General features: G+C 33.3%; 1 protein-coding gene across 1 annotated transcript; it reads left to right on the top strand.

Moving 5' to 3' along the window:
• The first annotated feature begins 39209 nt into the window (after positions 1-39209).
• Positions 39210-69955, top strand: LOC147080019 (uncharacterized). The gene is made up of 5 exons (XM_085947543.1): positions 39210-39516; positions 61399-61630; positions 62701-62751; positions 67668-67837; positions 69111-69955. The coding sequence occupies exons 2-5, from the start codon at positions 61417-61419 to the stop codon at positions 69534-69536; spliced, it is 861 nt and encodes a 286-aa protein (XP_085803669.1). The 5' UTR covers positions 39210-39516; positions 61399-61416; the 3' UTR covers positions 69537-69955.
• The last annotated feature ends 2134 nt before the right edge of the window (positions 69956-72089 follow it).

Raw genomic sequence — 72089 nt, 5'->3', positions numbered from 1 at the left:
TTCCTTGCTTTTCAAATCTATTAACTACAAGCAACACGTCTGAGCACGCAGGTAAAGAATATGAGTAGCGTAAAGAGTGGTAGAGAGTATGCCATACGAGTCTAAGTTTGTTCGGCAGCTCTATCTCATAAACTCATAAGTTATAAGGCTGCTTGAGATGAGGTAAAATTGGGGTTTATGTCTGAAGAGCCGCAAATGTCTATACAAAGACTATACTATCGACCCCTGCACTATCCGATCCTATGAATTTAAGCATACAAGGGCAAATCTGTACATAAAATCATGTATGTAATTAACTAAATGGGTGAATCTTAAATTAAAGTGGAATGTCATAATAGAAATGTGAAGTTCTCTTCAAATGATTCTCCAACACAGTCATTCATAGCTAACTTAATCGGTACAATAGAGGTCTTTTTCTTGCTTCAATTTCATACATTTATGCTCCAGAGATAGAAGGTTTTTTTAACATCTTTGCAGCTGATGACAATGTAGTTAGGCTTAATAATATTATAATGTTGCTTTTGTGGCTATACCTACACAATGTAAATATTTTATGTGCCTAGACGCATTTCCAATATTTCCATCTGACTTTTTGCATGTTACTAAATGTTGAAAAATGTCAACATCACTTCAAAAATTATAATTAACAGCAGACTTACAACATTTGAATCCCTTGGAAACTGCTGATCGGATTGAGAAGATGCCCGATCAAAAACTACACGTCTCTCCATTATATCCATATAATTTTCGCAACGGGTCATAAGCTTGCGCCATCGGACAATGTCTTCATGCTCGAAATGTGGCCGCTGAAAATTAAAATATAAAAATCTTAGTCAAATTCTGAATAATAATATTATATTATACAATGGAATCTTGATTTGACATGCACAGACTTCACATTTTCTCAGTATTCGTGTGTAGTTTCTGTGAGCCAGTATTATTGTAGTACAATTAATTCTCAGTTTTACCTTTATATTACCTGCAATTTATGTCTGAAATACCTATTCAAAATTCAATTAAGGCCACGTATTAAAATTAAAGATTCAATTTATTTGAATATATTCAATTCAATGCATAGCATTCTTGAAATGATTTCCAGACAATGTGTGCATTCTATTTATGTCACGAATGTAGTGGGCAAGACCAAATTTATGTCGTAGTGTATTTTATTTTATTTATTTACGTCCATTCAAATAATGTCTGCAAAGAAAACAATTGAAAGAACTTGTTGACATAATACTATGCTCCAAATCAATCTGTATGATTTTCAATCTTCCACTAATTTACATTTTCCCTTTAGTTACGTTTTTTTTCATTAGGTCTACAATCCAATATAGATTGAGACATTCTACTTGTATACATTTACCACTCGACTATCGTGGGTGCTATATATAGATACATTGATCATATATTATTACGATCTGTAGCGAAATTCACATAGATATCGACTGATTAGTGTGGAGTGGTTTTTAGTCAATGTCAGTGTTCAATGTTTAATAATTTTGGGCGACAGAGTTAAATTATTTGTTTCATTCATACTAATTTGTTGTTTTGTTGAATTAATCTGATCTGTGCCGGAAGGTTTTGTATGGTGGTAAGTGAGAGGCCGCATATTTTTTAGCAAAAATAAACCTTTTTTTTTTTAAATATATTGAAAGTTTATCATAAATACTTACCAATCATATACCAAATGTCTCATAATTGGACCAGTATTCTTCCAAATTTTAAATTATTCAAAACAAACGCCTGAGACTGACATTCTGTCTTCAAAGACAGGCGAATAAGTTCGCGTTTTTTGTATGGCCGGCCATATCCGTGAACTAGTTCTCTTTGGCAGAGAACCGGTTTTAAGAATGCATATTGCACATATTGTTAGTTCATTTTTTTAAATCCATTAAGCCCTTCCGAAAGTAAACTATAATAGATAAAAAAATATTATTCTATCTATGAAATATCCAAAGTCATGTATGATTTAATTGCATAATTTTAGATAGTTTATAGATAGACGAGTATATATTGACTATTATTTATTATGGCTTGAATTTTAAAAACTAACCAACACCGTCTGCAAATAATTGAAGTCTTATTTCAATGAAAACAAATATGAATGACTGACAACGTTTAGTGTGCACTATTTATGGTTGATATTAACAGCCTACCTCCACTTTTCGCCACTTATAGATAGACATAATTGAGGCATTGTCAGGCGCGGACCGGACAACCTGGAGAGACTGGTAGTTTTGGGTAGCCTCCAGGGAAGGCGAAGCAGAGGAAGAGCGTCTGCGCGATGGAGCGACCAAGTGAAAGAGCTGACTGGGGGCACCATCCATTCTGCCCTGAGAGAAGCGGAAGATCGAGAAGGATGGAAAGTCTTGGTCGCTCAAAGGATGGCGAAATTTAAATGTGGTCACGATCCTCAGCCATGAGTGCACGACCAAGAAGAAGAATTGAGGCAATAAGTTTCAAAGTTGGTTACCTTTATTTTTAATTATTTTAATAATTGTAGGTACTTTTTCATCGTACTGAATATTCATAAAATATCAAACTCCGCCAACGTTTGTTAGTTAAATAGAATTCAGTCGAAAGTTTATCGTAAAGTCCTTTATATGCATCGACTGCCATTTTTTTTCAACATCTTTGGTTGTTAAGATATTTTCCAACCACCTCGTGGGTTATTGACTGAAATTTAACAATAATCAATGATGTGAAATAAATTATGAAAAAGGTTTCTTACTTGCGGCTGCTCAGGATATGGCGATCCATACATTTTAATGCGACGTGGTACCGTTGTTAGGGGTGGATGTGGTACTACCGGCAAATACTGGCAGGTTGGAGCTACCGAACGGGCACGCTGTTGTATTTCGAAAGGTATCCCGGGGATCGATTGATGCATCTGTTGAAGCAGTTGCTGTGGCATCTCGTACTGCTGCATTAGTTGATGCTGCAACTTGTGTTGCTGTGATGGTCGGCATGGAAGATGCTCTCGTGCCGTTGATCGGCGCAGCGTCTAGAAAAATAATTTAACAACTGATGTGAAATCAATGATGACAAAAATATTCCTGGATCAAACTGACATTTCCAATTTTGTTTAAATTCATTTAATTATTTTCACTTTTATGTAGAATTAGTAAGGTTCTATACAAGACCGAAATTTAATATCTAACTAATGTGAGATGAATGATGAAAAAATTACTTACGTTCATATCGTAAGGTTGACAAGACCTTCGATACGGTTCTGGATATGAAATTGGGGCCACATTGGTGACTGGTTGAGTCGGCGGCAATATTACCGATTGGTCCTGATGCAGTAGCATCGACTGTACTAACTGGTCTAACGGATTCATTTGTGAGGATCGGCGGCTCGTTGATGGAATTTCCTGAAACAATTGTGACATTTATTGTGATAAGTAATAGGTAAATATCTTTATTAATAATAACTTATTTAGTTTAATTTTTAATCTTTTGAATCTATTTGCAGTCCTAAATGTGCTTGTCGGTTTTTTATAATTATCTCAAAATAAATATTCATGAAAGCAACTGACTTTGAAACCAATAGCCTCAATTGAGACAGTAAAATCCCAATTTGGCTGTATACGGCATGTTATAGGGCCTGAGCACATGCATGGATTTACTGGTAGCAATAGTGTGTATTTTAAACTATCGTGATAATAACTGTTTACACGTAAAAGTGCTGACTGTCTCGCCAATCTCATTCTTCTAGAGCAGTGTTTCCCAAAGTACGGGAAGAGTTTGGTGGGGGTACACGCTGCACCGGGCTTTGGCTACGCCTGGTGCAGCAAGCATTAATACGACATCTATACAATATCAATGCTAGAATGTTTATCGCATGCGGAAAAAAAGCAATTGTTGGAATTAGCTTCAGACATATTCTTGAAAAATAAATATAAGGAGTGTACTTTAACATCATTCTGGTGACAAACAGTGGCGGTAACAATGAAAAGTTGAGCGATGTCTTCAAAGATGCAGGTAGTGCGTAGCACTTGTATGGTATTAGAGGAGCCGCCGCTGGTGACAAATGAAACATGTGTATCCAGTTTTAACAGAGAGAGTCCAGAAATACATTTTGCCTTTTCCAACTTCATATCCATGACGTGAAGTTGCATTTTCAAATTGCAAATTATGATGATCTGTCTCAACATAAACAATTTCATCCTTCTTATTGATTATAATGAATGTTATTACAACGTTTTTCTTAGGTCGTATTCTTATTTGTCCGGTGGTTGTTTGTCCGATACAAATCTTACAATCGATTTTTAACTAACTTCCTGACTAGACATTTGAAACTTTTATAATATATCAGAACACGATGGCAATGCATTTTTTTAATACTTTTAGCCATCTTTAAGTAGAATTGAATTCATTTTTAGTTAATTCCGTTTTGTATGAAAAGTTATTTCGATACCATTATTGGTTGCTAGGGGGTCCTATACCAACTAAATTATTAAATAATATATACGTGCGTTACTATGGAAATCAATATGGAAAGACATTTCATTATTCAGTATTTCTATCAAGTACAATATATATATAATAATATAAAATATATAATAATATAAAAATAAATTATCACGAACATGTATCAACTTACCTATTTTAATACAACACATATAACCATCTTTTCTACTTAATTAACTAAAAATATTTACCACTGACTTTAGGTTTAACATAAAAAATATCAATTTTTGCAACACGCGCTCGCAGGCGAATGACGCTTAGTTAAGCAACAAACTAAGATTTGGCGGCGACACCATAGCAAATTATCTCACACATCTGTAAACCTTTTATCTTACTCTAGCGCGTGTCGTTTGTTTGTTTGTTGTTTGCAAAAGCTGAATTCGGTCAAAATAGCAACCACTGACATTAAGGTCGATAATTCATATGCTACTCATAATATTATTGTTAAATAAAGCCAACTTTTTAAAATTTTGCCACAGAAATAAATTTCACACATGAACAATGTCAATGCAGATTTTTCAACCATCTCACATAAACAACCTTTGCATCGAGCAATCATCATATTGCTGGACGTAATATCAACCATCATTTCATTCTTGAGTATGTCTTGTAATACTAAGATTAAGAGAAAGGGTAAAGTTTATATAGATTTTTGTATATTTTTCTGTAGATATCTGTAAATAAATTAGATTTATGTATCATTTCATCATTTTATTGCAACTCTGGATGTCTATAACCTCAAATTTGCGATACATTTAAAACAAACAATATGTTTATTGCACTTTTGTTTTTTTCAGTACAAATATCATTAAAAATTTATATTTTGAATCAAATTATTTGGTATCAGAAAAGTTTTAAAATTAACGATTGATAATCGTTAAACGAAGCTCTAGCTGTAAATTATTCAATCCTATAGTTTTCCACAAACGTTTATTAGTTTTCTAATTTAAAAAATAGTTTTATAATCATTGTTTTATTATATTTCTTGTAAACTATTTATTGTAAATAATGTAATGAGTATGGTTTTGAATTTTTTAAGGCAAATTATATGGAGAAATACCACAAAAAACAAATAACATACTTACCTATCTAATTATTGGATTGAAAAGAGATCGGCAATCAACAAATTGTCTCAAATTGCAAGCTTTGTATTTTTTCGCTAGGTGCCACTGGTAGGCTGAATAAGATGATTATTATGACTGTATATTTTGTATTACTCGACAATGTCCCATTGAAGTGGACAAAACCAGTCCTGATACTTGTAGTGATTTTTGTGATTTTCGTGATTTGTGATTTTCTGATATTTGTAGTAATTACTACCTATTGTGCTTTATTTTAATTTTTCTAATACAATGTCTTTCCACCAAGAATTTATAGTTAACACCATTAAACAAAATAAATGTAATATTATCATCATATTGTGCGACACATGATTTTTTGGATATATTTTAACTATAAAGCGATTTAACATATAAATGAACTATAAATTAGATAGGTATTTTACATCCCAATAATTATTTTCGCTTACCTGTTGCAGGTTGCTGCTGCTGGCCATGGTCTTCTGATTTCTTAACTTTCTTCAAATCTGAAAAATAACAAATATACAATATAGTATATATGAGGCATTTAATTCCAAAAAGCGATAAGTCCACATTTGGTCAAAATCGAGAAAAAAATACGCACGTATTCTTTGTATAATTTTACACAATATGTATTGATCTATAAATTCCAAAACGCGACAAAACCCTACGAAAAAAAATATTTTGAATCTCGATTTATTACAAAATCCGCTATGTCCGTGTTTCATATTATTTAAAGCTTGTGTTTAAGTGTTTTAGGTGACGCATCAGTGAAACGGCAAATAATTTTCAACTGTAGGCGCGACGAAATTTTGGACTCGCTCGCATTCAGTGGGAGAACGTCGAGCTAGAAACACGTCACTTTGCTTCGTGATGGCGACGGGCCAATTAATTCTTAAATCGTGTAAAGATGACTAAAAACGTTACCCATTTACTTTAAAAAGAAAACATGTCAATGAATAAACTATTATTGTTACTAATAGAACAATAAACAGAACATAAAATGGACGTATGTTGGATTTTTATGACAAATAATATTTCGTTTGACAGGCGTCATTTGCACCCGCGACCCGCAATCCGCGCATCGCCTAGCAACGATCTTTTTAGACCGTGCCTCAACTGATGTACGGCCTTAAGTCAGCCAATAAGGGAACGTTCAATATTGGAAATGGCGTCTCCCATGCTGTAGCACAGGGTTTTCCAAACTATGTTCCGTCGAACCTGAATAGGTGTTCCGCGGAGACTTGGAAAGGTTTTATATACTGCAACACATTTAAAGACTTCTACTAACTAGAAGTAAAATAAGTAAAACTAAAATAAGTAAAGAATCTACTTCATATTGAAAGGCGAGTGATGATCGAGATATGTACAAAATTTGTGCAATTGGACACTTCACTGTATGTGGAAAGTCCATACATGGAGATGTGAAAATCAATTTTTAGGTACTGTTAATAAAATAGGTATATCTGTTCCCGTTTGTTCTTGATGAAATTTGCACAGTTTTTAAACTACATTATAAATAACACTTTTTTGTAGACTTTCATTTTGACTCTCAATGTTTTAAAAGAAACTTCTCGAAAACTACGCACTTGCAACAATATCAGATGAGGCGCAGATGAAGAAGTAGTAATACAAATCAGTATAGTTGTCTCCGTTTACTTTCCACATTTTACACGGACAAACGGACAGAGACACCACATACATGTGAGTGCATAATAGCAGTGAGATTGACATGCGAGATGTGGTGTCGCAGGACTCTCCGCGTAGTGTCAGACGTAACATAGCGTAGGGGGAAAGTAGCTGTAATTCAGTCGATCTATCTGACATGACCTTTTTTGCGTTCTCTGCGACAATGCCTCTACAAGCGGCTTTATTCCTATATATCCACCACGACCACAATTCATATAATCTGATACTACCACGCTTAACAGCATTCACTCGCTTTTCGTCGTTTTCTTCTAACAATTCTATTTTCTTTTTCTGTTTGGTTAGGTTAACCTAACAAATAATCCAGTATATCGGCTATTTTCAAAATGTGTTTGCCGCTGTATTCCTCATAACTGAACTGTACCCAAAAATTTGTTAATACAAACCTCCACTCTGTCGAGGCCCATATGATCTTATTAGGATCGGAGATGGTCGAAATTTTATTTTATATTAATGATATGTACCTACCTACCAACCTAATAATCTACTCATTTCCATGGTATTTACGAAAAACACAATTCTTGTGGATTGCATTCACAGCATTGAATGACTTTGAATGAATTTTTTGACCATGTCCGATCATAATAAGATCATATAGGCGGCATATACGTATTAACAGATTTTTGTTTTTATGAGAAATGGATGTCAGCCACTTGCTCAACCTATTAGGTCCATACTCTGACTAATACACAAATTGAAAAACAATATGTGTACTTGCCAGATCCATTGACCTGGTACTCACGTCAATTTACGACATTATATACCTACCTAATAATAATAGTAAATTATATTGAATGATAAACTATTTACAACAATTGAATTAAATATGATTCAATATAAGTTTTCTTACAAAAAATCGTAATATAATATTAAAATAGTAATTTGACAGTTCCTATCTAGGTAAGTGCCAACGTGTTTTAAAAAAAAACGAAAACTCAGCGAATTTCAATTATGACGTCTTAAAGGCGATTTGGTTAATAAAGTTGAAAGTTTGAGTTCGGATTTTTAGGTTTATGTAAGGTTACATCGATCGCAGGGCACTTGGTTTTTCACTTTCACTCAATTATAATATATTTTATTAATGGTTTAAAAGATTCCCGCTTTTGTCACTATTTTGACGCAAATGAAACGACTGGTAGAGTGATGCCCAGTGTTGCCATATTTTAAAAGTGGAATTATAGTACAGTGCCTCCAAAATTATAGTATTTCGGCAAAAAATATAGTACGCGTTGAGCGACCAATAATTTTCTGCATTTTCAAAAAATTAAACGTGGGGTAATTAGCGTCTCGTTTTTTTAGACAAAATTTCCTCCGGAGGGTTATTAAGGTCTTGTTTTTTTAGACAAAATTCAAATTTTAAGTCAGTGGTTTCCAAACTTTACGTTACTACGCCTCCCTTATAAAACAATCTATTCTTGGCCCACCTTTTATTTCATTAAATACATTTTTACACAAAGCGCTTTTTTCTACTAAACGGGCTCGATATAATTTGGATTTCATTGCATCTAATGCAGAAAATTCCGTTTCGCATAAATATTATGATGTTACGAAATGGTAGCAGTTCTTACTTGCATAGCTATTATTCTTCAGTTCGATTCAACGAAAATTTAACATAGGTTTCTGTTTCCATACAGCCATTTTTATTAGTAAGGAAATACACTATACATAATTATAAAATAAAAATCTACGTGTGAATTATCATCAATCGCACACACCACATAATCACATCAAATTGTATCACACAAACACATAGGAATATTATAAAATGTTAATACCCTGTAACCGAAACAGCGCCGCAGGCGTCTATTTTTAGTAATAGAACGAACTTGTGGTGTGTGTTTATCTCACTTAAGGGCCCGCTGAAGAGCCCGCCGTTCAAATATAATTCAGTATAAAAAGGACCTCGGCGTCGTAACTACGTCAATTTAAATCGATCCTTTCGCAAAAATCACTAATCATCGGAGATTTTATTTCAAGAAATATTATTATTATTACTGATAATTTCTGCCGCGCGGAGAATTATTATTATTTTATGAACACCTGCGAGATGAAGCCGATCAGAAAACAGGGCTGTCAAAATAATATTAAGCATTCATATTTTTTAAATGTTAATTTCATCATGGTTTTTAATCAAACCTGTGCAAGTACGTACTGATAACTTGGGTGGATTTTGTAGCAAACATACTATTGATATATAACCCAATTCAAATTGAACATAAGTTGATACTCAAATACTATTATAGTATGTTTATGATTTCGAGAAAATAATACGATGGTATAATTAATCCATATCAATTATTTGAAAACATTACATTCGCACTTTGCACAAAATGACAAACACATTCGAAGTTTGCCGCACACGTACAGACCACGTGATATTTGTTTACGCAAAATCGTCGCTTTTCAAAATGGCGAATTTGATTACCAGATTTTACTGCGATGAATCAGTATGTTCCTTTTTGTCTTTTTTTATTCGTAGGTTTGTTTACTATGTACACCGAGAAATTTCCATTTATAAACTCGGAAACGATTTTTTACAGAAGAGTTTTGGAATATAATGCAACCAAAACTGGAAAAAATTCTATCATGGGTGTTGACTTCCTGAATTAGCTAACCCCAGGTCCATGCCACTACGTGAACCACAGTGGATAATAAGCCATTTCCACACTGGCAACAAGTTGCTGGCAACCTCATTAAATTTTACGATACTTACCATAATTGCTTAAGAAATTTTACAATAATTATCGTAAAATCTAACGAGGTTGCCAGCAAATTAACTTGTTGCCAGTGTGGACCCGGCATTAGATGCACAAAACTTAAATAATATATATTATAAATAAGAATTTAAAATTATAAATATATATTATGATTTATGTCTTCGACAGCCCTGATGAAATAAATGTGAAATATGAGTCGGATCAGTCACAGAGCAAATTTATTAACACAAACAACTTTGACACGACCTTTTTATATTAACTAGTAGACCAGATATTATGGACCACATGTTAAAAAATCATATTTTCAATTCTCAAGGCCAATTCTGTAGAACGTCCTCTTAACGCAAACCGCAACACCGAGCACCCAGGCTGGAGACCTGTCAGCCCCCCTCTTGTGGGGGCCATGCACAATTTAGTACCTATAGAAATGAGGTATAATAAATTTAGTCTCCATATCGTCATACAGGTTTGCAAACAACCTAACTTTTTAGGACTGTTTTTTATGTAGTTTATACCTAACTAGCTGCCATTTTATTATGCACTTGCAAACTGCAAACCTGTGGCTACATTATTATGTTAAACTTTTCACGCCTCCCTTTGGAACAGTCCGCGCCTCCCAGTTTGGAAATCACTGTTAAGTAATTAACGTCACCTTTTTTAGACATGGGGATTATTTTTTTTGCTTCTCACGGATTATTTTGGCGTTGTTTTTCTTCTATTGGCAACTTTTTTTCCGATTTCTCAAAATTATAGTATTTTGGGCGTACTATACCTGTTTTATATCGTACATAGTACGCAGACGAAAATTATAGTACAAATACTATAATTATAGTACGGTTGGCAACACTGGACTGATGCCTGATTGTGTGAACAAATAAAAATAAAACAAATAAAAAATTCCCGTTATTGGTAATACTTGAACCTCTTAGTAAGTCATAATAAATTTTTTATTATCGGTATAATAATAGATTGAGTTAATGCATTTTATTATTTATTATAGAAAAGTAATAATCACAAAACAATTAACACTCAAATTTTCATCTAAAACGTTGATGGCCATATAGGTATTTTTTATAATTTATACTCTATGATCATGATATTAGTTTATGGCTGGCAGCGATGCTGTTGCCAACCGTACTATAATTATAGTATGTGTACTATCTTTTTGGTCCGCGTACTATGTACGATATAAAACAGGTATAGTACGCTAAAAATACTATAATTTTGAATATCGGAAAAAATATATAAAAAGTACTAAAATTTCGATATTTCCGTTCGATAAATTAGTGCAAAGTACTATAATTTCCCAATATAAGAAGATTTGGAAAACTTGGAAAAAAATTCTCGAAAAACGTAAAATTATCCCTTGACTTTGGTTTTAAAATGAAATTTCTTGAATTCTTCGGTAAATATTTTGGTCGGAAGAGGTAGGTACCTACCTAAATAAAAGGGGTTTCGGAGTTTCTCAAATTCTCCGTTAATGTTTTTCTGAGAAACAAAAATCCTACATTTTCAACAGATGACAACGCGTACTATATTTTTTCCTTAAATACTATAATTTTGGAGCCTTTGTACTATAATTCCACTTTGAAAAGATGGCAACACTATTTTACACTGACGCACCGATATCATGCCGGCGTCTATGATACCGGCGTTCCATTGGCACGCAAGTCAGACGATTTACAGTCTGCGGACTTTTTTTCGCGTGGAGCACTCCAGATCAGAGAACTTTTTAATTCGTAGACCAGGCTCGTTGGATTTCAAACAATAAGTTTCATATATTTCTCTCCTACCATTCGGACCGAAAAAATCTGTAATTGTTTGAAATATTTTCATTAATTAATATGTTAATTTACACATTAGAAAATGAGAGATTTACCAATTATTTTTTTTATTTGTATTTATGAAATTCATAAAAGAAAACGTAAAACTTGTGTTGTTTTCACTGCTTTATTATTTTATGCAAGTCTACATATAAATAACACAAAATTATAGGATTATCAGAAGACATTACGATAATCGTAACTTTTGACTTTTATTTGACAGCTCGACTTTTTTATTCGTTCGTTGATCAGTAGCAGAGCATAGACAAATCGGACGATTTATTGTCCGCGGACTTTTGGCTCGCCATACATATATTTTATGGTCATATTTATTATTAAAATTTAGTTTATTATATTTTCAATTTTTCGTCGTGTAGATTTTTGACTAATTCATTTATTTTAATATTTTTTATATTTATTTTAAAAACCATCGATTTTTATAAAAATATAAATGTGTATAACTTGAAATCCTTTTATTTATATGAAATCTTATTTAGGTATGGTCCCAATATTTAAGCTCATCAAGCTCATAAGCTAATCAAGTCCTACGTCGCCTCTGCACTCTCAGCGTGATGAGAGGTTGCTTGGTGCATTCTCTTATCTCCTCGTTGCTCCTAAAGTCATGCCACCGCACACCCAGTATCCGTCGCAAACATCTGTTATCGAAGCTCAGTATACGGTTGCTCTGGGCCTTTGTAAGGTCCTGTCAAGAAATGTCATAATTTTTTATGCATCTAGGCGTGATATGGTTCTAATAGCCCAACATAAAATCAAGCTATAGGTACCGTTAACAATAGAATCGAAATAAGATTCAATAGTAAAGATTATATTGTTTGTAAGAAAAACTTTTTTTTATATTTCATTTGCACTAAAATATTTTTTCAATTTTAGGTAGGTAAAAAGAAGACTTGCTGTAGACAGAATGGAGAAGGAAAACATCTCAGCTACCTTTTATAGAAGATGCGAAGCTAGTGATCTCACGGGTGCCAGTGATCCCGAACTAAGTCATTTACCATCATTAAATACTCTGCGCGTTGCAAAGAGTTTATATTTAAAACAGAAGACACTCCACGATGATCCAATAATTGCACTTTTCATTATGAAAAACCAATCGGCTGCTAATATCATAAGAGACATAGGGTATGATAGATTCTTTGTCCATTATTGGAGTCCACTACAAACAAAAGTTTACAATTATTAATCTTATACGTCAAATTTTGAGACTACTAGAATTAGCATTGACACTACTGGGGGCGTAGTGAAAAAAATATCTTCATTGTGGGGAAGGCAGACAAAAAAAAATCTATTTGTATAAAATCATAGTACGTGATCACGTGTTGGATTTACAGTATCCAATTGCACATATGCTTTTTGATTGGTATGACAACAACAGCATTTCCCACTGGTTGATGGAATGGCTGAGAGCTCTTTGTCAGGTGCCAAAAATTGTGATAACAAATCTATAGATCTATAGATAACCAATTGCATTAATCCGCTGTAGTGCGTGCATTTACCAGATACACGTCACTGAATGTGTATTTACAAGTATGTGCTACTATTATAGATGTTCAAGAAATTAATATTCCAGAATGTTGCCTAAGATTAGATTTTGCTCATACAATGAAATTAATAATGACATGGGATTGTTTCAAGTCAACCAACAACAGATTTAAACAATTTTATTATTGTTCTATAGCACTGATTATCACATGCTCAAATTTCGAAAGCATTAAGCTATTATACAAATCCATTTTTACAGTATGTTACAGCGAAACGGAAGATACTAATATTGATAGCGGAGGGTTTACATTGTGTGAAAATGCTCAAGAGTATTAATTATAAATGAGTAAATTATTTCTGATTATGTGTTGAGGATCTCAGATCGAATTTATAATTATTACAATTGAACGTTGTCAGTTTTGTATGATTATGAAAAAAGGTATGAAACATAACAAATGCTTAGGAAAATGTTTATTCCGGAAGTAAAATGGAGTTTCATTATGTTTTCTGTCATGCGGCCTCTATATTCACCCCCACCTATTCCAGATAACCTAGGTTATACTTCTTCACTACCTAATTCATTTGTATTTTAAAGTGTGCTGATGAAAAAGACATTGGTTATGTAAAAGATCAGAATTATTATGTTATAAGATCACTTTTGATAAGTTGTTTGATACCACTTTAATCGGAAATGGGAGAGAAATGTCTTAGAGAGTTATGAGTTTTAAAATTGAATTGTTGTGGTAACTACATAAAGTTTATATTACTTTTTCAATACTACCTGAAGGGTATGCAGACAGAAAGACCATTGTCCGCAAAAAGAGTTAATGATGCCATCTAGTTGAGAACTTTGCAAGCTATTAGAGACCGTCTACATTGGCAACAAGTTGCTGACAACCTCATTAAATTTCGATTAAATTAATTTTTGGTCAAACAAATTTTGATAACTATCATGAAATTTAATGAGGTTGCCAGTGTGGACACGGGCATTAGATGGCATAATTAGAAAAAAATAATAAAAATCATTGTCCAAACACTGACCTCGGGAAGAAAACATTGAAAAGATAGATCATTATCACAAACATTTGACTAGGAAAATATTATAGTAAGTATATAATATGTAATTATTTTTTTTCCAAAACTATATTTAACTAGTGTGAATTGTGAATGTAATTAATATTAAATTAACATGTGAGATAACTTTTAATTTAAGTTTAGCAGATAATTACATATAACCAGTTTAAGTTTTTTCACTTAATTTCAAAACTGAATTAATGTGACAATGATTATTCTTTTCGCTTACCCTTCACCAATGTGCCAACAGACAATTGATTTAAGGGGGATGCTTATACTATCAGAGGCGAGAAGAGGCACCTAACGGAAAAATACGAAGCTTGAAATTTGAGATTTTTTTTTGATAATTTAAAATTTCAACTGCAATCTCAAATTGCAAGCTTCGTATTTTTCCGCTAGGTTCTCTGCTAGCGTGCCTCTCCCCCTTAATTTAATATCATAAATTTCTTAATTTTTTTAAGACGACTACCCAGTTACATACGTACCACTGGGATTAATAATTTAGGCGTAGAGTTACTAAACCCGCTTTAGAGACTTTTTTGAGTTTTGAGTAAATCACGAAAAGCTGTTTTGGGCATATTATGATGATTTAAGCCTAATTTAAATGTTATATTTCTTCCGTTACATACGGAAAAGTATAATAAAATATCAAATCCAATGTATAAGCCGTATTTATTCAAATAAATGCATTTTAATTATCCCAAGAGCGGTCTTTGTCAGTCGCTACCTCACAGAGCGGCGTTCGACACGGAATTTTTTCAAAAGAGTCGACAGGAGATGATAGTTCAGTAGCGGTCCGTATATATTTTCATTATGTAATATATTTTCGAATTTACTTTGTCTAGAAAATATTTTGCAGCCATTCTTACCTGCAGCTGTACAGTATTTGCATTGCACCTACATATTTAGCTGTTATATTGGTATGTAATATTTTTTTTAAAATAGTGGTATGTAGGTACTTGTCTTGAAAATAAAATGCTTTTTATTGGTACAATGCATTATATTTATTTAGAATAACAATAACACATTTAATAATATCAATAGCATATATGAAAAAACCCAGCGGAACTCAAATTCCATGAATGCGGGAAACCCTCCATTACCTACCAACCTATTTATTAAATGTAAAAATAAAATGATAATATTTTTAAGCAATATCATTTATAATCTACTTAGGTATAATAGATATTTTATAGCATTAAATTCAGAAAACCAAATCCGACAAAAAAAAGTCTACTTTTTATATACAAATAAGTAATAAATAGTAAACGTGGGATTTCTGAAATTTATTGCAAAAACGTATTATAAAAATAACAGCATTTCTACAAGATAGCATAGCATTGCTAACTATCTATCGTTATTACAATAATTAAGCTAATGTACAAGTAAGATACATTAATAAACATAGGTAAACAAGTACACATATTGTTTTTCAGTTTGTGTGTGAGTCAGGGTATGGACCTAAAAAAAACAAAAATCTGTTAATACAAACCTCTACTCTGTGGAGGCCCATATGATCCTATTAGAATCGGACATAGTCAAAAAAAAAAAATTGAATTAAAATTTATTATCATTCATACTAACGAATGATACCATTTTATGACGAAAACAACTTGTCCCGTGTAGATAATGGTAAGGAATATCTTTTTTTGTCAGAGGAGATGAAAAAAATAATCTAAGTAACGTAACATAACCTACCTACTAAATCTATCATTTGTATAGTAAAAATTATCAAACAAAACGCATCTCCCTGACAGAAAATAGTTTTCCTTTAATTATATTTTTGACACGTCAAATCAAATAATGTTAAAAACGTGTACTTGAGATTCTTTAGACAGTTTATTATACCACACAGAATATTAAATATAAATGAAAACAAAAAAAAAACATGTGAAACTACAAAATAATATGACATACCACAGGATTATTCATAATAATACAGCAAAATATAGTCAATTTTTAAATACGTTTCTTGACGTAACGGTATTATACTACCCAATTTGAAAACTTTTATTCCGTATTTCTGCCTTTTCTGTTTATTATACTATCTAAATCCAAATATAATTCGACCTCGAAATGGCACCATGCTCTCGTCAACACATATGGACAGGTGACCGGCGAAATGGCCGGCCCGGCGCACTATAATAAATTAACTTGTTGGCGCCGCGACGGACACATGTAGCCGGCACATCATAAAAACCAATATTTACGTAAAAAAATCATCAAAATGAAAAAAAACATTATATTCTTTCATAACATAACATAACATCAAATAATACCTTAGAAACAAATAATCATTTTTTAAATTTTTTATGTAAAACTAGTTGGCGATCAATGTGTTAAATAATATTTATTTTTCCTTTTTCGTTTTTGTTTGTTTCATGATTGTACCTGTGTAATTTAGCTATAATAAATAATTATTAACATTAAACCAATCTGTGAGGAACTGTGCCTCTTCTCCCACCCGCAAAAGGGTCTTGCAATGAATTAAATTGCTCACTAATTTGTAAGTTTTATTGCACAATATTGTATCGAATATAAGGCTCCTTTTGTACCAGTTTGGCTTAATCACTAATACAACCACACCCGCACGGCTAGAAAGCCTTTCACGGCTTCTTAACTCTCGTTTTAAATTAACAGAAGTTTATAGAAGTCATTACCGCCATCTATGATTACCACGACGAGGTAATTTTCTCATACAATCACTCCACAGAACACCAGAAGGACTTTCCCTCCCTGGTGGAAGGCATATTCAAGGGTTAAGAAGTGGTTTCGCATAGCCAAGACCCTACAGGTTCAACCTGCGGTTGTCATACTGGGCACCTTTAGCCCAGTACTCTCAAGCAGAGCTCTATATTGACAATAGTGAATAGGTTTAGATTGTTGCATAATTTTTATAAGACTTACAATTTGTTAATGAATACTTGATGTGCCATTACTATAATATGACTTGAATTATACCTGTGTAACTTTATACCTGTGTTTCTGTGGTCTTGTTGCATAATCAACACCCATTGTGGAAAACAAACCGAGCATTTGACTGACCCCTTTATCACACTATATACTGACAAATAGTTTTTATTCTACAATAGTAATTGTTAGTACTTGCATTTCGCAGATTAAAGATATCGAATGCTGAGAAGGGACACCTAGACCTTGGCTCAGTAGCATGCTGTGGGAATCTCAAAAACATAAAGATAAGTAAAGATGGGCTCGACAATCAAACGGTTGGAGGTAACCGTAAACAGGCTCGCCGCGAACTCGAAACGTGTGGGTCTTCATCTGAATGCGGCTAAGACCAAATCCATGTGCAGTGCTGCATGCATCGACGCCGACACTCCTCTGCGGGTTTCCGGTCTGCCCGTCGAACTGGTGTCCAGGTTCAAATACTTGGTTGCCACAGTTGCTGACGATGGTGGTATTTCTAGTGAACTTGGAATCCACATGGGTATAGCGGGTCCGCATTCAACCAACTTGGAGTCGCATGGAGGTCAAGGCTGTATTCTGTGAGGACCAACGACGATTGTGACAAATGTGACGATTGTTTAACGTGTGCGTGCTACCTGTGCCCCTGTAAGACATGGCATCTTACTAAGCTTCAAGAGTCTCGGTTTATGAGCTTTGAGAATTGAAGTCTCCGCCGAATCTTAGGGGTACATTGGTACGACCGCATTACAAACACCCGAGTTCATGAGCAGACACAGCAGCTTTCGGTGATTGAGATTATCATGAAGAGACGCTTTACGTGGCTGGGACAAGTATTCTGGATGCCGCCAAAGAGTGCGATACTTCGTACCCTTGTGGCACAGCTCAAGGGCCGTCGCCATGGCCGGCCTTCCCTCACCCTGCAGCGGTGCTACAAGAGCAACCTACTTGCTGCAGGTCTGACATGGCGAGAGGCGCAAGAGTTGGCGATGGACCAAGGGAAGTGGCGCGAATTTGTGCTTGCCCTATGCCCCAATGTTGGGACGTGACAGGGTGGAAGAAGAGAAAGATGGCCTATTATTATCCATTATTAGACCATGTCTGATCCTAATGAGATCATACGGGCCTCCATAGAGTAGAGGTTTGCATCAACAGATTTTTGTTTTTATAAGAAATGCATATTAGCCACTTCCTCAACCTATTAGGTCCATACTCTGACTCTAAACACAAATTGAAAAACAATATGTATATCTACCAGACACAGGATTCGAACCTGGGATCCACAACATTATAAGCCGACCTGTAAGCCGCGCTCGATCATCGTGGCCATTATAATTATTATAATATTAATTATTCAGCGAAAATATCATTAATTTATGCATTTTAAAAATCTAATACATGTAAACTTAGAAATAGTTTTTATTATACAATTATTTAGTACTTGCATTTCGTATGTCGTGACTAGTAAATCCAATCCTGAGCCAAAATCCTGATCCCGGGATTTCGGGATTATGATTTCACGATCCCGGGATCCCGGGACTGGTCCCGGATAAAATTTCTATATATACAAATAACATTGATAAAATCGGTCAAAAATAAATTTAGCAAATTTATACTATGTAAGACATTTATTGTTAATATTGTGTACGTTCAATCTCGGAAATGCATAGGTTTAATGGAGTAAATAATATTGTAATATGTATAAATAATAATGTGAAAGTAAAACAGTTTTATTTATTTATGAAAAGATAACAAATACAAGTTCAATTAAAATTAAAATTAAATGCATTAAAAAACATGGTGGAATCATTTTGTTAGAAGTGCGAAGCACTGTTTTTTCCAATCATTCTCATTTTTATTAATTTATGTGAAAAAATAAAATGAATTGGCAATACATGGGTAATAAATCAAACTTCATTCAAACTCAGTTTATTTCTAATGTTTTTGTATGTTATTAAAAGTATTTTTTCTGTTATATTTTCGTTTTTATTTTATTTTCCATAAAAATTGATAAAAAAACTCAATCCCGAAAGTTTCGGGATTATGTTTATCGATCCCGGGATTCATAGGTATCGAAAATAGTTTGGGATCCCGGGATTGGAATCCCTAGTCGTGACGTGTAATTAACTTTATTTCAGAGTGAGTTAGTATTGTGTGTTTACATTTTTTTTTAGTAATGGGAGTCCAGAACTGTGCACCCTTTCATCGTATCCAAGTAGCTCATGCAGCCTCATCAGTCATCACTCCAATTGTCCTGACTCGACTACGCACTACTGATGCATCAATTCTAAATCGATGCAAGAGTTACAAGCTGTCCGCCTTTAAATCAACCCAAACCAACTCCATTTTATTGGACAACTGATAAATACTATCCACACTATTTGTATAATATTATGAATATTACAATAATAATATTTATTTACATTAATTTTAATTACAATTACATTTAATTACAATGATAATATATTACAATAATTATGTATAATAAATAGGTTAACTATTTTTGTCAATAATTGTATTAAAAAAAATATTTTTGTTATATGTGTTTCTGAGATATTCCAATTTATGTATGTTAAAAATATATGAATAAATTTAAATGATCGTCTTTTATTATTTACTTGAAGACATTGTATTATAAAATAACATGAGTACAATTATTAATTATGTAGTTATATATTTTAATTTTTCTTACTTATTTCCACAATTATATTTAATATCGGGATTGTCTTTGACACTCAATTGTTGACAGTTCCGGGTTTAGGTGGCGTCATTAATTATTGGACATGGAACAGTTTTAGTAAATTTTCTGCAAATATTCTGTAAATATTCTTATTAGCTTAAAATTAACATTAACTTAATGTAAAATATTAACTCAAATTTTTGCAACTTCTGCTACTGTGACAAGCAGAATTGCAAATGAATTTTTCTCGGAAACACTTTCATCTAGCAGTTTGGCATCCCTGGGTACACTGGCACCTTTTGTATCCCTGACCAGTACCCACAGAGCCAAGACTTACTAATGCCCTAATAGATGTTTCTATCTGAGGAACTTCACTTTTTTTAAATCTTTTGTATTTCGTTTTCTGCAGACTATTTCGCTCTAACATATTACAAATAATTCCATTTTTTGTTCCCACTTTATACCTATTCTCTATTATTTCTATGATTACCCCAATTAAGTTGCTGGGATCTCCCTTTCCTTTATCAAATTGGCTAATGCCAACCAACACATTATCGCCTTCTTGCAATGGTGGCATTAATAATTTGGATCTTTCCATCATTTTGTTTGTATGGAGCAATAAATTTTTACTTGCTATTTTTCTGGATTCAAATGCAGGATGTGACGCAGGTTTTTGATTCTCCGATTCAAATGCAGGATGTGATGCAGGTTTTTGATTCTCCGATTCAAATGCAGGATATGACGCAGGTTTCTGATACTCTGATTCAAATGCAGGATGTGTCAGAGGTTCCTCTGATTCACAATCAAAATATATAATATCATCTCCCGCATTTGCATTTGATCCGTCTTCCTCAATTTCAATTATTTCTACTTGAGGATTCAAACAATCTAATGTAATTTCTGCATTGTCACAATTAATCAATCTCTGAAGTTCTTCCTCATTTAAACCATTGCTTATTTTTTACAAAAATTCACGTGGAATTTGGGAACGTACGCCCCATGTAAGTTGTCCGAATGTAGCCCTATATGGTTCCATTCGTATAGCTTCATGATAGGTCGTATTCATTCCCCATTGAACGAAAAGCAAACCACTTGCCCAAGAGGAAGTGCTATTGTCCCGCATCCAAGCAATCAAAGAATTTTTCAGAGTCTGGTTACCTCTTTCAGCGGAACCTTGACTTTGAGGATGTCATGGCCTACCATTAACTAACATTAAATCAGGCCATAAAGACCCCAATTCCTGTATTATACTGGCGGTGAATTCTCTTCCATTGTCTGATTGCAAAATATGTGGGGCTCCAAAGTTGAGAAAAATATCAAGAAGCACTTTTGCTACTTCTACTGCCCTTTTAGAAATGAGTGGTCTAAAAAAACTATACTTACTTTGTTAGATGTTCCTTATAATGGAGTATAAATTTATAATCGCCGTCAGGTAAACTTTGGAAATCCACTAAATCCACTTGTCCTCGTTGATTGAGATCAGAAACAGTGATTGGATGGACTATGCCTGCTTGCGAACTAATTTTTGTTTTCTCTGTGCACCTTTCACACTGCTGAATAAGCAATTTGATACCTGATAATTGATTTTGGTATATTAGCATAGTGCTCTGAAACTTTTTTGTGAGTTTTTTTCTCACCCTTATGTCCACAAGCTATATGCATATCATTGATAATTGACAGCACATTTCTTCCAGTGGCCATAAATTTATTGTACTTCATTTTTGAAACTTTTGTAATTCCTGCAAATTTCACTATTATATTGTCTATCTTTATGAACACATTTTCTAAAATGCTTATCACGTGTTTTTCGTGGTCTTCAGTCCATAGGCACTCGCTTTTGTAATTACCTATCAATTTCTGACTGAATGTCCATTTTGAGGTTAGCTGAAATAAAAATGTTAAAACTATTATTTCTCGTTTTGATTGATCGCAAAACACAGCGCTCGAAATGGACCGGAGCGCACCGGAGCGCCGTTCCGGTTCGTGAAATCGGTAAAATTATCGCTCCGTCTCGTGTAATACACATCTTGACCGCCTGAGCTAGATACACCATTATAATAGAACATCTAACACATGTATTATATAAAATACACATAAAATTTGATGACTATGTAAATAACTCCATAAAATTGTCGAGCGCTCCGGTTCATATACTTTCCCATTTCGAGCGCTGACAAAATATTTATAAAAATCGGAGGTTTAGTCATATTTATTTAAAATATAATGCTCACTTGAAGGCTGATCCTAATAAAACCATTCGTAGGTAGGTAGGTACCTATCAAAATTACTTTTTCTACTGTCATGTTGATGGTTTAAGAATTCCATACCCCGCCAAATTCACGCACTCGGCAGGTATTTTGCGTCGTAATTCATGAATGCAGGCAACGGGATTGCATTTTCCATGAATTAGGCAAAATTTTGCCGATTTCATGTAATACGCTATTTCATACATTCGGTGTAACATATACATACGAGTACCCCAGTGCTCGAAATAGAAGAATTTAGAACCGGAGCATTCAATAATTTTCTAAAATATTTTTATATTTATGTAATAGCTGTAGGTATTATTATATAAGCTCAGATGGAGTAACTAACTGTCTTTAAACTATGCAAGCCTATAGGGTCTAGGACGATTTGGCACCGCGAACTGGCCTCCGGCGATTGGCCTCCGGTAATCGGACGCCGGCCCAATTGGACGCCGACCCAATTGGCCTCCGGGAGGATTGGACGCCGCACAGTTGAATTAAATGCGCAAAGGAATAGACGTACGTTACGATTTGTTGGAGTAAATAAGCAAGTCAGTTTAATATGCTTCTATCTTCTCAGTAGTTGTACCTTATACATTTCGCGCTTGAAATTAGATTGAGAAAAATTATTATGCCTTATGATGTTTATTAAAAGAAAATAATTCTTCCCCCGCTAAAACTTAAAGATGTGCATACTCAATTAATTTATTGTCTATACATGGGTACTTATTTATATTTACAACAAATATTAAAAATAATGTTAGATGTTAGAATGAAAATTACATTATATTTCAGCGTTTTATCGACTTAATATTATAATAAAGCTTAAACATGTATATTATTATGCATAAATGCGTATTTTAAGATAGTATGAAATTACAAACAAAATATTAAGTAAGTTATCTGCTAAGTATAAATGTTTCTGTAGTTTGATTGATAAACTACTTAGGTACTGGGTGCCGAACGAAATCCCGAAGGCCGAAATCCCGAATGGCCAAAATCCCGAAGGCCTAAATCCCGAAAGCCGAAATCCCGAATACCGAAATCCCGAACGCTGAAATCCCTAATGGCCGGAATCCCGAAGACCGAAATCCCGAAAAATAAAAAAAATACAAACATCAATAATTGCGCAATTTTTGCAAGAGACACAAAATCCACTCGTTCTACAAAATGGTCTCTCCTGAAAAAAATTGCGCAATCGAAATAACCTATTTTCCGCAAAAATGGGATTTGTCTCTCTTACAAAAATTGCGCTCACGATTGCGCAATTATTGATGTTTGTATTTTTTATTTTTCGGGATTTCGGCCATTCGGGATTTCAGCATTCGGGATTTCGTCCGGCACCCAGTACTTAAGTAGTTTATCAATCAAACTACTGAAACATTTATACTTAGCAGATAACTTACTTAATATTTTGTTTGTAATTTCATACTATCTTAAAATACGCATTTATGCATAATAATATACATGTTTAAGCTTTATTATAATATTAAGTCGATAAAACGCTGAAATATAATGTAATTTTCATTCTAACATCTAACATTATTTTTAATATTTGTTGTAAATATAAATAAGTACCCATGTATAGACAATAAATTAATTGATTATGCACATCTTTAAGTTTTAGCGGGGGAAGAATCATTTTCGTTTAATAAACATCATAAGGCATAATAATTTTTCTCAATCTAATTACAAGCGCGAAATGTATAAGGTACAACTACTGAGAAGATAGAAGCATATTAAACTGACTTGCTTATTTACTCCAACAAATCGTAACGTACGTCTATTCCTTTGCGCATTTAATTCAACTGTGCGGCGTCCAATCCTCCCGGAGGCCAATTGAGTCGGCGTCGAATTGGGTCGGCGTCCAATTGGGCCGGCGTCCGATTGTACCGGCGGCCAATTACCGGAGGCCAATCGGCGGAGGCCAGTTCGCGGTGCCAAATCGTCCCATTCCCAAGCCTATAATAAAGTATAACCTATAGTAAAATTTGATATAAATAAAAAGGATTTCAAGTTATACACATTTATATTTTTATAAAAATCGATGTTTTTTAAAATAAATTAAAAAAATATTTAAACGATGAATTAGTCAAAAATCTAAACGTTAAAAAATTGAAAACTTAATAAACTTATAATAAATATGACCATAAAATATAATATAATAATAAGATGTGACCCTGCAACGAAAGTTTATCTTAGAATTAAAAAAAAACCTTTTTAATGTTTTCAGATAATAAATAAATATATAAATAATATATAAGGTAAATTATCAAAAAAATCTCAAATTGCAAACTTCGTATTTTTCTGCTAAGTTCTTTGTTGTCATATAAGATGCCCCTTAACATAAAATTAAAACTATTTATTGGTTGATTAGTTCTTAATTGCAATAAACATAAACAAAATAAAATTGGACATTATGGTTTATATTATTCCATTGTATCGTTTTATGTTAAGTTTGTTGACATAGAATATGTATGTATAATGCTCAGGCATAATGTAATTAAAAATAATAGTTTGTGGGATTTTGGATGAAGAAATTGATTAGCTACCTGAAATACATTGCTTCTGTACTTTATAATTATGGTTTAGATTTCTGGAGTTTTGCTTATAATCGCGGCAAGTGGGATTGATCTTGAATACAGGATGACGGCCGCTCGAGACTGATAAAAAAAATCAATTCTTACTCCTCTCAGTGTAGTTGCTTTAGTACATAACATTTCTTATTTATAATATTATAAAATAAACAAAAAGTTATTTTTATTTCCCAATATCTTTTGTCATTATAGAGTCATAATAAGATTTTTTGTTACTACCCATTAGAGATTTTAAAATCGTTGCTTTCCATGATAGAAAATGAAAAAAAAAACACCTGTATACTCTGTAGGAATAAATAGGAATTGTAGGATAAAATATTTTTAAACAATAAAAGATTTTTACTGTTAACATTGTCGTTTTAAAATTGAGAATACAGCCATTTTTAGTAGATCAGCTAAATGTTAATAGTTATAGCACTTTTTCAAATTATTATATTGCACCTACCTAACTATAATTTTATTATTTATAGTAAAATATGTTTGTTAAACTTTTCACTGGAGTTTCAAATTGATTCAAAATTTTGGAGAAATTGCAATATGCTTAATATGCAAAAGAAAACAGTAGACCGTTTTGGCATCTTGCTGTGGTTATTAACTTACATACTGTTATTTGTGATTTTACGTGATTATCTATCTGAATAGTGTTAGTAGAGTGTATATTTTTTTTTTGACCTATGTCACTGATGCAAGACATTGTTATCTCGGTAAAACCCTGGAGAATAAATGTCAGAGTACAAATGTGAAGCTTTCTGCAAATGACATGCAACAAAATTACTTACAACTTGTTTATCATTAGCAATACGCTATTAACAGTCACTCTATTTTCAGCTTTCATATTATTTTCATTGACCCATTTAATTTAATATTTAGATTTGGCTGAACGCACAGTATTGTATTATAATTATATTTTGTTGCACATTTAAGCACAGCGACGTCCCGTGAGGGTAGGCAGATTGAGCGTCGCTTGGGGGCGGCATTTAATCGAAGGGCGGTAAATCGAGGAGAATCATTTGTTAGTATATAGAAATAGCTAAGTAGGTACCTAAAATTAATTACGAAAATATCTTACCATTAAAAAAATCAGCTCACTGGTTGGACACGTTGGGTTGTATTAATTAACATTGGAAGGTTTAACAGGACTGTAATTATTTTGCGGGTCTGCGATATCTAGTTTACTTCCGTTGCCTTTCGACGTGCTTGGTGACCATAAACGAAACGTACAGATTGTCAAATAATTACAGTCTGGCTTATTAACAAGTGCGCACGGAAATTGCGTTGGCCGTCGAAACTAATGATGCACCCTCTTCTTACAAAGTATCCCACTTACCGCTCCTGATCCACGGTATCAGTCTGTATCGAAGGTTGCGCCGTCATTATATTGATTATAGATGTAATAATGCCTAAACCTTTGCGAACTAAAAATATCATTAGAAATGTTACCAAGTTTTATGAAGAAGAAAATCGACACGGATCGCTCTTAATTCCTCAAAACCGAGTTAATACTTTGGACGCGGAAGACGCACACGGTGCGTAATGACCAGGCGGCCGATCGATGTAATTAACGTGCATTTTAAAGGGGGCAATTAAAATCTCATTATCTATTCAGCAGCGAAAGCGTTAATTAATGTATCGCAAAAATGCATGTAAGAAGCCACTATATTTCCAATCCAACGTCAAAAAATCCCCACTTTTGGGGATAAATTTAACTTTGCATGTTTTAGTGGTATCTATATAATATTTTGTTGGTAATTCTTCGATATTGGAGTCATGAAAGGATGATAAAAAATACTGTATAAAAATGGGGCGGCATTTTGTCTAGGGACGTCACTGTTGAAGCATTATTTTGGAATGATCTCTTCATGGTTACAATATGGAAAGAGACAGTCTGTTTTTCATTTCAGATAATATAATACAGCTTTTTACACATTTGTTGTCCCATCAACCATGATGACAACTAATAGTGTTTACATGAATGATTTTTCCTCAGATATTTCCACGGCAAACTTTCATGATTTCTGTGGGTTTTCTGTTATCTTAAAAATATTTATTATACTTAAAAATGTATATAATGCTCAGGCACTAATGTTTTTTTATTGTCATATTATTGTCAAATTATCGCCAGATAATAAAAAAATATTTTATAAACCTTGAAATAGTTATAATACAGGAATGTGAAATATTATGTGAAATAATCTATATAATGCGTTCTAATAATTAATTATAAATACTCAGTGTATTTTATTGTATTTTCGCCTAATATACTGATTATATTCAACTATTTGTATTAGGTAAAAATATACCCCTTATTTTTAATTATTTCTTGGTAAATTGGTCAATTTCTTAGAAAATATTGTGCTTCAATTGTTGAATTAATGTTCTCTGATTATTTGTGTAAACCCGATATTAGTACCGCCGATCCGGTGTATATGAACAATGTGGCTACTTGATGTCACCAGATTTCGTTATTATTTGTCTAGGAAATGTTGCACCATACTGTTGAAATGACATTATCTATGTCGCATGTCTTGTTCATCAATTTTAGACTATTGCAACAGGGTTCATAATATATTGATCACCATTCATACCAACAGTATTTTCTGGTCCAAATTGCACACTGAAATTTAAAAGTTTTCCATCCACTCTACAACGGACTGATTATTCCGATTTTTAAAAGATGTCGAAATGAGCTTCAATCGTGACATTCTCTGAACTTTACTTTCAAATTAAAATGACAAAACGGAAGGTTCAGGTACCTACATAAAATTACACATTATAATTAAAGTTGCAGTTATGCAATCAAAATTAAATAATTATCATACTAAAAATTTTATACCTATCCATCGATGATTGGGTTAAACTTATACAAGTTTAACAAAGTTAATTTCAATGCAATCGTTCATCTTTATGTTATTTTTTTTTGCTAACGGCCTAGTGTGAATAATTTGGTCTTTGTGACCTAAGCCTTAATTTTATAGTCTATTAATACTATTAGTTTTATTACTATTAGTACTATTTAATAGTCTGTCGACATCAGTGGCAAAGGGTGAAGGTAGGCTGTTAAGATTCGACATAAATAGTGCACACTAAACTTCGACAGTCAAATGTATTTTTTTTCATTGAGCGAACACTACAATGTGTAGATAGTGTTTGTTAGTTTTTAAAATTCAATTTATCCCTGCCTAATCCAAGCCACAGTAGATAATAGTCAAACAATATTCGTTTATCTATAAAATATCTATAATTATGCCATTAAATCATTCATATTTTTAGATATTTTATAGATAGAAGAATATATTATACCTATCTATTATGGTTTAATTTAGGAAGGGCTTAATGAATTTAAAAAAAACTAACCGACACCATCTCTATTTTATGTATTCTTAATTAACTTATTTAGTGCTAACATTGCGACTGGCGCGTTTGCATTACCTGGCTATTAGATATAATTAACATGCTATTTAAATGTGGTAATTAAATATTACTTAACAGGTCAGTATGACTGAAAAGGTGTACACTATATTAGTCGGATTGCTCATAGCATACATACCAGTGGCGCACCCAGGATTTAATATTGGGGTGCCCAAGGAGGAGAATGTAAATTAGTCCCATAGGATCTTTTTCTTCTTCACAGCCTAATTTCTCGTTTATCGGTCTTTTGTCTATTGCACTCGGTGTACCTACACCATGGTCCCTACATCCTGAAACGGGCCCTCAGGCTACGATATTTGGCGGGCCCCCTACCTACCGCTCAGATTAAAGGCAGTATGAAACACTACATCAACGTTCTTCAAATTGTGTTTTAGTTCAAATTAAGGGTACTTATACAGTGAATTATTGGCGATTTTTAATATATCTACTTTATTAATGGAGCTGTCGAGTATCGACACATATTAATCAAAAAATATATTGCACAATTGTATAAGAAATTGGAAATGTTCATGGTCATGAAGTATAATAGCGCCGCAGGCGACTTTTTTTACTATTAAAGCTAACTTATGATGTGTGTTTATCTCACTTATCTGGTCAACCCGACACGCCGGGCCCCCTACAGCCCGAGCCCCCAGGCTAGAGCTCTGTCAGCCCTCCCCAGCCATGACCTACACCACTCCGGAATTCGGGTGGACACCGAGAATTTTTTGGCAGTTCCATTAGGGATTGTGTTTCTAAAAAACCTGACATTAGTCGTCGCTATAGGATTTGTTTCCCGAATATCCATTTTTGTCGAAATCTACATTTTAATGCAGCTCAATTTCTTTTATCGAACTCTACCGAAATCGTTTATAAAAACAATATATTTTTATCTAGGAACAGAGATATTTTTTTGAAAAACCCGAATACGCCATGTTAAGTTACAATTACTTCGTGTTGTTTTCCCGAATGTCCAACTATTCGTACCTGAATATCCAAGTTAATTTCGGTCGAAATAAATCTCTGGCTGAGTTTTTATTTCCCGAATATGACTTTTAGCCAATCAAACCGCGCTGACGCCGTGCATCTCGCTCCCACATTCACGCTGTCCAGCTCTAAAACAATCACGCCCACTTTCATATTTTTCGGCTGTCCGGAATGCTCTTTCAAATTTCGTCTTATTGATATTGTTTTTAAAGTTACTATTGTTTTAATAGTGAATTCATCAAATTTGAAGAGATTATTTATAGCTGATACATCACCAGTTCGCCCTAAACTTATAGTAAAGTTATGGAAGTGAGTATTTTAACCTAAATAACTGCATTTTGTTTTGATAAATGACACAAAATCCCAACGGTTATATGAATTCTACAGTGTGACCCGGCAACTACTATGACGTAAAAAATAATTATTATTAATTAAACATTGTTTGTCTTTATTTTACTTTTAATCTGGGTATTTCTATGAAAATAAAGCCGATGCTATTATTTATTTTTGAATGCGCTGATAGTTAATTTAATTTAATATGTATGTTAGTTACTATTTATTTGGTAAATATTATATACTTAGGATATTGGTACTTACCTAATATTAGCAGCCAATGGTAATTAATTTATAGATGCTAATATTTTGTATTGTCATTCCAATAATTAATATATAATATTTATTTGGTGGTTTGTAATAAGTTTAATTGTTAATTATAGAAATATATAGATATAATAATATACAGATATACATCGATTTTTTTTTTTTTTTGGGAAAAGTATTAATATAAAATTGTTAGCAAGTACGAGTAAGTACCGTCATAAAATATTGGAGAAATCCGTGACGTCGGTTAGTAATTGAAGTAGTAGATACCTACTTTTATTTAATAAACCAAAACCGATCGCCGATAGTCGCTTGATTTTGAAGAATACTGATGAGCAGGTATTAAAAGACCAATAGTTAAAGTTTGTCGTCATAAGTATGTCACCTCGTAGCATAGTGGATAATTTGTGGACTGGGTCGTAAACCCAGGAGATGCAGGGACGATTCCTGCCGGGTGTCTTACTTTTTTCAAAAAGATTTTTTCTATTGGTTATAATATATTTTCTCAGAAGTGATTTTAAAAATTATGTATGTTCAATAATTAGAATGGTACATTCTTAAATCTTGTGAATTATTCGTTGAATAAAAAAAAAGATTATTAAAAACTATTTTATTACTTATTACGAAAAAAACCGAAAAAAGCGAATGCCGCATGTTATTATTACCTACGAACTTAGGTTATTACGATCATTAGGTATTTAAATAGTAAAAGTAATCATTAACAATTATCGTTTAAATAAATATAACATTTGAGGTGCGTACTTTTTGACCACTCAGTAATCCGTGGGCCGTGCAGCAATACGCTACGGTCTTAAGTCCCGAACGTCCTTGTTTTGTCCCGAATATCCATTATTCTGAGAGAGCGCTAAAAATTTCCCGAATATCCACAACGAGTACTTGTAAATAAAACGCATTTTCTGTGCATTTACTGATTTATACCAGTATATTATTCTTGGAATTTATTCTTAGATAATGTTGCAATCATACAGTGTAGAAAAAATGATTGATACATCTACTGATATTTCATTATACGACAATGAAATTTGTTTTTCGTCTCCTGAAAAATTGACATTTGGTCTATTCGGGAAACAAATCCTATAGCGACGAAGTGTTTCGAAATTTTTGTGTTAGAAATTAAAATCTAAGAATTTTTTCTAAAAAGGGTGCTGGAGAATTATTACAAATCATTTTTTTGCCATGTCTTTATTTGTCTAAGCCCAAAGGTATAGTTTATTGGCTTTCAATTTCAACGTTTAAAATCATTCTGATAATTTTCATTTTTGGGGGGTGCCAGGGCCCCTTGCCCCCCCCCCCTTGGGTGCGCCACTGATACATACACTATTGGGGTTTAGTTAGGCAAGTTTAATGAAAACAAATAAGTATGACTGAGAAAGAGTAGTGTGCACTATTAGGTATGTATGTCGAATCTTAACAACCTACCCCCACCCTTCGCCTCTGGTCGACATTATAGACACAATGAATGCCATTATAATTTTCTATCTTTTATCAATTTGGCTATTGAAATTTTACGATCACAAAAAATATATATATTATTATTATAATTATTTTTTTAGAATAAAGCCATATTTGGCACATCGAATATCCGCGATTATAGCATTTTTGCAAGTTATTATTTTGTCATCAAGTGTATTTATATCTTCTGTTTTAATGTTACATATTTAATATAATTCTGGTATTCAGTAAAACATCTTCCCCACCAAATAATTTACAACATATTCTGACTCTGCTCGCAAATATATCCCCGGTTCATTATTTTCGACCTTCACACATCACACCGGCCATAAAAGATGTGTTTCAACCATTAGATACTAAGTATATTGAATATAGTATTTAATAAATTTAATGAATACTTATTATTTTTATTTCAGTTGATTTTTTGTCTATTTAAAAAAAAAATATATTCCTGTATGCCTATTCCGGGCATTGCCTAATGGCCACTGATACATGACTAGGTTACGTTTGTTATGTTAGTTTAAAATATAAGAAAATCCTTGTTTATATTTTCCATAAGCTTACCTATATATTTATAATATTCATATTGTAATATTTAAATACTTTGTGATAATATATGTATCTAAATTAATACAGCTTGTACCTACCTATATAGATAATAATGTTACCTATTATGTAAGTATGTGTAAGGTATGGTCGATTGTGTAAAATATTTTGCATAAAAAACCCTGCTTTAGTTCTTATTAAAAATATAATGATGATCACCATTCATTATTTTTATATTTTATTGTCTAATTTTCTTTATTTTAATAAAGTATTCTATATATTTAATATACTGTAAAATATTGTTTTTGGTTTATTATAGTACCCTCAACGTAGCTTGTCACTTCACACGAATACCTACTGTATATTGTTTTCCCTCTACGGACTGTTTGACATAACATTATACGTATGAAAAAATAGAATACTATTTGAAAGCACCTATAGTACAAGGGTGGGTCAATAAGTCCTTAGAAAAGCCGACAGGTGGCGCGACTAGTACTGTAAGCGGTTTGTTTTCATGCAGCGGTACTACCGATTCAGTATGCTGCGAAGTTTCAATCAGATTGGTCGGGTTGTTGTTTTTTATTTTCGTACATTTAAAAAAAAAATTTGCTTGTTTACAAAAATGGAGAAAATTGAGTTTAGAGCTGTTATTAAACATTTTAATATAAAAGGGTTAACAGCAAAGGAAATAAAAAATGAGTTGGATTTAGTTCACGGCATATCTGCTCCTTCACTTCCAACTATTTATAACTGGTTAAATGAATTTAAACGTGGTCGTACATCAACAAAGGATGAACCACGCTCAGGACGTCCTGTAGAGGTGACTACACCAGAAATTATCAATAAAATCCACGATATGGTGTTAAGTGACCGAAGATTAAAGTTGAGTGAGATAATTGAGGTTACAGGGATCTCAAAAGGTAGCGTCATTTCTATTTTACATGACAAATTGGGCATGAAAAAAGTTTCTGCAAGATGGGTGCCGCGTTTGCTCACAGTCGACAATAAACGCAATAGGGTGGTGGCCTCTAAAGCCCTGTTGTCGCTCATGCAACGCAATCCGGATGAATTTTTTCGTCGCTTTGTGACTGTAGATGAAACATGGATACACCACTATACTCCCGAGACGAAAGAACAGTCAAGGCAGTGGATTGCGAAAGGCGAACCATGTCCAAAGAAGGCGAAAACCGTAAAATCAGCTGGTAAGGTTATGGCTACTGTATTTTGGGATGCACGTGGAATTATTTTCGTTGACTATTTGGAAAAAGGAAAAACAATAACAGGGGATTATTATGCATTTTTATTGGACCAGCTAAAAAACGAAATTGAAGAAAAACGGCCTCATTTAAACAGGAAAAAAATCCTCTTTCATCAGGACAATGCCCGTGTTCACACATGTTTACGATCAATGGCTAAAATTGAAGAATTGAAGTTCGAATTGGTCGACCACCCACCGTATTCTCCAGATTTAGCCCCCAGTGACTTTTTCCTTTTCCCAAACTTAAAAAAATGGCTAAGTGGACAACTTTTTTTTTCAAATGAAGAAGTCATCGATCGGACAAATGCTTATTTTGAGGACCTTCCGAAAACTTATTTTTCTGACGGTTTAAAAAAAATTGAGAAACGTCTAACCAAGTGTATTGAGCTCCAAGGAGATTATGTTGAGAAATAAAAAAAAAATACAAAAATAAAAACTGTTTTAATGCTTTTTTCTAAGGAATTATTGACCCACCCTCGTATTTTATTATTTTTGATGCTCTCATCGTGACTGAGAGGCTGAACATTCGTTTCAGGAAGTGACATGCTATATTTTTGTTCTATAATTAATTCATGTTGTGCCACACGATGGATATGTCACGCATAACAAAGAACCTAATATTTTGGATGCAGGAAGGCAAACTAGGACCATGTTCACTTCATAAAAGAAGGAGGGATATATTTCAGTTGGTTTAAAGATCTATTTCGTTTTAAATTGAAGGGCCGCTGCTTTGTACAGATCTGCATGGAGATAGATGTTGGAAGAGATTAACACCCGAATAATGTTCTAGTGCCAGGAAGAAAAAGAAGGTAATTAGTAAGTACCTAAATCACCATCATTCGACACTGCGACCAAATGTCGGTCTTAGCCTCCTCCAGAAAATGTCTCCACTCCCGCATGTCTGCAGTTTAGTCTACCAGTTGTATCTATGGTTAATGACTAAGGAACTTTTTGGGTGTCTTCCGTCCTTGAGAAATGGCTTGCCTAAGGGAGTCGCCCCACTTGTAGGATGGCAGGGGATCACTGTACAGTTTGTAGTTGTACTTTCCTCACTTCTTTTTTCCTTTCAAATATATCTAACTTAGTAGATAATACTCAGCATTCCGATCCATAGGTTGATATAGCAAAGAATATGTTCTTGTTGGGTTTCGAGAGCTATTACCTAAAAGAAGAACATTTTTAATTTAGAGAAAGGATAATTGTACGCATGCAGTTCGCCGTATGGTTAAATAAAGTTCACAGTGACAATACGAAGCAGTTATAATAGAATTATTGCAATACTAGTCTGATCATGTACTTAGTTCAATCCACTTGGGTGACTGAATCATGTCCGGAAATTTGTACGTATTCAGTTCGTCGTATCACACTTAACTGTGAAATATTGTATCAGAAATAATATATGGTCGTATATTAAAGACCGTCCAACCTTTTTGGGCCGTGACCAGTGTGGGTGGGTGAGATAAAATTCATGTCTAAATAAAACACGGTTCTTGTCGGTTCACAGGAAGCCAGCGGCAAACAATTTTTGAAAATAGCCGATATACTGGATTATTAATTGTTAGGTTAGGTTAGGTTTTCATACTTGAATTATGAATTTTGCTAAAATCAGCTATGAAAATAGAGATGACAGCATAGTATACTATATTATGATAAGAAAGCTCATGGCGAACTGTGCTACGGTGAAATGTAATACCTTCTTACAATAATTTACATTACTGTAACCAATAATGAGACCTATCTTAAAAAAAAGGAATGGCTTTTGAAACTAAAATTTTTTTAACCGATCTAACATCAAAATTGAATCAAATAAATTCTGAATAATAAGGAAAATCAATAACCATTACCGATATAATATCGTCACTCGATTAGTTCAAAATGAAAGTATCATTATGGATAACAAAACTACGAAAAAGTGATTTAACTCATTATTAAAATTTGAAAGATGAGATTAGCAAAAACGAAGATTCTTATAATTACGAACAATATATCACTATATTAAAAGAAATATTGGATCAAATAAACTAGATGTTTACTGATTTTAATGAATTTCATAAAATGTGCAGTTCCTTTAAATATAAATGAAAATAATATCCAAGCACTGTACCATCGTAATGATTTTTCCTGTGCATGTGGGGAATTTGGAATTACAGTTGATTGCATTGCAAAATGACATTACGTTGACAGAATTGAAACCTTCTGATATTATGGAAAGTATTGACTCCAGAAAAATACTCGTATTTAAAGGGCGTTTATTTCCGAATTTCATCTTGTTTTGGAACTACATCTTTATGTGAATCTTCATTATAAAAAATATGAGAATATTAAACGTATATTGTTTTTGCAGATATTTAACGATATTATGCCTTTCTAGGTGTATATTTTTAACTTTGAAGAACTAAAAAAAGTAACAACAAAGATTCTTATAAGATTCTTATTAGAAGTGACTGTCTGCATGAAAAATTATGATATAATATAAAAAGTAGCATATAACCTCAAAAAAGGTTGGGTATATAATATATTTTTTTGTCATCGGTAGGCAGCCGTTACCATTCATCCGGGGGATTATTATCACACTCGCTGAATGCTACCGTGACCATTGTCTGTTTGATGTCTCATTTTCTGTCTGAGTTTTCCTTCCCGTAGGGCGTAGGCAAATGTCTCTCATTTCGAGGTGCCAGAGTTTCGCCTTTCACTATTCTCTATTAGCCAAAGATGGGCTATACTGTCATAAGACATACACCATCTGCATTCCCTAGGCCGCCGCGTGGAGGCTAGATATAGGATTTATTGGTGTTAATTATATCGCTAATTATATATTTCGTGGCTTAAGAACCTCCGTGATTGGTACGAGTGCAGCTCCACCGAACTGTTCCGGGTAGCAGACGACAAATATAAGATCGCCTTGATGGTGGCCGACCTCCGCTAGGGGATGGCACAATAAGAAGAAGAATTATATCGCGTCTCTACACGTTATATAAGTATACCTATTGGCATAAGTATACTTCATTGATGCCCTAACCCAGGGGTCGGCAAACCGCGGCTCGCGAGCCGCATGTGGCTCTTTGGGTATTGGCGTGCGACTCTTTGCCAAATTCCCAATTTTTACAAAAACTTTTGCAAAATTCACAATTTTTATTTTTTGTCATTGATTTGTACACTTATTATAATATAATGACATTATCGCAAATCTAATTTTTCCTCCGTGATGGTTGATGCAAAAAGGTATGATTGTGTTGTTTTAAATCCGCCCATTACAAAAGTCGACATATTAAATTTTTCTTCATTTGATATTGACACGAGCACTTTTGAAATACAATTTTATTGGTGGATTTAACAAGCAAATAGTTATGGAGCTAAAAATTTGTATGTCTTGCCACCAAAATTGAGGATTTGGAGTGAGATAAATGCAATTTAATTTCACAACACACAGATCTACATAAAGTAGATACTGCGATCGAACTCATATTCGAGTCTACATAATAATATGTATGTGAACAATCATTTTCAAACATGAACAATATATTATATAGCATTTAGAGAAGCCAAATAACCGATGAGAAGTTTTTGGAGTCGCACCTGAAATTAAAAACTACAAGTTACATACCAAACATACACACTCTCCATAGAAATGCAAGGAAGGTCATTGTTCATATTAGTTTTAAGGAATGCGTAAAAATTGAATGTAATTCATATTCTGTAAAAATTATATTTATAATGTCAACCTTAAAAACATATAATATTAAGTATTTATGCTAGTTTTATTCGGGAAATATTGTCCACTTAATAAATAAACACTTATAAAATGTAATTAATTCATTTAAATAAATCATATTTATAAAAATATACGTATGGCTCTCGAATTTTTTTTTAACCGTTGTGCCACTCATATTTGGCTCTTTTGGTTCAAGAGTTTGCCGACCCCTGCCCTAACCAACCTATCGTCACCGTTGTTTGGTGGATGTACATGGCAGAAAAGAACTAGGGACTGAGAAGAGTGGAAGGAGTTGGGGGGGGGGGGGAAACCTTCAACCAGCAGTGGATCGCCCCGGCTGATGATGATGATATATATATATATATATATTTATATATGTGTGTTTATATAAACTTACTCCCAGAAGAGTCATGTTTAAAACATAAAAGATTTTTGTAGTTTTAAGGATTTTTAAATTTATTTAAAAAAACATCGATTGTTATAAAAAAATAAATCGAATTTCAGTATGATCACAATAGTGATGTTTGATCTGATATAAATATAAAAGAATTCATGTTACTAACCTTTTTATTTTTATAAAAATCGACGTTTTTAAAAAATATATATGTTGTTATTTGTGACGCCTGAAATCACCTATGATGCGAGGCCCGATTGAACCCAATCGGCCCAATCGTCCTAATGCAGGCGCTAAATTGGCGAGCCAAAAGTCCGAAGATAATAAATCGTCCGATTTGTCTATGCTCTGCTACTGATCAACGAACGAGTAAAAATGTCGAACTGCCAAAAGTCAAAAGTTGCGATTATCGAATTGTTTTCCTACCTATAATCGTAAAAGTTTGTGTTATTGACATTATAGATATTGCACAAAATAATAAGTAGGTATAGCAGTGAAAACAACACAAATTTTACGTGTCTTTTTAAGAATTTCATGAATTTAAATTAAAAAAATAAATGATAAAAATTAATCAACAAAAATGTTAAGAACAATAAATTTCAGTTTTTTGGTCAGAGTGATTGCGTACCTATTAATGTCAAATCGAATTTACGAAGTGATATCACACAATCACAAAATTTTTTGAAATCCAACAAACGGGGTAGGTACAGACATACAAACTTATGTAAAGAATGGATGGGGGAGCCACTGTCGAAAACTACCCAACCAAGACTCGCAACTGGACAGAATCTGACATTTGAATGACGTTTTTAAAATGGCGTCCATATGGTAGTTCGTAGTTACATTTTTTACCGTTCTTTAGATAAGTTGTATGCGAACTTATTAGTCCGCAGATTTGGGGTGCTCCACGCTAAAAAAACTCCGAAGACTATTAAATCGTTAGACTTCGTGCCAATGCAGCATAGCGTAGGCGTAGGCAGTGACATATAAATATTATTATTATAGCCTTCAAATCAGAGTTATATTGATATTATTTATTTTATACAAAAATATCACAGTATTTTTCTTGATTACATAATATTACCTAGGACAGATTGAGCTTTATATACGAGATAGAAATGATTTGACAATTGTATTATTAGATTCGATTTATCATTTTTAATACTTTCTTCCGCTGGCAACCAAAATTCACATTTTTTTGTCCAAATTGGAAAAATCACATGAGTCGGCTGAATGACGAACTATTCTAAGTGCTCAGCCGTAGTGGTTTGGTGGGCGGCGCGGCACGGCGGCGTCTTGCAAAACTCAAACGTATAACCGTGTGTATTATGCCCCAAAAAAGACACTGTCTACGAACATTTCACACACGGTTATACGTTTGAGTTTCGCAAGACGCCGCCGCGCCGCGCCTGCCAAATCACTACGGCTGAGCGCTTACAATAATTGAAATTTATTAGAAGAGAGTTTTTTGAAACAAACTGAAATTATTATTTATTATCTTTATGGATAAATGATTATTGATGAATGCATACACTTGTCTATATAAATAATACATAACTGAAGTAGGCTGTTTCAAAAAACTCTTCTGCAAAATATTTCTAATGTGAGTTATAATAGTTCTGCATTCAGTTGATGTTATTAATCGAATAACAGGGGCCTCGAGTTTAAAATGTTTTAATTTTTTTAATTTAAAAACAAATTGTTCTCTCTACTTTAATTATTATTCTAAGTATATTTTTTTGCGGGAGCAACTGGGGCACGAGACCTAAATCTACATAAGACCAGGCCTGGATATATATAATACCTATACTTAATGTAATCACTAATCAGCATATTATACATAATTTTATTTTTTCTGTAGTTACTCTGAAAGTCAGAGTCTGAATCCACTCTGTCTGGTTCAATTGAATATTCCAGAATCTTTCGAAAACGTCATAGTATTATTATTTTAATACACTGGCATCCCCAAAATAAATCACCTGTAACTGTTGCACCTCACCTGCGACCGAGCGACCTGCGGCGGTTGCTGGCATTACCTGTCGGTGACTCATAACAAAAATATTACCTGCAAACTTCGAAAACAAAACACACCGCACGGTTACCGAAGGCATTGCGCATTGCCTTTCCAATCAGATGACGTCTTCCATCAGTTATTATCACAATCCTTCTGTTTTAACACTATAAAGTGAATTATCCATTTTGTTTATAAGAAACAATAATATCTGTGCAAATAGTGTTAAGTTCAAATTGTTTGTCAACTGTAAAAAGAGGCGGGGGTCTTCAAGGACAGGAATCTCATACAAAACGTACTCAGGTATGCCAAGCGAATTTACAGGTGAAATATAAATATCTACTATTTTTTTACGTTTAAAGTTGCAATAATTCATGTGCGAAGTCTGCAGTTATGTTTATCCAATAATTAATTATACTCATTTGATGTTTCTCAATAACAAACCAAAGTATTTACATATCAAACATATTAAAACATTTGGCTGCATGGACACTCTTATAACAACGCGCTTGTAATCCAAAAAGTTAAATAGTTACTGCCCCAATTTACGCTGATTTTAATTTAAGTATTTTTATTAAACTATTATATTTAATGATTACCGAATTATTCAAGGGTGTGTACCTACTTACCTATTTATTGAGTACGTACTTACCAACTTGCATATTATTATTTATAGCAAGTAGGTACGTGATTTTTATGAAAACAAATGAAGTTTTATGATAATTATTTCTATAATATACCTACCTACCCAAGCCTTCTCGATTGCTATGTACTCAAGTATCAGAGGACTACATTTATGAAGTATCCACTGAAGTTTTCTTATCTTCTTTTCATCCCAATTTTTCGACACCATGCTTTGTTTGCCCTTCATTCATCCTTCATCATCTGGGGTCGATCCGCCACTGGATGAAGTCTTTGCCACTCTGCTCGGTTACCTGTTCATCTATTCAACCAGGTTTTAGCGCGGCCCTGAAGTCACCAAGCTGATGAAATTGCCAATGGGTCGGATATATCGATATGCGACTGGATAGCCGCTGAACAAAAATACAGTCCTAGCGGTACATAAGAGGCACATAAAAGACCCAATGTGCTTAATATCATTTTAAATATTTGTATTCAATCATATTATAATATTATTAATTATGCCTATATACAGTTCCATAAAATATTGGACATTATGTTTATCTCGGTAGCTGGCACGTACCTATTCGTATTTCTACATATTATTTTTATTTAATATGAATGTTTATAAAATTATAGCTACATTTAGGTACATTTAATTATTATAAAATAGTATCTAAATTTTGGTGAAGGAATTCAGAGGTCCCCTGCGTCGGAATGTGATTTGAAGCCTCAAAGCATGTTGGTAAATATCAATGATGTAAACATAGTCTTCCAATGAAGTTCAATATTGCAAAACATGCAACTATAATTATTATACCTTAATCTGGTCAATTGCACATAATGTGTGGAAGTATATTATGGTAGGTATAGCAGCGGGAAATTATGTATTAGATATTTTTGATACAATTACCCAACCCGACATTGCAAACATATAAAATGAAAAGTACAATCCGGTTAGGTACATGTGAATTCGAGGCCTAGCGGATGCATGTGCCTCCAGCGCATCGATGCCAACTTGGCGTTTCATTGACAGATTTATCATTTTTGAGTATTCGTCTAGCTTGTAAAAATCGCATCTGGCAAATGACGTTAAATCTAGTATTTTTCACAACGCGTCTAGTTTTAAAATTTTAATAAAAACGGCATTTTTTTTTGATAAATGATATTACCAGAAATGTGTTTTAAAATAAATATAAAACGTAGGAGGCAAGTAGGTATTTATCAATATTCTTAAAACATTTGCTTAAAAGTTAAACAACCTATCACAATTATTTGTCTAAAGGTTTATTATTTTCCTTGAAGAAGTATTTTTTGTTTATTTTCATATCAATATATTTTTTCTGGAGACTTTAAAAAGGGCTTCTTTGCTACAAGATTTTTTCGCTAGTAATAATAATATTATAATGAGGAAATCTAGCGTTTTCATTGCGAAAATAGTTTCAGTTCTTACCCCGTCTGGCATATATTTGTCGACGAGCATTGGCAGCACTGCTCCTGCGCCTACCAGAGGCGAAGACTCAATACTAAGCGGTTATTTAACGTTTATAAGTATGTACTCAATTTAAGTATCTAGTATTTATAGATGTGAAACGTGGGGTTTAACAGAAAAACAAGAAAAGGCGCTCCAAGTGTTTGAAAACAGAATCCTCCGGAGAATACTTGGACCCGTCAATGAGAACCACCGGTGGCGCATCCGCACAAACGCTGAGCTCTTCGACCGATACCAACCTAGAATCACTAATATTCTGAGGTCAAGAAGGCTCAGATGGGCGGGCCACGTTGTACGATCTGAACGATCTAGAACTCTCTATAGGATTTACAAAGGCACACCAGCTGGCACTCGACCTCTTGGCCGCCCTCGACGGAGATGGGCGGACAACATTCAAAGGGATGCGGAAAGGCTGGGGATAGTCAACTGGGAAGAGAGAGCGCTGGACAGAGATGCCTGGAAAAACGTTGTGCAGTCGGCCATGGACCTGAACGGCCCCTAGCGCCAGTTTAATAATAATAATAATAAGTATTTATTTACAAATGACATTGTTGCTGTTATGATTCTCTAATTGCAGAGAAACACCCATATGAATTGTTTTAATCGTATCGTTTATTTTAGACAAATGATATGTAGGTAGCCTGCAAACTTATTCTTATTATGTTATTAATATTGTTCATAATGCAATTATGTAATAAATGTTACTAAATGATAATATGAATAGATGCTCGTTGCCTTGTGCTTGTCGTTATCATTAGTCATTTTAGTCATTCATTATTACTAGTATTACAATAACATTGTTTGTGTACATATATAGCCATGTAGGTAGGCTAAGTAGTTAGGTACTTTATTATGTGCACAAACTCTTAATTTTATTTATTGAGTATGTACTATTTAGGTAGGTAGGTACATTATAAATTAGAATGTAGAAAAGTATAACATAACGTACCTACTTACAAATTAATTATTAGACATTGTATAATTTATAGTACATACGTCTTATTCTTCTTCGAGCATAATATGGACACTGCGCCTCCGAGAATGCCTCTCGCCCGCCTGTCTTCTACCTTCTTCTCAGGTCATGCTAGCATCCAGCAGCTTCGCCGTAGACACCATGTCTCTTCTTCAATCTCAATGTCATGTAGAGGCTGCATGGCTCACTCTCTTATCTCCTCGTCACATACTCCTAAAGTTATACCACCGCACATCCAGTATCTGCAAGAAGCATCTATTCTCAATGCCCAGTATGCGGTTGCTATGGAGCCTTCGTAAGGTACGATGACTTCTATGTCATAAAGAAGTACCGTCAAAATGCAAGTGTCACATAGGCGGTATTTTGTTACCATTCAATGTATAATTGTAATATTAAAATGCAACAGTGTCAGTGATGTGCGGTGACTTTTCTTTATATGAATGTGGTTAACAAATACATACCTATAATCATGACCCCACATTCTGAAAGCGGGCCACTAGGCCAGGATTTTTGGAGCCCCCCTAATGATCGCTAAAACCAAAGCCAGTATGACGGTGTACACAGTCTACAGCAGGGTGGGGCAAACTTTTTGGATGGAGGGCCAAATTCAAGAATTCAAAATGAGCGGCGGGCCGCAAGTAAAATACCAATTTTAGATATACCTATACTATTTATTATCACGAAAAATAAACATTTTTTTTAATTCAGGTGTTAATTTTGTAGTTGATATTCTCAAAACTGCTTGTAAATGGGCATCGGAGATATTTGATAGTAAAGAATTTTTATCGAGGTTCATGATCAAAAATGTAGGTTGATCCAAAAATTTTTCTTGCATAATCTTTAAGTTGGTCGAATTTGACTGAATTAAGGGCATTGTAAAGTTTGGAGATTTCTTCAGGACGATGCAATTTTCTTAAATCAGTGTCACACTGCATATCAAAAATCTCAAGTTCTGTCGGTACACTATCAATATATATTGAAAATGGATCGCGTACTATTGCTGAACTTGTCTCAATTTTTCGGAAGTCACCAAATCTTTGTGAAAAATCGTCATTCAGAGCTTTAATAATTTTACCATATTCTTCAAATCTATATTCTGATATATTCAGCAACTTCAAAGATGGAAAGTGGTCCACGTCGTTATTCGATATTTGTCGAAGGAATAACTTGAGTTTTAATTGAAATCCATTCAAACTTTTTACCATATCATGGGCATATATTTTTTTCCTTAAAACGCGGAGTTAAAAGTATTTAAATGTGTCACGATCTTCAACGTAGAAAATAGTTGTTACATAGTGTGAGACGAGGCGCAAGGAAGACGTACTGAGATAATACATTGACGAAGCAACAAATTCTTCAAATTTTAATCTATTGTCAATATTTTTTAAAAAATTATAAAAAAGTTATTCGTAATCAGAAGTACAATGATGGCGGGCCACAAAAAATACCCGGCGGGCCGCAGTTTGCCCCCCCCCTGGTCTACAGTATCATTTTCCAATAATTAATGATGTTCGAGGTAAAATTAAGGGTTTTTAGTGTAAGTAGGTTTTTTGTATTACTGAATACATCCACTTGAGGTGAGGCATGGAGTTGTCGAGTATCCACACATAATAATTACTATTAGAGCAATTAATTTGTGATATATGGCGGGCCCGCCTACCTATCGCTAAGGTTAAGGGTAGTGTCATTTTCTACAGTAGTGTTCCCCAAGTGGTTTCCACGGAACCCCAGGGTTAAGGGGATTCCGTGTATTTGTAGCGATTTTTAAATAAATTTAGTTGATTTATTGAGTTGTCGACACTCAGCATATTATGAAGCACTGATCGCGACCTCCTTTTGTTGTAGGTACCCAAGTAACATGGAACCCTACGCCATTTTGCATAAAAAAACTATTTTTAACACAAGTCTAAGTCAGGAAACACACTTAAAATAATTATAACATACAATTTTACACGTTAATTATCATTTACTTATATCAATCATATCACATTAAATTACATCGCAAAACCACCTATTTTTAAATGATAATAATTATCAAGCAAAGTAGCGCGAATTTTTTTAACTATTAGAACAAATTTTTAGTGTGTATTTTGGGCGAATTGCCACGCCACCCGGGCTCCCAAGCTAGAGCCCTGTCAGCCCCCCTTGTGGGGCCATGCCTATAATGTACCTATTATTTACTCGCAATTGTGATTGTATAACATATTACTAGGCTTAGGAATTTAGGTGCTGAAAAATTAATAATAGGTACCTAAAACATGTAGATATAATTGGAAAATATGTTATTAAAATTTCATAATTATGTGCTAAAAAACAAGAATAAGTGCTAAAAATTGAAGAAAGTATTAGGTACCTACAATAAATCAAATATATTTCAATAGTTTAATTTATTATTTAGTCACAAACAGAAAAAGTTTTATTACAATAAATAATAAAATAATGCTTAAAATTTTCGAAAGTGAAACTAAATGAAAAATTTGCAACATCTGAGGCAGGATGGATTTTCCAAAACAGCTTTAATATTCTGCAGCGTTTGAAGTCCAGTATTTTTTGTTTAAACACTATTTAATTTTGTACTTATTTTTATTACGATTGGTCCAGGAACATTTTTTTTTATTTTAGCAGCAGTATTGCTTAAAATATTAATTTGCTCCACTAGTGACTTTGTAGATGATTCTAACATTTCAATTGTGTTCACTAGTGTTATTGTGTTAATTAATTTTGTGTTTATGTGAAAATATGTGCTTAAACCTAAAATATGTAATTATCCAAAATATTTAAAAATAAATGCTAACAATTAGGGCTTAAATGTTTCAAAATTGTCTGAAGCAGATAGATATTTTTTTGATATTTTGTTGTGGGGCCACTCAAAAAAAAAAAATTAAATACCTAAGAATCCTAAGCCTAAACTAATTGAATCTCTGCTGGCGGCCGATACAATACTATGTTGTGTGTTCATTGGTTGGGCGATAGGTCTGATATGTTCTAAAAATATTTACTTACGTAATTTTATTGAAATTTACTGTACGATTGCATAATAAATAATACCTAGGTACATACATAAAATTATTACATAGCGCTCTATCGATTATTTTTGAGGATGCGCCGCATCTGCAGCATATGTGGATCGCACGCCACTGGTACTTACATACTTACTGATATATTATTCTATTTCATTCTTTTCGTTCTCGAAAAATTGATGTTGAATAAGTATTATAATAATAATATGTGTGTTTGTTTTATTTGAATTTATATTTTATGGTTGCTGCATTATTTTGGATGGACTAGTTCGCTCAAGCTCTCAAATAATCATGAATTAATATTATGTTTTTATCACATTATCTTGCATATGGCGATATAGGTAGATACTTAATCAATGAGGATTTATGAAACCAATAAAATTAATTTATTTAATGTTGTTAACTGTCAATTCGTGGTGGGCATGCATTGTATTCATAATTAAATAAAACGCAATGTTTAGTAACTAGCAAAGCGGACGAAGCTGGTCCAGTGAGCATAATAATAAAAAAGTGGAATAATTTGTTACCTACCTACTAAACATTGCGTTTTATTTACCTAATTATAAAATTACATTTTATTACTTCATTATTTATTATTTATGAATCTATTCGATGATGGTGTTGTAATATTAATCTCCTCATTCTACACTAGGAATGAATATAGGTACTATATTAGTGTTCAGTGGCGAAGACTGCCTGTTGGATGGAAGGAGACGATTATAAAAGAAACGAAAAGAATAGCAACGAGCACTCATTCATTTTGACATTGATTATTGTATCGTAAGTTATAATAATTTATTTCAAGTAACTAAGTAAATATATCGAATATAGAAATGCTAAGCATTGCGTAGCAATTTTTATTGTATCATTTTTGGCTTGTGAAATTTAATATTTAGGTACTTATTTATATATCTACTTATTTAATATTCTTCCGTATAGACTGATATTTTTATTTCTCTAACATACGGCGACAATAAGTACCTACCTACCTACCAGTGGCGAAGGGTAGTGGTGGGTTGTGAAGTTTCCGCCATAAATGGTGCACATTACACTTTATTAGTCATACGTTTTTATTTTTATTGAAATAAGACTACAACATTTACAGATGGTGATGGATAGTTTTTAAAATTCAATTAAACCCTGCGAAAACCAAGCCATAATAGAAATAATAGATAATAGTCAAACATTACTCGTCTATCTATAAAATATCTAAAATTACGCAATTAAATCATACCTACATGACTGGATATTTCATAGATAAAATAATATTTTTTTATTTATTATAGTTTAGTTTAGGCAGGGCTTAAGCCGCGTTGACACGATCCAAGTACGATCCAAGTTGACTTGGACCGAGCGCACTTGTACGAGACATCTTCATACTAATTAATTACTCCTATCCAAGCGAGCTTGGATGAGTAGGACGCGGTCCGAGTAGCTTGGATAGAAGTAATTAGTATGAAGCTGTCGTGTACGAGTGCGCTCGGATAGCGTTCGGTCCAAGTCAACTTGTATCGTACTTGGATCGACGTGTCAACGCGGCTTTAATGATTTTTTAAACATGAACCAATAATATGTGTAATATGTAATTCAAAGAAAACAAATAAGTATGAATGAAAAAGTGTGCACAATTTTGTCGTAAAGACCAAAAAAGCCCAAAATATACCACAACTAGTAGGGTTTGGTTTAGGCGGGGTTTTAATTGATTTTTTTAAAACTAACCAATACCATCAGTAAATTGTAGTTTTAGTTCAATAAAAACAAATACGTATGACTAGCAAATAAAGTGTAATGTGTACTATTTATGGCGATCTTAACAACCTACCTCCACCCTTCGTTACTGCTACCTACCTACTTTCATTACTTACGTACAAATCAATTTACGTAGGTATTTAAATTATCGAGTCATTAAATAATCGCTTAGTATCGATTTTTCCACTCTAATCAAGTAATAATTATTATAAATATATAAGTAGGTACCTACGTAGGCATTATAGACAAATAATTATCCTAGGTAGGTGTATTTAATACATATACCATATTATCAATAGATGATGGCATGAGGACCTTATATTATATTGATGTTTCTTTAAGCAAATGATAATTTGATTGATTTAATAAAGCATTAGTAAATTATGTAGTATATACTTTAGATAGGTATATTGTTTATATAAGTAAACTGATCTGCATTAATTTTATTGGTGTCCATTAATTTATAATATATAGGTATCTATCTATTATTATGTTTATGTTATATGCCTAAATTTATTTGCCTTGCACCAATCATAACTAGTATTTAAGGGGGTAGCTAGCCGATTTCATAAACTTAACATGGCTTGATTTGATCTGAGAACTTATTAATTATTATTTTGCTACAGTGCATTACTTGCTTCATGCGAAACCTACCCTAAACCCTTCCCTTAATAGGACCACTCTATGCTCAATGTATGTAGATTAGGTACCTACATACCAGTGGCGTGCGGTCAATCGATGTTCTGGATGCGGTAACCAATAAATAAATTTAATGAGATACTAGCGGCTCGGTACTGCTTCCTACGGGAGCAAGTGGTACTGGCTGGAATCTCTTCCATGCTTTACAGTTATTCGTTACTTTAAAATGGCTACGTCAACGTATATTTTAATTAGAAGCTAATGACAAAAACACAAATCATTTATTTTGAAAATATTTCATTGAGTAGGTATTCGGTAGAAATACTGTATTTATTTTTAAATTGGAATATCCAGCTAGACTACAATGTTACATCTCAAAATATCTACACATTATAATTTAGAATAGCATACCCGATTTCAAAAGACACCGCACGCCATTGGTAGGTACCTACCTAATCAAATTTAGCTGATGAGATATCTATTACTTTCCTTTTCCATTCGTAAATGTTGACTAGTCATACAATCCATCGAACATGCACGTACACAGCCCAACATAAAGTATCTGACCCACATTATTTTTCACAATCATCCATACATATTTGAATTTCTTTTATTGTGGTACCTACTGCTTATAGTTAATAAGGTCGCGAGATTCGCTTCACTTCCCGTGCGCAGGGTATAAGGAAGGCTTATCCGATCATTTTCCATGGTTGTCATCGCTGTTTTATTTGGTTACATGTAAATTATACGTAAAACATTTCACCGTGGCACAGTTCGCCGTGAGCTTTATATCGGAAAGAGATGAACGTATACTATATGCACGGTCTCCAATTTTATTAGATTAAATATATACATTAATTCAAAGTTAATAGCTGATTTTGGCAAAAGTCATGAATTCAAGAATGAAAACCTAATCTAACCTAACAAATAATCCAGTATACCGGCTATTTTCAAAATTTGTTTGCTGCTGGCTTCCTGTAAACTAACAAGAGCCGTGTATTATTTAGACATGGATTTTATGTCAGTACTAGAGGTGTGTTGGAAATACTGCCACCAGTTTGTGTACTCAAGTCTCGTATGAAACTACCCATACTCAGTAGCAGGGACGACTCTAGTAAAGGAGCAAAGTGTGCACTGCACTCCCATCATCGATTAAATAAGAATATATAATATACAACCCCCATGTATTCCGAAAAATGCGATATCGGAAACTTATACGAAATCAATCATTTTGAATTCCGCGCGTATTCGAACATGTGATTTTGACGCGCCAACGCCACCGTCTACCAATACACACGTAACTACACCAATGAGACGCGACCAATTCACACATGCCTCCATCGGTGAGACATGCCAAGGAGCAAAATTCAAAGTGTACCTTGAATTTACACTATTTTTCACACATACATTTAAAAATTTAGATCGAAAATGAGGCTAGTAGAATCAAAACCAACAAAGTTCTATAAGACTACATAAATCTTCGTTGGAAATGATGTTTTCCAAGTTAATTCTTCAGGAGGTTGCCTGTACCTAATGCCATAGCACACAAAGCTTAACTCGGCGTTCGGACAATAAAATCATACACTGGCCGATATAAATATTCCAACACAAGCGCTTAGGCCACGCGTCGAGATATAGTTGGAAGCCTAATTATTGATGACTAATGTCATGTCGATGCATGCAGTGCAAAAATAGAAACATATTCTCGTCTTATTTATCAAACGGTTAGTTTAGTAAGTTTAGTTCAATGTAAGCCGCTCCCGGTTTCACCGATTTCGCCGATATTATTATGCTAACGTTGGTGGATTAATTTTTTTATTTTCATTTTGAGATTACCCTATTACTATTAGTGTTTCAATAGGTAGGTATCTTAAATTTGATGTACACACAGTTCAGTTCAGCTTGTTAATTTGGTACTTTATTATGATTTTAATCAGGTGGGTATTCCACAGAAAGGCTGTTATTGAGAATAAATAGGTACTTAGGTGTAGAATTGTAGACGTAGGTGGGTGGGTAGCTTTTAACAATTAATTAGCCTAGTGTTTGCCGCATTGAAGTAGGTACCTAGTTACATAGGACTTATAATATCTATTATTACGTTTATTTTGTACAGATAGGTAGGTAGGTATCTATTCAATAAGAAGGAACATGGAGCATGGGTATTGTCGTTGAATGAGAATTTTACAAGTGAAATTATTATTGTTCATCGTTATTTTAATTAGCGATTCACATCGAGACGGATGACAGTTTACATTGGCCGACATTATTAGCTCAGCCAAGTATTCATTCATTGAACGGTACCTACCTACCTATTTATAATTTTTCTTATTTGAAACGATAATGGGGCCCTATTTCGTGGTCGATTTGAGATTAGGTGGTACCTATTTTGATAGGTAAGTAAGTACGATAAAAAGGCCCCATTTCTTTTGTGGTCATTTTGAGATTAGGTAGGTATCATTAACCTTATCATTAGGTAGGTAATTGTGTAGGTAGTATGTCGATAACTACCCACTGTCCTATAGTTAAATGGGAATTAATTTTCCGAGTCGAATTCATGAAGCAATTATTATTCACATCGGCGCATCATCTATTCTATAGGTGGGTAAGTATAAAGACTGCTTTTGGATCACAATAAGTGCTAATACTTCGATACAACCCTACCTTGGATAGCTGCCGTAGCGTCAGAATGTCATCAATGGGAATTTAGAGCATAAATCGACGATTCAATTCAATAACGTCATCGTAGGTATCGTGAAAATGCATTCATTAAACGAAGTTGCGATTTTATATGACAGATCACAGCACTGTCGTATCGCGGGAACGTTCTGCGATTTGAATCTGACATGGGCTGATTTTAAAGAAAATACCGAAGATATTAATTTTTTCGACTCAATATCGACGTTTCGGCTTAAATATGTTCAATAAGCATGTCACTCATCAAGTTAAATGTGCCGAAATTCCTTCGTTGCAAAGTTTATATCATTTTTTGCAGTTCGACGTTTAACATAGGGGCAGATTGGCAATGCGCGGAGGTGACATTTATTTTTTATAACTTTTATTATAACTATCTTATTACTCGATGGACAACGCTAAAACTTTGGAATATGTAAATATGCATCGTCTGAAACATATCTACAATGCGGCCGCACGCAATGAATTTTTAAAAATCGGCGGTCACAGTTAGAGTTAAACAACGCGACCGAATTATGCCAAATTATCAGCTATGTTTCGCATTAATCATTTCAAAATCATACGTATAATTAAAATGTGTACTGAAGAGAGCTAGCCGCCTACCTAGCCGGCTGGTTTTATATTTTAGTAAATGAATTTTTTTAAATCGGGTAATTTAATACTTAATTATAAATAATGAATAATTATTATTAACGTGACAAATTTTAACTTAAAAATGAACTAATAGTCTTATACAGTAGAGAAGATTTCTACGTTACTGTTGGAGCATTATTGATACTTCAACTTTTCACTAATAATAATTTACTGGAAGTATTTGGCAAAAGTGTTACCCTATTAAAAATAATTTGTACAATCCCGATGATTTCAGTGGGAAGTGAGCGTTATTTCTCAACTTTAGAAAAGGTTAAGTCATTTTTGAGAAATACAATGACTCAAGACAGGCTAAATGCTCTTGCGATGTTAAGTATAGATGTTCGTCTTATCGACGTGTTTTCAAAATCGATGGAAGATGGACTTCTTGTATAAATAGGTGAGTTTTTTTTGCACTCCCTCATATTCTTGTCACCGGCCGCCACTGCTCAGTAGGTACGTGTTGCCCAATAAACTTTTTCCAAAAAACTCGTGATGATAAACCGCGAGTCCTCGCTAGTAAGTTGGTAAACTTTTAATACTACTGACATAAATATGCGAGAGCGAGATAGCACTTGAATACAAGTATATTTTAATTTATTAGTCTGCACTCGAATTACACAATCTTATGTATGAACAATAGGACATAAATTTTGTGTAGCAGCACATTCCCTTAGCAAGTGGTGAGATGACAGCACGGGCTTATTATGACTGCTCAAAACATGTTTAAAATAAAAAAAAAACATTGTTATTCATTTTATGTTAACAAGAATATTATAATCTAATATAAAAACAACTCATAAATTTAGAATGTTGATGAAAATTTTAAAATAAATAGAACATTTCGAAAAGCCAAGCTCAGTGTATTTTAGCGATGCTATTGAACCCGATATTTCAAATTCTACTAGTAAGTGTTTTGGAACAAGTTTCGATACTTTTTTTATTGGTTGTACGTATACTTAGTCTTCAAAATCGACCAGTTTTCCCACCTCTAGTCAGTACCTACTATACAGTATACATACACAAAGATTGGACGATCTTTAATATACGGCCATATATTTCCGATACAACATTTCACGGTGAAGTGTAATACGATGAACTGCATACGTACAAGTTTCCGACACGGTTTTGTTTAGATCGCGCTCATTGAATCGATTATTTCTATCTCTATCTCGTTTCATGTCCGAATCTGGAATTACAACAAAATTAAATTATCACAGTACCTTGTACCTATCTATGACAGTAATTCTACTGTAGGCTGTAGGTACGGGGTAAAAGTAGCTATCATACTATTCCAGGGCTGGTGAACCTTTCTAAATTCAAAATTTCCCAAATATTATTTTTCGACTGTCTGGCGTGCCAAGCAGTTTTTCCATGAGGAAATAAACGAAATACATATTTTTTATAATACTATTAAAAAGTTAATAAATTAAAATTGAGTTTTTGAGATTCTATCTTTCACCGTGTTTCTAGCCGCAAGCATATCTTTTATTCTTAGAATATTTTTTTTCTTGTTTTCAAACTGTTCAAAGAGATCGTATGCGCATTTTACTGCTCTTCTTTCATAATATATTCCCCATCACTGAACGGTTTTCCATTTTTAGCGATTATGTTTGAGGAAAAATAAGAAGCAGCCGTTATATTTGAATAACGGTCGATAAATTCCATTAGGTTTGTCAATTGAATTTATTTATAATTGCACGATCAATACATTCGAAGATTGGTAAATATTATTGAAAAATTTATTTGTAATTTTGTTTTGAAAAAACAATTTTTTTTAAATTATTACTTCGAGGTATTTTTTTATTTATTAAAAATAAAATATTCGCGTGTTATACAAAGTTATCTCGCGTGCTACTAAAGGCACGTGTGTCATAGGATCGCCATCACTGTACTAGTCTGTACATGAAATACCCACCACGGTCAGTTAATTTCCTATATAGAAAAAAAATTAGAAGCATTTTGTTTTTCATATGTTTACGGATAAACAATAAACGATCGTTCGGTAATAAAATATACCTATCACATAATAAATTATGGACATAGAATATATATTATTAAAGGTAGATAGATACCTACAATGAATTTCCACAACCCCTAAAAAGTTCAAGGTGAAAAAATCTGCCAACAATAACATGGTAACCGTCTTCTGGGATATGGACGGATTTTTGTTTCTAAAGTTCCACATAAGCAGTAACATCCTATGGGGGTAGGTAGGCCATGCGTTACTTAGGGGCGGCAAATTGAGGAATGAATATTATCATTACAACTTTAGAAAGTACCGACACCTAGTTTAATCGCAAGAGGACCTCTAAACCTGTCAGCAATGTTTCCTGTAATATTGTAAAAGAGAGTTTCATTTGTCAGATTTTAGTAATAGTTATACTAAATACGTAACAAACAATTCAAGTGAACAATACGATTGCTTGCACAGTTACATATTATATAGTACAATTATTATACTTATTAATTATTATAGAAAACTTATCCCTTAAAATGTCAATAAGGAGTGGATGTAATATTTCAATTACGATCATTAAGAAGATGTCCTGCGATAAATTTAAATTGGAATGGCTATCTGGAATCGTCAAAACAGAAATGCCATCTTCAATGCATTCGCAAAAAGTAAGAATTGCTGATATATTTGTTTATTCGGAAACAGATGATTGTGTCAAATGCATCATAATAATATGCTCCGCAGCAAATAATATGCAAGTAGAATTCACGTCTGGAAAGAAGTGGATTGAATGGAGGTTGTATCTTTTAAAAATTCATTCAAGTCAAAAAGTACACCGGGATATTCTTACGAAATTGAAAAATTTGAAAAGAGATGGAATTTTGAAAATAATGACGGAAACACCCGAAGAACGAATGAATAGGCTTGAGATCGCTGAGCGAAAAAAATCTGGTTGCGATCTAGTTAATTGATAATGTACCTACTATTGGCTATAAAAATAAATGCTTCTATGCTTTATGTAGGTACAAGATATAAAACAAATATTCCCGAAAGCTGGAGAACTAAAAATTATGCGTTCGAATTTGTCGAATGCATTAATAGTCATTAAAAAAGAATTTTTTGACGAATTACTTAAGGGCGGACGTGCTCAGCGTGGGTCAAAATGGAGCTTTTTTTCTATTTTCAAAGCATGATCCTGGACATACCTTAAACGTTGTAGATAATCTATTTATATAATTTTGAAGCCTTATTATCCGTTATATTTATTTTAAACATTTGATGACTGCATAAAGTATTTTTATTACATAAAATAGTATTCTTTTAAACCTCTCGCTCTAATGTTTTAGAATATAGTCATATTTCAGTACATAAATGTGCAGTGGTGTTAAGATTTTTTACATTTATTAATTTTTAAACGCATTTATAAAACCATCAGTATAATTTATATCGAAATTGTTATAGTGAAATATTTACGATAAAAAATTATATTGATAATCTCTTTAATCCCAAATTTGACAAGAAATAGGCATTGTATTATTCAAAAAATCGGCAAGATTAACACATTTGAAGATAATTCTAAAGATACTAATTTTAAGCTATGTCTTTGACCATTCAAGTGTGATAAAAATCCTACGAATAATGATTGCTTTATAATAATTATTGATCTAAGAATAAGGTAGTGTTTTTTTGAAATACGCTATTTCTTTTAGCATTCCCCATTAGACCCGTTTTTTCCTGTCTTCTCGGAATTGCGGAAATAGCAATCACGTTTAAAACGAACTGATACACAATAAACTCTTTATTTATTTAAAATCTAGTAAATAGTATTCAAATAAAACTTTTTGTGTCATTAAAATTTTCTAAATCGCTTTGCTTTTTAAAATAAATGACAAATAGTCGGTCCTGTTTTCGAAATTGGCCAAAACAACTGTCACGCCACAATGGATGTTGAAGTTAATAATAGTTTTGCAGGTATTTATTGTATGAAAGAAATGCGTAAAATAATACATTTCATTGATTAACCCACGTACTTTTTTTAATATCAAAAAAATAAAGATTTTAAAACCATTTGAGTATACATTAGCCAATTTTGAATGATGTTTTCTCACAAAATAATGTATCCTGACAATAAAAATATTTTTTTATTATAATATAACATTTACGTAATATTATAAATACTATTTTACAATAAAAAAATCAATAAAACCCCATAAATTCGGTACAATTAGTGACGCTATATTACTAAAACACGTCGTACATTTTCATGTATTTATCCTATTTTCAGACAATTTAGAAATATAATTATTTTGCAAAATTAGCAAAAAGAGACCATTTGATCGATTAATCCATACAGTTTTACTAATTTCTTATTTCTAACATTAGTACGGTCTGGAATTTCAACGGGTGACGAAGTTTTTTTTCCAAAATTTAATCCGTCGCGAACATTATTTTGATTTACAAAACTCATGGGAAAATGACCTTTACTCGCATTGCAGTAACAATCAAATTGGCAAGTTGCAATTATTTGCATATATACCATTATCGTTCTATTCGGACCACACGAGTAGGCCGTTATAATTTGTGTTGACTAATATAAAACATCGTAAAGTACCACTGAATGTCAAACTGAGAAAAATGTAGTTTTATTATATTATTTATTATATTGTCATACAAATGGTTGCAGCATGTGAGATATTGTAAGACAATTTAATCTAATAACCACGATGGCTACGAGGAAGTCCTGAAGGTATTCGTTCGGTGCAACATTTATAAAAAAAAATATATTTTGATAAGAAGTTTAGATAAAATTAATATAGGTGGACTTTAATTGTTTTGATAAATACCTACTTGGTTGGGCTTTAAGCGATTTGAAAAACTTTGCATGTACTTAATTCAGTTTTTATGTAAGTACCTGGGTGGCCATGTTTTGTTATTTTCAAAGGGACGTATCCAGGAGTATGTTTATTGGCATTATCAATAGAAACAAAATAATATCATTTTTAAAGGTCTATTTATTATCGATCTTAAGTGGTTTATGTCACAAATAGTAAATTGGTAGAAAATTTAATGTAAAATACGTATTCGAATACTGTCATCGTAATGGCCACTGAAACATGTGTCATAATTTTCCTAATCGTCAAAATAATAATAAAAAAGTCTTTTGGGGCACAAAATCACGTAAATGTTTTATGATATATGTATTTTTCAGATGGTTTGTGGTAAAATCTTTTTTTTCATACTGCCACAATTCAACTATTCATAAATAATGGTTTGTTAAATTTTTCATTGTGATCTTTGACTTAATAGGTAGGTGATAAAGTTTTTACCTTACTTTATTGTTAAGTGAGAATTAGCTGCTTTCGTTATCAGTGCGTATTTGATGAGTGCGCATAGTGCCTGACGATGCCGAAAGGCGAAACCAGGATTGCATAAAACGACTCAAATGAAATAGTACAAAACTTAAATCCATTAGAATTTAATATATTTAATGCCGAGTTAAATTGAATGGAATCACCTTAGGCATTTATTAGTAATTATTTAACACAAGTAAAAAATATATTGAGGTAAGAACCTAGTTCATTGAATAATAAAAACAATATTACTCTTCACATCACAAGTGACAAGATTTATATGAATTGTGTATTGCCTGAACTCGTTGATCCTAGACTAACACGGTCGATGGATATAAGAAACCCTCAATATAATAATTATATTAGATGCTATCAATAGAAAAGAAAATAAAATTATAAAAAAACAATTTTTAATAGTTATTCTAATACATTACATACCGTTAAGCCTATACACTAATTAAGGAACCAATTATTAACTTTCTATACACTAATGTTCCGAAATCCTCCGCGGCGACCAAAACGTACTGCCGTCAAATACACGTTATTATAATAATGTTTTCTTAAATCTTAATTGTTGTGTACTAAATCTAAAAAAAAAATGTGCCTTGTCAAATATTCATTGAACTGCTTTCTTTTATGAGTGATGTTTTTATAATTTAATAAAAACGCAATAAAAACAGAATTCTTTCATGCCATCTTGTGAATGTTTTAAACTTATAATTTGTAATGTTAGCTCATGAAAATTAATAAAATTATATTTGTTTACACTTTCGTGTTTTTTTGTATTCATACACATCGATATATATAATATACAAATTTGAAACACCTCCGAAACGTACATAAGTATTAGATTTTTTTTTGAAAAATATTTGCACTGAATTTGAACCTACAATATGATAGGTTCAAGAAAAGGTGTCACTTCACAAATTCAGCATATCAATAATATGAGGTTCTTATTTGGAGGTCTACTATTTTTATTCTTATAATTTATTCTACCTACTACAAAAATGTTTATAAAATTTGTTAGGAAAAAAATATTATTAATTCAATACTTTTAAAACCTCTGATTTCGTATCTACTCCGCGAGATGCCGAGCGAGGCGACATTTGATTTTTTACTTCGATAATATGCACTTCGCATAATATGGTTATTTTTTTTGGAGCTTACGTCAAATTTGATTCTTGCGAACGAACCAATACGCCTTAAGGGCCCGCTGAAGAGCCCGCCGTTCAAATATAATTTAGTATAAAAAGGACCTCGGCGTCGTAACTACGTCAATTTAAATCGATCTTTTCGCAAAAATCACTAATCATCGGAGATTTTATTTCAAGAAATATTATTATTATTACTGATAATTTCTGCCGCGCGGAGAATTATTATTATTTTATGAACACCTGCTAGATGAAGCCGATCAGAAAACAGGGCTGTCAAAATAATATTAAGCATTCATATTTTTTAAATGTTAATTTCATCATGGTTTTTAATCAAACCTGTGCAAGTACGTACTGATAACTTGGGTGGATTTTGTAGCAAACATACTATTGATATATATACGGGTATATTATTATTATAACCCAATTCAAATTGAACATAGGTTGATACTCAAATACTATTATAGTATGTTTATGATTTCGAGAAAATAATACGATGGTATAATTAATCCATATCAATTATTTGAAAACATTACATTCGCACTTTGCACAAAATTACAAACACAATCGAAGTTTGCCGCACACGTACAGACCACGTGATATTTGTTTACGCAAAATCGTCGCTTTTCAAAATGGCGAATTTGATTACCAGATTTTACTGCGATGAATCAGTATGTTCCTTTTTGTCTTTTTTTATTCGTAGGTTTGTTTACTATGTACACCGAGAAATTTCCATTTATAAACTCGGAAACGATTTTTACAGAAGAGTTTTGGAATATAATGCAACCAAAACTGGAAAAAATTCTATCATGGGTGTTGACTTCCTGAATTAGCTAACCCCAGGTCCATGCCACTACGTGAACCACACTGGATATTAAGCCATTTCCACACTGGCAACAAGTTGCTGGCAACCTCATTAAATTTTACGATACTTACCATAATTGCTTAAGAAATTTTACAATAATTATCGTAAAATCTAACGAGGTTGCCAGCAAATTAACTTGTTGCCAGTGTGGACCCGGCATTAGATGCACAAAACTTAAATAATATATATTATAAATAAAAATTTAAAATTATAAATATATATTATGATTTATGTCTTCGACAGCCCTGATGAAATGAATGTGAAATATGAGTCGGATCAGTCACAGAGCAAATTTATTAACACAAACAACTTTGACACGACCTTTTTATATTAACTAGTAGACCAGATATTATGGACCACATGTTAAAAAATCATATTTTCAATTCTCAAGGCCAATTCTGTAGAACGTCCCCTTAAGCTACATACGGTAGCCATAAATTGACAAACTATAATTGAAGTAGGGAGTAAAATGATGTTAACGCGGTGTTTGAACATATACCTAACCGATTTTTTTTTTAAATGGTACATGTTCAAACACGCGTTTGTGGGGGGGGGGGGGGGTGTAAATGTACCGCACCGGGTGACGAGTGACACTGCTCAGATCCGTTGATGATCCGCACACACAATAGAAAACAATAGAGGGAACGTTGCCTGTCAGTGCCCCAGACCTCCACGTAGGTACCTAAAAGCATCGCTGTCTGTAAGTCGGTTTCGTAGAAATGCTCTAATCCTCAGTCGATGATAATGTGTAGGTACTTAGACTCAGTACAAATTTATAAGACGGTTTTGTGTAGCTTTTTGTGATAAAAATTAATAGTTTAAACTAAAAGATTATACCTATACAATAAAATTTAATTAAAATAACTGATAATACTGACTATTTATATCGGCCAATAAGCAAATTCTATCGGATAACAAATATTATGTTGGTGTTATTGACCGTCTTAAATATTAAATTCACCTCTACCTATGTAATTTTTTTAAAGATTATTGTTGCATTTGTCAGGTTAAGATAGTAAAAGAGGTAGGTGCATCTAACAATTTTGCATACAATTTGAGATAAAAAATGAAAGGGGTCAGTATTCTAAGTCTGCCTAATGGCGGTATTTTGCTTAGGGACGTCACTGTAGACAGGCAGTGATGAATCTAGGCAAAGTACCACCCATAAGTAGCCATATACTTATCTATTTTATTACTTAGGTATTTCCGGCCATCTTAAACAGATAACACATTCAAAACACAAACACAACAAAAACAGACAAGAACATTTGAATTGACATACGTACCATATAGGTACCTATTGAGATTTAGAGTACTTCCACGAAACCTATTGTCAAACAGTTATGGTTTTAGTTATTATTTTAATACCCATTGCTTCTTGCGGCATCAACCGCGAACCCCCCCACCGCAGTTTTTCGGGTACATTCATCATACCCAGATACTTCGCTTTTTGAGTCAAACTATGAATACCTGGGCCTGCAGCTATAACCATGGGTGCTCATCTACGAGTGGTTGCAACCTGTCGCATCCACAAGTGGTTATCGAATGGTCATAATAATTATTATTAGGATCATTAGTGTCCGTTTTTATTGTCCGCACTATCTTGTCTTTTCACATAATATTAAACCAAACATTGGATACCTCAGATTGTTTCGCCAATTCATGAGTGCCACAATCCTCAGTCAGGAAATTGCGAAGAAGAAGATGTAATATTCAAGTCACCTCAATAATTGAATACCGTTGAGAAGAAAGGTGCTATGTGCCATAAATCAAAAGTGTGAGAAATAGCGAAATAGTAGTATTGGTAGTAGTATTATATAGATAAAGGTATCTTATAATCAATTAATATAATAAACAAAACTTGGTGGAACAAATCATGATTAGGAACGTTGACGAAATTTAAAAAAAAAAGGTTCTATTCAAACAAGTTAAATAAAAATTCATAATTAGAGAAGAGAGAAAAATAAAAAAACATTAACAATGTTATACAATACAATAAAATTTCAAAAACAAAATACACAGTAGATCACTGAAAATGTTTATGTCTTTGGCGAGCGCATTAATTAAAATGTATAGCTCATCAGATATGTCTGGAAAATACGTAGCACTCTTGATTTGCTATACCTTCATCTGGAGGGAGCTTCCTCGTCTTCTCCGACCAACAACCTGACGAAATACCTATGACAAGTTTTTCATTTTCGTTATCCTCTTTGTGAGTTATATAGCTGAATAGTGTAAGACAGTCGATTCAAGGAAAGCCTGTCTTGAATTTCTCGATGGACTCATTTATTATTTTGGATGTCCACAAAACTCTCCGGCACATTTCAAATGCATCCATTTGTCCATTTCTTGCCCTTACCGTCCAAGTTTCGAAGGCACATATAAATTGGGAAGACCAGAGTATAATTAAATGCATTTGAGTTACTTTAGTAATGTTTCATGCAATGACATTATTAATGGACAACGTACTCAATACAGTAGCTAGCAAGTAATTTTGCGCATAGCAACATTCGCACATGCATAGGTAGACGTCACGCAATTTCCATTATGCGATGTCACGCATCGGGAATGTATAGCAATATCACCTTTATTGTAATGGTGTTAGAACAGTGTTTCTAGTGTCAATGTAGATTTGAGCGAACCCGTTCGAACAGAACCATTCGGCAGAGTCGACAAAAAGCATCAGGAATTTATAGAAATACCACCTTTATTGTAATGGCATTAGAACAGATTATGCCATTCGGCAGACCCGACAATAAAGTGAGTGTCATTTTTTTTTCCAGACGCTTCGTTCATATTAATGTCATTGGTTCCATGTCAATTAATGCACTGCTATCACTCACTCAAAAACTCTTATTTTATAGTTATTTATGTTATTCCAAAAATAACCGGCCTACAGGTATCTACCCAATAATATTTGCTTGGCAGTGAAAAGATTGTCTGGTTATCAAAATTTTCGAATATCCTGCGGAGCTCTTGGGAATTAATCGTGGTGCCCCATTATCGACTTTAGAATCTTTTCTATTCTATTTCTATTTCTATTTCAGATTAGGAAATAATTAACAATGTTAATTGCCGTGCTAGCGGTTTCAATAGCGCAAGTGGCCATAGTGCTAGGAGGAGCATTGCCGGCTGATACACTAGTGCGCTGCGGGCAACTTGTGTGCGCCCCACACCAGTACTGCGCACCCGAGCACGGAAGATGCGCACCATGTGACGCCGTCTGCGAATCCAAGCATCACAACTATGACGCAAATCAATGCGCCAACTCATGCCAAGGTTAGAACTTATTTAGTTTATACAATTTAAAACAAATTGGGTAATGATAATTTATATTTTAAATTGTTATAATACTAAAGATGATGAAGAAAATCTTATTATGAGGCAAAAAAGGACCTCACATACAAACTCCGAAATGAAGATATATTTTTTTGCTCATAAAAATGTCACATCAAACTGGAAATGCTTCAGTAATTTTTACATAAAAACCTCAGAAGGCCCCATCTAGGAGAAGATTCAACGTGTTTAAATATTCAAAAATATTAAAAAGAAGATTTGATTAAGAGCGTGATGCAGAACCATTAACGTTAAGCAGCCGTTCTAACAAGAAAAACACATCACATGTTGTATCTCTCTTCCACTTAGTCCTTCTAATGAGAATTATATATGTTTTTCTCACTGAACTTAGGTCATCAAAATCGACCCCTTAGAGTTAGGCACGTATCTTAGAGACTTACGCGGCTAACTATGGTCCTGCATCGCTCTCTAAATTTTTAAATTCAAAAATAAACTCACAACTTGTATTAAAATGTTATTAAATTTGCTTTCGTTTAAGGTTTTCACTATAATATGATTATCTCTATCATGGATATGTGGTGAAATAGCATAGTATGTAGTCGACACTGCTCAGCAAGGAAAGACATAGCCCCTATAATATATATTATTATATGACGTTGACATGTTATGTTTTACATTTCAAATGTATATTATTCTTGATTTAATGTAATCTTAATTATTGTAATCTCAGAATAGGTACCTGATTCTCATTCAAAGAGAAAATATTTATACATACAGTAAACTCCCGATTATCCAGTTTGCGGATATAAAAAGATTTTTTCTATTGGTTATAAAATACTTTCTCAGAAGTGTTTTTCAAAATTATGTATGTTCAATAATTAGAATGGTACATTCTTAAATCTTGTGAATTATCCGTTGAAAAAAAGAAATAGTTAATTAAAAATGTGTTGGTTTTTATCTTTCATAACGTGCAATGGTCACATGCAGTTAGACTAACTCGTGCTAAGCTAAACAGTGCCGGCCCAAATTGATTATTATTTTCTAATTTTCAGAATACCTTCATGATTTACGCTACATAAGACGAGATGAGGGCATTACATCAGGTGAGAAAATTACAAATAGTTTATTAAATAAATTAACAGAATTATAGTAATCTTTATACAACATGATTCATGAAACATTACAAAATTGATGAATCTTTTTTGTCATGTAGGTACCGTTTTAATCTCCTGCTCTGAAGACCCTTCTCAGTTGTATCCCAAAGATATTGAAGAAAACCTTCTTCTTCTTCCTTCTTCGACCATGTCTGCCCCTTAACTAGAGTATATGGACACCACACGACGCCTCTAAGAATCCCTGTCGCTCACCAGTTTTCATGCGTCATTACAAGTCATGCTGCATCCCGTAGTTCCGCCATATACACAAAGTATATAGTATTTAGTGGCCTTCCAGAATATCAGAAATAGATTGGCTTGAAGAACAGGCAAGCTAGGTTGAAGTTCTTTTCAGGCGTCTGCAACACGTAGCCGAGCCAGGTCCATTGTCGCCTCTTCACTCTAAGCGTGATGAGAGGCTGCTCAGTTCGCTCTCGTATCTCTTCTTTATGTCACAAACTGTTCTCAAAGTTCAGTATACTGTTGCTTTGAGCCTTCGCAAGGTTTCATGATTCGCTACCTTAGTGATGTTTAGCCTTAGCACTGTTTTTATGCAAGCATCGAATAGACGGAATTTTGTTTTGAATGGGACTCACGACTGTAAAACCAAACGCCTTCAGTATCTTAGCAAAGGTACATTGAAATAATTTTAATTAAATAGTAATTTGATTAATTACTTAATAATTTTGTCTGTAAAGTGATATTACAGGGCGGCTCTCGTGGTGCAGTGCGTAAGGCGCTGGCGTTCCACCCGAGAGTTTTGGGTTCGATTCCCGGTGAGGACACAATATTTATGTGATTTTCTCAAAGCCTGGGTGTTTGTGATTGTTCAAAATTACTAACAACCACCTTGTACGAAAAATCAAGGACATGGTTATAAATAATTAAAAAAAAAAGCGTTAGAAGTTATACTTTTTTAAAACAAAAAATAATAACAAAACCAAAAAAAATCAAATTTTATTGGCGTGTTATTATGATTAAGTATATTCATTTTGGTCTCAAGGGTATTTTATCTATATAGGTACCGTCAGTAATACGCTATTTCGACCATCTTTGCTTAAACCAATGACTGTACAACTATTTTCGTTAACAATAATAATTTATTACAAATCAAAAGTAAAACATAGTCTATTTAATGGTTTAACTGAAACGTGATATTGGCTTTTGTGATGAAATATAATAATTATTATAGTCTTCAATTGTTATAAACCGCTAATAAATAAATTGACATGTGATATAAGTATATAATTTTACTCATAAATAATACTTACATAAATATAGCCTCAAATCTTATTGAATAATTATAATAATAAATTATGTTGCATCGGCACGCGCAACTTCCGTCACACGCCAAACGCGTTACATGGACGTCCAACGCCAAAAAGACACTCTGATCTGTTTTCCCAAATGCGCCATAAGAAGTATAAAAAAAAATGATATTACATTCACTACAAATCTGCATAGATGTATAAATACAGAAACACAACCAATTTTGGATTTAGCTGTATTGGCGTACCTACTTAATTGAACATATTATATTTATTAATTAATCCTACAAGGTAACAGATACACTCTGAACACTCAAGCAAGAAAATCAGTGTATTGAAGGAAATATGGAGATATTACTTATTAATAATGTTTATACACATCGGTTTAAAGAAATTTTATGTTAATATAGCCATATTAGACGTCATTAAATTCTAAAACTACAGGTAAAATCTTGAACTCCTTTATGTACAATTAAACTGCTGTAATGTATTATAGACAATATTTTCATTTCTTGAAAAGTAAACTCATACACATTTATTCCTCCTCTAATTTTTAGTGCAGCTCATCAAACAGTTGAGAAATGTGATAGTTAAAGATATGCAAAAGATGTAATTCCTGAGATTTTTTTGGTTAATTGAAGTCATTCTTCTCAAAAAAAAAAAACTTGTTACACAGATTGGCACAAGGAAGACTGGGTCAAGGAAGACGGTCACACTGGCTTTAATATCAATCGCAAAAATCTGTAGAGTGTAAATCATGATGAAGGCAGAAAATAAACTGTTTAATATATTGCTAGAAGAGTAGTATATAAAATCAAGTTAAATATCAAAAAGACGTTATAAAACGTTAGTAAATGATATTTTTTTTTGCATTGGTACTTTTTAGGTGAGTGTCATAGGTAGGTACCTATATTTTTTTACAAAAGCATACCCTCAATCAAAAGTCACCGCACAGCTAGGTTCCATTTCTCACATTTAAACGCGTTGTTTTTCCATTTACCTCTGCAAAACCTAACTATATCGTCGATCCAGCATATTTAATATTAGAAAGTATAGTCATTATGAAATAAATAGCTCCGAGAAAAATACATGAAATTAATAATTTTGTTACTATAGCTAAACAACTTAAAAACGGACCTGCGCAGAAGCACACTTACTTTCGTGCACATATAGAAGGTGTGTAAACGTTGTGTCATAAATTGACAAATAATAAATGAAATAGAGAGTAAGATCATGGTGACACGCGTGTTTGAACATGTACCGTTTTAAAAAAAATAAAATTTTTTCAGTTAGGTACATGTTCAAACACGCGTGTTAACATGATCTTACTACCTACTTCATTTATCGTTTGTCAATTTATGGCTACGGCCGTATGTTGTAGCTTAGCCACTGGGAAATGTCAATATAAATGATGTATTTCAAAAAAATACTACCTTATTCTTAGGTCAATAATTATTATAAAGCATTCATTATTCATAGGATGTTTATCACATTTGAATGGTCAAAAACATAGCTTATAATCAGGATCTTTAGAATTATCTTCAAATGTGTTAATCGTGCCCATTTATGAACAATAAAATGCCTAATTCTTGTCAAATTTGGGATCACAAAGATTATAAAATATAATTTTTTATCGTAAATATGTTACTATATAATGTTAACATTAATTTTACTAATGGTTTTGTAAATGTGTTTAAAAATTAACAAATGTAAAAAATCTTAACACCACTGCACATGGATGTACTGAAATATGACTATATTCTAAAACATTCGAGCGAGAGGTTTAAAAGAATACTATTTTATGTATTAAAAATACATTTTGCAGTCATGAAATGTTTAAAATAAATATAAAGGATAATAAGGCTTCAAAATTATATAAATAGATTATCTACAACGTTTAAGGAATGTCCAGGGTTATGCTCTAAAAATACCATAAAAGCTCCATTTTGACCTACGCTGAGCATGTGGGCCGTTAAGTGGGTTTAATAACTTATTTCCTTCCAAACTCAATAATTATTACCCAGTATTAATTATCAACATATCATAATAGGTAGGTACTAATAATTAAAGAGGTGAAATTATTTAAATTTATTTTTCTATTGTTAATTATCGAATAATAATAAATTGGGCTTCTAAGTGAATTGCTGAGAATTGTCATATAGTGACTTTACCATGGGGGTTAGGAATAGGGATAGAGGGGGATATGGAACGGGATATAGGATAGGGATAAGCATGAGACTCGGGGAAATAGGATGCAGGGTCGTGGATGGTTTGACTTATTACCTCTAAGACCTCAGTTACCCGTCCGGTTACTACACTCATTCGTTGGATGTTCCTGTATAATAATAAATTACATAAAGATGGAATAAATATAAATATCTCGGATTGAGCGCCACTCTATGATGATGCATAGAGACAATAGTGAAGGATAATTAAATGAAAAGCAAGTAGAGAAATTTCAACAATTGTATATTAATAAATAAGATAACTTGCGGGCTACAGTGTATAAAAATGTATAATTACTTAAGTGATTCACGAGCACCTAATGCGATACAATATTTAAATAAATTAGAACAAAAACCCAAAAGCTAATTCGAAACAAAGACTAGTTCGGTGGACCGTAACATAAATGAACAATAAATACCAATTACACAAAAGGCTCTCCAGCCTTTTCGCTGCCCTCGATTCCTTCCAGGACGGAATCGAGGAGTGCGTCTCCAACGTGTGGGGACCGTGGAGTACCTCCGATCTCCTGGCGTGGGGGGGGGCGTCCTTCAGATGGCCATCGTCCTCGTCTCCAAAACGTCAGGAAATCGAAAGCCCTGTGCCCAGGGTCCGAGGCTCGGAACTGGCCAAGACGTCTGCTTCCTTCGAAAGGTCTAAACTGAGAGATCGACTCCCGCTTCGCCTTCGTGTAGAAAGCCCGCTATCTCCTATAGCGCCGGAAATAGTGTCGCGAACTCCGTACAAACTATCCCGTGCGCAGGCGTGGTCCGGTCGTACTTTTGTGTAGTGTTGCCCTCGTAAAGACTTCCTTGACTTAGTGTGTTATGTTATAAAATAACATGACAGAATAGAATAATTATTGTTATAAATTAATTATTAAAAACCTAAATTCGTTGGATTGGCTTAGATCTTGTTGTGAACAGTAGTCTAATAATTTATTCATATAGAAAGTAACTTTGACAATTTTCAACGTGTAATACGGGCTGCTTCCTTATTAGACTGGCCGAAAATAGCTGAACACAACCGAACATCAAAAGGTTCAGTTTTATGATGTTGGAATATAGCCAAATTATTTTGAAAACCTGTCTATGGAAGATCTTGACATGATAATCTCACAACTTTATTAGTAAGTTTAAGTAAGGTAAGGGACATTTTATGGGACCCCAAAAATGCATTAGCAAGAATTATTCCATGACGAAGTTAGAAATTTTGTTTGATAAGTTGTACCTAGTGTAATTAGTGATAAATATAATATGACAAACCAATTAAAGCCTTATTTCATATTTCTTTCCTGTAAAGTTGCAAATTATCACATACCTAGACTCTTTTGAATTGGCATTCTCGAATCATTATTATACTTTGGTGTTTCAGAAAAAATTCGTAAGCTTGAGCTTCAATTGTCGGTGATGACCATCATTGTCGCCTTGGTTTTGGTACTGCTGTTTGCGATCTTCGGCGTCTTCTGCTGCAGAAACGGCCGTTCATACTTCAACAAATTTTTTGCTTGGATAAGAAGCAAGTTACGGTCACCCAAGGCTAAGGTATATGATAAACTTTCTACCTATCTGATACATTAGAAAAAATACGCACCCAACCGGAACTATCTGGAACCCTAAAATTTGAAAGGTTCGGTTCCAGTGCATACTAATTCAGAGTTCATTAATATTATAATAACCTTTTTATAAAAGTGACATAATTAGTTACTTAGGTAAATTTATTACAAATTCTATATTTTAATTTGGAAGTGAAAAATATACTCTTTTTTACAACGTTTTTCTTAGCTCGTATTCTTATTTGTCCGGTACAAATCTTGCAATCGATTAAACTTCCCGACTAGCTAGACATTTGAAACTTTTATAATATATGAGAACACAATGCCAATGCATTTTTTTAATACTTTTAGCCATCTTTAAGTAGAATTGATTTCATTTTCTTTGTATGATTGTATATAGACTTCATAATATGTGACGACATAGTTACCACGTTTGACACTGCTATAACTTCCAGAAGCTCCAATAGGTAGTTGGTGCGTTGTGGGCGGTTAAAGTTCACAGATTAACGCAATTTGGGCATATCTTATGTCCCCTTTACGTGCGTCCTAAACTTCTCGCGTATGCCCGCTACTACAGAATACAGAAGGTATTGGTTAGTTTATAAAATTCAATTCCCTGCTTAACCAAACCATAATAGATAAAAACTATTTAAAATTTTGCCATTAAAATGTCATACATAATTTTAGATATTTCATAAATGGAAGAATATTTTTATCCATTATAGTTAGGTTAGACAAGATTTAACTGAATTTTAAAAGCAAACTGAATCTGAAATTTGAATTCTCAGTTCGACGACCAGATGCGATTCACTATGTTTACCCGTAATTTTTCCAGGGTATATTCCCTATATGCTGTGTTTTGATTATTGTGTTTACACTTGGCTTGCAACTATAACCATTGGTGGTATACTTACCTATGAGTCGCTGCGACCCATGAGTGGCTATCATATGCGTGTGGCCTAACAGTCCATGTGACTGTGACCGTAGTGTCCATTTACACATCCGTGCCACAATATTTTATCTTTTACACATGCCAATATTAAGCAAACATTTTGTTTAATAGCTTTTAATATCATCGCAATACATTGCCGAGGTTGTAGTATTCCATTTACCAAAATATTGTGCATTTTTCCGGTCCTGAGGGGTTCCGAACCCAAGAACCTTTCCTTTGCAATCAATCTATAAATCATCCACGAATCAACATTATGATTTCAATTACAAGAGGAAAAGTTAACACGCGTAATGTATTTATTTCATTTCAGGAAACAAACAACAGATTTACAACAGGCATGACACATCAGAATCCTCATACAAAATCACCAGTAGCTCCTCCAAAGCGTGAACAGAGGAATACTGGAACCACTGGTCCAACTCTAACTGTCCCTGAAGCAGGACCACCAACTATTGTCATAGGTGAACAATCACTGAGTGCCAGGGACTTGCAACGCAATCATACTCCGTCGAACGAACCCTCTGCTTGTTCAGCTAGCAACGATTCGAATCAAACACCAGCTCAGGCTGCTGCCGCATCTGTTGGAAATAACCGCCTGCCAGCTGAAGACTCCACTCTGGATTACACTTACGATAATCAGGGCCTCAATTTAACTCCATCGCCACCGGCTACGTCTTGTCACAATAACAGTCCATCTCCACCTATTAATCCACCTCCAAGACAGAACCGTTTTTAAACAAAAACCATGTTTTCGAAAATCTCTGCCATTTTATCTGTTCTCCCAAGAGGCAGTCTTCACCGCATGTGTAAATATCCCATATGTGCTTATCTTTCAAAGCCATCTTGGGTCAGGGGGCGTTTTAAGCTAAACCACCACAAAATATTCGATATTCATATTGTACCTAGTTTATTAATGATTATTAAGGGGCCATGTGCTGTAAATAGACCTAATATACCATAACAATCTAATCTTTATAATATATCGTCACCTAAATACTACAACTAGATAACTTTGATTTGGTCATTGTTGGGAAAATGAAATTTAAACTTTACTTGATTAACATAAATTTAGGCTATATGTAATTATTATTTAAAATAAAAATGGTAAATTGTGCTTATCTAATTGGGAACAATTAAATAATGTCCAATTGTATGAAAAAATATTGTAGATATATTATTTTATTTATTTAATGCATTTATGGTTTTAAGGTTATCTAATATTTTCAAACACAAAATTAATACAGTTCCCATAACTTCTGACTTACCTAGTTTTATTATTTTGTAGAGAAGGAAATGTAGAATCATAAATTCAATAGCTATCTCAAAAACAGTGAAAATCAAGTTATTTAGTTGTAGTATTGAGGTGACGATAATATATAATGACATATATGTCCCGCTTACATACATAGCCGACTTTGTTTACGTAGTACTATTTAATACTAAAGTGATTTGAGATTTTGTACTGGCAAGAGTTACTACTACAAGCCCAAAACAGTATACGTGTATGCGTTGCATACAATATATTCAGTGCGTTTTTCTATTTTGAATAGTCCCAAGTGGGTATACCGCTACCAAATCCCTGTCATTTGACTCGTACCCATAACACCGGGTGTGAAAGGGGTATCCCAGATAGAGAGACAGAGACAGAAGCATGCTATCTTGCAGCAGCGGTTTTCAATAGAGGTGACCCAAGACTATAAAAATAATAAGAATGTGCAACAATTTTCGAAGACATGTCACTGTTTTATTATTAATATAAGCTTTAAAAAATTGGTTAATTAGGTACCTATGTCAAACAAAATATAAAATTAATGCTGTATATTTAATGACGGCCCCACGATGGCCAAGTGGTTTACGCGTCGGCTTTTAATGTTAAGGGTTCCAGGTTCGAATCCTGGGTCTGGCAAATACATATTGTTTTTCAATTTGTGTTTGTAGTCTGAGTATGGACCTAATAGGTTGAGAAAGTGGCTAACGTCCATTTCTCGTGAAGAATATTTTATATTGAAAGTGTATAATAGTTTTTTTAATCAACTAACTTTTATTACACAATTGGTAGCAATTTTTTTGAATTTTATTTTCCATTAAATTTAAGTGGGGACCGTCCCTATTTACCCCAAAGGTAAACCCGCCCCTGAAGATCAATATTGTAAATCATCATTCATGTAGTCATAGTTTTATTGTCCTATTTTGCTAATGCAGCTGCAGTTGTCTGTGAAATATTGCCAGACATCATCGTTCGGCATGCAATACCGCGTTAGCGACCTTTATCTGAAATGTATATTTTGACTCCATTTGATTCAAAATATAAATCTCCACGTATGTGCATTCATAGAATGCTGGATATTTGTTTAAATTGAGGTTTTAAGTCATTTTGTAACAGCGCGTATGTGATTTGCAAGGCGATACCGCGAATGTGTCGCGCGTTTTTTCTTTCTCTTGCACAATTTTGTTTTGTCGCTAACGCGGTATTGCATGCCGAACGACGATATGTATTTGAATGTAGTTGAAAAATGAACTCGAATGGCAATTAGGATGGTTATTGAAAGTTTTCATTCATGTCCGACCTATTTTAATAATGTATCCACCTAATATTGGGATTTTATATAGGAACAGAAACTCGAATAATCATATTGGTGTGATTACAATATATTAAAATGGTTAGAAAATTTTCATGGCAATGTTATTTTTTTAATATTAAATTTAGAATGTGTAGGTTAAATAAATTGATGATCAACTGAAAAATAAATGAGTAAAGAAGCTCATGCTTTACCACAACCTTACCTGCACAAAAGGGTTTGTATCGGGAAGCCCGTGTGTATGGACTGGAAGGAAAAATGACAGATTGTGTGATCATTGAAATCAGATTGAAATCCTAGTTTAAATTGATTTTTTCTTTATTGTTAAGATGTTAAATTATTTAGCAATATGCTGTAGATATTTAAATAGTTATTGTAATTATACACTCGATAACAATAATCACAGGTTTATCAGGTTTAATTTTAAAATTTTAAATTATTGCCCATAGGCATAGTATTACTATACTTAATATTATCATTATTCATTCATCTACATAATAATAATAAAACCTCACTATACCACCAGAATAGGTAATATTTTAAATCAGTAGGTATGTTAATAGTATTATTACAATCACATTTTGCATTTATTATGAGATATGTATTATAACCGCATTATGTTGCCTTAAAATCGAATGCAACAACTTTGTGTTAGCTACTTGGGGGTGATTTAAAAATATTTCAAATCATCAATCAAAATCAGAATATTT

Source organism: Rhyacophila brunnea, unplaced genomic scaffold (assembly GCF_057557595.1).
Source record: "Rhyacophila brunnea isolate RB1 unplaced genomic scaffold, BYU_Rbru_1.0 scaffold_1, whole genome shotgun sequence".
In the NCBI taxonomy this organism is placed as follows: domain Eukaryota; kingdom Metazoa; phylum Arthropoda; class Insecta; order Trichoptera; family Rhyacophilidae; genus Rhyacophila; species Rhyacophila brunnea.
The sequence above is the reverse complement of the archived record's forward strand: the minus strand, read 5'-3'. Positions and strand labels throughout refer to the sequence as shown.

What these genes read in the sequence shown, in the direction of transcription:
- LOC147080019 (XM_085947543.1), top strand. Translation starts at nt 61,417, where the DNA reads ATGTTAATTGCCGTGCTAGCGGTTTCAATAGCGCAAGTGGCCATAGTG. An exon ending in AGATGAGGGCATTACATCAG is followed by an intron (nt 62,752 to 67,667) that starts GTGAGAAAATTA and finishes TTGGTGTTTCAG; the next exon opens with AAAAAATTCGTAAGCTTGAG. An exon ending in TACGGTCACCCAAGGCTAAG is followed by an intron (nt 67,838 to 69,110) that starts GTATATGATAAA and finishes ATTTCATTTCAG; the next exon opens with GAAACAAACAACAGATTTAC.